A 72,089-nucleotide genomic window follows, 5' to 3' on the forward strand; every position below is an offset into this window, starting at 1 on the left:
AATCGCATGGCATGCCATTGTAATGGCATGCGATGCGACACGATATTTAAATTGTACAGTGCGGGTCTTAGGACCAGAAAATCGGGTCCCATCGCATACCTTAATTAGTGGTATGCGATGGCATACGATGGGCGCCGTGCTAGGAAACAAGTACCGAAAAAATCTACTCTATCCTTAGTGGTTATGTTCTCATATTGAGCATTATTCTAGTTCACTCTTTCTGTCAAAAATCCTTCTTACATGGACAAAACCATGTGCACTGCAGGGGGGCAGATGTAAAATGTGCAGAGAGAATTAGATTTGGGTGAGTTATTTACTTTCTGTACAGGGTAAATACTGGCTGCTTTATTTTTACACTGCAATATAGATCTCACTTTGAAGTAAAACCCCACTCAAATCTAATTCTCTCTTCACAAGTAACATATGCCCCCCCTGCAGTGTACACGGTTTTCTCAAGCTGGTTTCACATCGCATAAACGGCATTGACCCGGTAATTTTAAACGTTTTAAAGAATGGGTTAGACAGCCTTAACCCGTTTCACACCGCATAGCTTAAACGGTATATTACCCGTTTAAGTGCGGTCTGAAAGGGGTATTACTGTTTCAATGCTGTTTTGTCCCATCACTTTTTTAAACGTGTAGGATCCTGCTTTTAACACGTTTCAAAATACCGGTATTCTGTAACCGGTAAATTGACAATGGAGCTTTCACATTGCAACTGTCCCGGTTTTAAAACGGTAAAAAAAACGGCAATATACCGTGTTAAAGCTGCAATGTGAAAGGGGTTTAAGAAGGATTTTGTCAGAGAGAGTGAACTAGAATAAGGCCCATTATGTGTGTCGAGCAGGAATCTGTTGAATCAACAGAGAAATCATTAACCAGGAATGGCACACCCATATACTAAATAACCTGAACTGAAATACAGAGCACAGGTTACCATTTGTAATCCTATATTATATTTACCATGTGAGACACAGAATCAAATACCTATTAGCAACCCCCTAGGCCCTTGATGGCTAACCTTGACACTCCAGCTGTTGTTGAACTACATATCCCAGCATGCTCTGCATCAGATTTAGCATGACTAAAACTGAAGCAGAGCATGCTGGTATGTATAGTTTAAAAACATCTGGAGTGTCAAGGTTAGCCATCATGGGCATAGGCAGAACTTTAGGGGCCCTATAGCATTTTTAGAGATTATCTTCCGCTCGGTACAGCAGTTATTTTATGGGTGATAGTGGTGCGCTAGATCACGTTATGTCCAATATAATAGTACCCTAGCTCACATGCACTGCACCCAGGTCATAATAGGCCATATTATAGTTCCCAAAGTTGGATGAAAGTTGGTCTAGTGCACTGGTGTTAATCTGCGGTCCTCAATGCACAACAACAGTCCAGGTTTAATGGCTATCCAAGCTTAGGCACAGGTGACTTCATTTGTACCTCAGTCAGTTTGATTATACCATCTGTAAATAAGCAGTGATACCCATATAACCTTCACTGTAGGTATGGCTTGATTCAGAGGAGTAACTTTGGGAAGCAAGGGTGTCATCTGCCGCTGGGCTCCTGCTCCCAAGGGGGCACCTCTCCTCCCGTTAGTTTGAGTGGGATTATTGAAAGCCGTCAATATCACTTATGTAGCTGACTCCTCCTCCTAACCTCTTTTTTGCAAGTTTCACACTCTGTATTCGAACTAGGGTGACCAATCCCGGAATCGGCGGGATCCCGGGATTTGGCCCCCAAAAGGCCGGGATTTCAATCTCGGGATTGGAGTTTCCAATCCCGGGATTTCGGGATTAGACTGCACATGCGCAGTCTAATGCCGGGCAGTGTCTTAGCACTTCTCCCGGTACCTGGCAGAACAGCACTGCACAGCGTGACCTCTCAGTGTGACGAGATCAGAGGTCACGCTGCGCAGCAGTATGAAGACGCGCCACTCGCCTGCCCAACCAGCCAGCGCGCCAGCAGCAGCATGAACCAGCCGTCCCCCAACCCGGCTCCTGAAGCTGACCGCCCATCCACTCGGCAACCCATACATCCACCCCGTCGGCAAACCAGCTGCACCTGCATGTAAGTAAATGCGGGGCAGCCAGGGCATTTTCCTATTAGGAAAGCCAATCCCGGGATAGAGCATTTTTCAATCCCGGGATTGAGCAATTGGCACTGCTCTCCGTCATAGCTCGCCTGATCGGCATTGAATATACCCCATTGAGTTAATGAGATTATTATTTTTTTTATTAATGTGTGAATTCCTAGGAGCTTTTGTCAATAGGTGACCAGCTTGTCTGAAGAAAATTTGAATGGACAATACAGCCCTCAAGTCAGTGGTTCCAAACATGGTCCTCAATGCAATCCATGCTTAGGCACAGGTGACTTAATTATTACCTCAGTCAGATTATACATCTGCGCACAAACTGGGCTATCCATAAAACCTAATCTATTGGTGGTGCATCAGGTTTGGGAACCACTGCCCTATTCACAATGCTTTCAGACAATGTTCTCTTAATAAAACTTTATTGCATATGTGCAGCCTTTAATTTCTTTTTTTTTTTTTTCCTGCTGCACCACTTGCGAGCTACTACTAATCTCCCGTGATTCCATCTTCTGTGGATAGGTCATGCTGGTCTTCCATTACTCCATCCAAGCAGTTGACTAATGTTTATCTTGCTGCATATGCACAATGGTGTATACACAGAAAAGATAGCATCTTCCCCTTATGCTCATGATATTGTTACTTTTTATAAGTCAGGTTGTTTACCTAGGATAGAACATTTGCAATGGATGGAAAGTGGACATAAAAATGGGTACTCTTTACCTAGGACGGCGCCCATCGCGGGCATCGCGTCCATCGTATGCACTAAAGTAACGGGTGCGACGCGACCGACGCGATGCCCGCGATTTCCAATAGGGATCAATGTTAAATTTTTCAATGGACCCGATTTTTCAGTTCAATGCCTCAATGCCCGCGATTTAGCCATAGGAAACAATGTTAAATGGGCCACAGAGCCCAAATAGGCACCCTTAGCAGTGAAATGTCCCCCACAATTGTTAACGACACCCCACGATCCACGCGAACCCGAAGCGTGGCGAGCGCGAGCCCGCGAGGGGCGGCGGTACGCGTCCTCCGACCTTTTCATACCCCCACTATCCACGTCGGCGTGGAGTTGAGAATAGAATAGTGTGGCGAGCGCAGCGAGCCCCGCGAGGGGACGCGGATACCTTCACAGGTAAACGCGGCCCTACGGGGGCTTCACAGGTATCCGCTGCGCTCGCCACACTATTCTATTCTCAACTCCACGCCGACGTGGATAGTGGGGGTATGAAAAGGTCGGCGGACGCGTACCGCCGCCCCTCGCAGGCTCGCCACGCTTTGCGTGGATCGTGGGCTGTCGTAACAATTGTGGGGGACATTTCACTGCTAAGGGTGCCTATTTGGGCTCTGTGGCCCATTTAACATTGTTTCCTATGGCAAAATCGCGGGCATTGAACTGAAAAATCGGGTCCATTTAAAAATTTAACATTGATCCCTATGGGAAATCGCGGGCATCGCGTCGCACCCGTTACTGTAGTGCATGCGATGCCCGCGATTTTTTACACCCGATGACCGCGATGGACATCGTGGGCGCCGTGCTAGGTAAAGAGTACCTAAAAATGTTTGGAAATGCTGCCTTATAACAAGATGCCTAATGCAAAACCATGTTAAAACTTTGTTTGGGGTTTGTGCTTCCAGTCTAAAGGTCTGCACACTACTCCTATGGAATTACAGGCACAGGGAGACAGTGCAGGTCTCACAGCACACTAAGGGAGTTGCAGAGTCTCTGTCCCTCAGGGTGTGCTGGCAGACAGGGAGTAAGTCAGTGGCTTGGCTCATGACTCGTGGTGTGGAATTGCAGGCACAGAGACAGTGCACGGCTCCCAGCATAGACTTGACTTGGACTCAGCTGTTACTGCACTCTCGTTTCTCCTGCTGAGCCTGATGATTCAAAGAGGGGCTGAGCCTGCTAGTGCTATGCTATAATGCTGCTGCTGTCTCGGCTCTTGCCACAGAGTGACTCGAATCATGTATGCAGTTTATTGGTTCGAGTCACTGAGTCGAGGCAGCGATTCACTAGCCATCTCTACTGTACGCACTATACGATATGTGGCACCACTGATCTTAAAGACTAAAGATTTTTGTCCAATCAAAAGATGCCCATACTCTGGTGTCATATGGCCAGTTTTCATGAGATTGAGACGCATTGCTGTGATGGATGTCATGCAAACTGGCACATTGCAGAAGGATTTGGTGCTATTACGATGTGCGCTTCCGTGCACTTTGCATCTCAATTGTAGATCTCACTGGCAGCCTGTTAAGTCCTAATAGGATCGCATGAGATGCATGTGGTCCTTTTGCATGCACTGTATCATGTCCCCCAGTAATGTCCTGCCCACATTGCAAGCAACCAATTGGTGAGATACATCTCACTAGCGTATGGGCACCTTTACTGATGGGAACAAAAAGCTGATAATGTATAGCTGCAAATGACAAGAGATAATTTCCTCATAAAAACATGAAAAAAAAAAATACATCATTCGGATGTATTTGTTAAACCAAACTGATTTACCGTATATGCTTGTACGACCATTATCTGTTGTTCAGTGTTTGGGAGCAAATGGATGGTTGTCATTTGCTGAGATACAGTATCAGATTTTTTGTTCCAACCAGATCGATTATACAAATCTTTTATGTACCCAGCTTTAGGGCCGTATTCAATATATTGCAGTTTATGGGCTAAAATGATCTGCTGGGGCTTCTATGTAAGAGCCAGCAGTAATTTGCACTTAATGCCGATTTCTTTTACAGCCTCAGTGTTGAACCGAATCCACATTAATATGTACCAATAGTAGATGCCACAAAATGCATTAACCCATAGAGCAAAGAAAATACGGATTAAATCCCATTAGTGGGTAATTTGCTGGATATGGTAGAGGGGCTTTAGCTGAATAGCCCCTTATGTTAAAGCCTGCAGCTACCACCTTTCCCAGACCTACATCTAATGGAATCCGGCTCTAAAAAGGTGCGTACATCTAGCAATCCCCGCCATCATCGGCTGTGGGTACTTGGCAGGGCACCGGCAAGTGCATACACCAGTGGCTCCCAAACTGTGTGTCTATGCACCCTGGGGTGCCTCGGATTGGTGGTTTAGGACAAATTCATAATGGTTACGGGCAAAGCAATAGGCAAAACCAGTTTGGTTTGAGTTGCGGCCGCCAATCATGAAATATATGGACAAACAAAAGCAAATCTAGTTTCTCACTACATAATTGAGCCTATGGATGACAAAACAGTTTTCTTAATTTTATATATTTTTTTCTCTAAATTTATCAAAAGAAACTTTTGACTTAGGGGTGCTGTGAAAGATATTCTGGAACTCTAAGGCAGTGGTTCTCAACCTCGGGGACCCCCAACAGTGCACGTTTCGCAGGTCTCCTCACAGAATCACAGGTGATTAGCTCCACCTGCGATCTTGTAAAATGTGCCAGTGAGCAATTAGTGCACCTCTGTATCTGTGAGGAGACCTGGAAAACTTGCACCATTGGGGGTCCCTGAGGAACGAGGTTGAGAACCACTGCTCTAAGGCACTGTGGCTCAAAAGAGTTTGGGAACCACTGTCAGACACTTGCTGATGCTGGTGAGGGGCATTCTTCCCCCATTAACGATACGCCCCCTCATCTATACATGCAGAGATGACAGAGGGGGGTCGGTAATGACCCGCGAGTGTGTTGGCAATAGAATACACACTGGGAGATCTAATGAAAAATATTGCTCAGAAAGGGCAAAATGAACGATAATCACTCTATCACCAAGCGTGTATGAGACTTTAGTATTCCACAAAAAGTTCCAAAATCTCTTACATGTGTACAAATATATACTCTCAGAAATAATTGAACATTATTTGTAGTAGGTCGGTGTTATACGAGGTCGGTGTTATACGAGGTAAATAACTTCTTAACAGCTAAGCAAACCTGCAGCTATCTGGAAGCGGTGTATGACTAATAGGTTTATTTCAGGTTATAAAGTCTGCCGCACTTCAGCAGAAACAGCCTCACTTTTAGTTGCAGATTATGTAATCATACAGCCAACATTATTTTATATATTAATCTGTAAGGCAAGCATAAATCAAAGCTGTATAAAAAAGGTGACATTATTAAAAATCTTTATTTTGGTTTGGTAAGTACAGGCATGGTAATATTGCAGTCACAGTCATATGCATAAACAAGATACAACAGTTTTGAAAACTGAGTAACTGCACACAAGTGTCAAACATTCAGCCATCTAAAGGAGGAAAATAAGTAGTATGTACAGATACTTTGTAGAAGAGGAAAATAAAACGGTGTTTAAACATAAAACTACCAGAGAACTTTCCTAATAGTCCAACTTTCTGTGATAAAATTACATTACTGGGCAAACTTTGGCAGCCAAACCCACAGAACCATGACACTGTGTTGGTAAAGTCTAAGTAGGATGGAAACATGGGTAGGAATGCCATTATACAGCAAGTTTCAGATATTAACAGTTGTACAGACATCATTAATGTGAAGAATTTCAAACATTGTCAATCTTTAATCAACATTTCATTAACTGACAAAAATAACTGTCCACAAATGGCTTTTTTTTTTCAACTTTCAATGCAATTAACTGTTAAAACGTCCAAATTGGCAGAGTTATTACATTAAGCAACAATGCAGAACAAAACTCGGCAACTTTATGACAAAATATGCACTATTCCTGGACAGTATGAACTCTGAAATTAAAGTGTATAAAAAACAAAAGAACAAAAAAAAAAAAAAAAAAAAAAAGCATATTTTTTACAAAACAGAACTCTGTACATTTGTACCAGAGTCCAAGCCATTCTGAATGTGACGGGAGCTCGCAGTTCTTTTGCCCTTTGCACTCCTCGGTTTCTCCTCCAGAGAGTCATGATTGGAGTCTGTATCATTAGAGTGGTGAGTGAGAGAGTTCTCACTTCCAGTAGGAGAGTCTACACTTTCATACCCAGTACTAAGCTGATTCATGTAGCTGCCTCCACTTCTACCAGTTCTCTCATCCGAGTGGTTTGACAGCTTGCCCTCATTCACAGGAGACACAGGAAAGTCTTCTTCTGCGCTACTGCCCTCCCTATAATGCCCCACAGAGCTGTGAGTTCTCTTATGAGAAGAGCCACCGTTGCTTGGTCCATTCGACAGGCGACTGCAATCCTTACTGGTAGATTCTCCTTCTTCTTTGGGCTCTGCAAGAGTTCTGTTAGCAGAACTTTGAGACTGCTGCTGCTGGAACTGAGATAGTTGCTGGCGGGATTCCTTTAGCTGCTGCTGGAGAACCAAGATTGTGCTTTGCATTCCCTCCACCTCCTCATCTAGCTGAATGATGAAGTCATTTAGTTCTGTGTTAAATAAAAAAATAAAATAAATGAACCATATGAAATAAGAAAACGTTAAACAAATCAAAATGATAAATACGCACACATGTATATTTAGTGCTACTAACTAAGGCTAGTCTTACAGATTTGTCCTCATACATGCAGCCTAACTACACCCAGCAGCACGAGATGTCCAGTGTGAGTAACTCCGCTAACATCAGGCGTTCTTTCTGTCTTAGTTGCAACACAATGCACATAGGATGCATGAGTAGACAGAGCAGGTTAAACGGATTTAGGGCACTAGTATATTGTGTGCGAGTCCGAACAGAACTTGTATTGGATCAAGCTGCAGCTGCTTCACTGTAGCACTTCATATACAGATTCAGACTGACACACACACACAGATACACAAGTGTCAGCTATTACATTAGGCAGCAAAGTCTCCTTGACGCATAGTGTTTCGACTAATATACAACTTAAGCAAAAAAATAAAATAAATGAAGATGCCTGAAGCTAGAAGACTCACACAGGACCTGGCATGCCAAGAGGGGCTGTCAGCTGTTCGGCATGACAGCAAAGATGTATGAGGATACACCTGTATAACATGATAGGGAGAAAAATTTTAATTTCCCCAACACTTACCTTAACATGTGAGGTAGATTGCATTGACAATAGTCAAATATAGAACACTTTGGGCCATATTCAATGCGCCCAGCGAGGGGTAAAACGGGGAGGATCACTGTAAACAAGCCATCATTGCCAATTAACTCCCACGCTGGCCACTCACTCTATTAAATGTTCCGGGGTATCCCTCGCTGGCAGAGGACAGTGAGGAATCCCCCAAACGGTGAGGCTCGTGGGAACCCGCTGCATTTAGCCGGGAACCTCACTGTTTTGGCGGCCACACGCCGTTTCCACCTCGCTGTAAACAAACAAAACAAAAACAGCATGGTGGAAAGGGCATGTAAAGAGAGTCAGTTGAATACTGACCATGCGACCTGTGATGGCGAGCAATCAGAACAGCTCAGTGTCGCAGCTTGCCCTTGGGGTAAATTTACTAACAAAATTATTTTGTTGCCCATAGCAACCGATTAAATTTTGTCTATAATTTTCTAGGATGCAATAGAGAAAGATATAACCTGATATTGGCAACAAAACATTCTGGTCATTCTGCAGAGCTACCGCACAATGCCTTCAGAAAAGTGCAATAAAACCGTTTATAATACAGATATCCACAGTTTGCCACCTTCTTGAAAGTGTGCCCACAGTTAGGGGTGGTATTTAGTGTTACAGAATGTTTAACAAGAATGAAGACTGTAAAAATTGGATTAAAATGTGGCAAAGCATTATGTATAAAGTTCTAATGAGGACATGGCACAAATGCTTTATTACCACATCACTATCTTATTGGCATTCTAGCCGCAGCCTCAATGATGACATTCTGCTCTTGGACTACCTATGTCAGCCACAATTGGAGTTCAGTTAGATCAGGAGTAGTCAACATTCAGCCCTGCAACTTAGAATAGCAAATCTGTGACAAGGCATGATGGGACGCGTGTGGCCATGCTACAACTCTTGCAGGGCACGCTGGGATGTGTAGTTCCACAACAGCTGGAGGGCCGAAGGTTCCCCGTCCCTGTGTTTAACTATGGCAGAGTATGCTAGGATGTGTAGTTGCCTAGCATCTGGGGCATTTAGTGTTGTGTACCCCTACATTAGATAGTCAATGTTCGGTGCGTTCAGTGTTCTACATGCAATGTCTTCGAGGCAAATGTACCCTTTTTGCTTTTTTAATGGAAAAAAAAAACAAACAAAAAAAACTTTCATGTTGGTGCTGTGGAAACAGAGGATAATCATCACTGACATTCGGCTCACATTGTGTTCTTTGTTGTAATGAAGGAAAGAAGACTGCGCTATTGTGTGCAAATATTTATCAATGCCACTCAGAAAATCAAGGATACGGTACAGATTTAATGGTTTCCACACCCTGTGAGATTTGTGCCATACAATTTAAACTGTACACTGAGTGCGTTCTGAACTACACTATTTTTGCCTACACTGCAATAGTAAATTACAGGGTACATGCGACCTAGTTAAATACCTGATTGCACATTTTTGGCTTGCAATACGGACTACGCTGGAGTGCGCATAGCATGGCAAAATACAGTGAGATTTGAACTAAAAAAGTTCAAATTGCACCGTCTGTGGGCACCACTAGGAATCTAGAAAGGTAAGCCTTGGAAAGAGATAAAGTGGGTGGAGATAAAGTACTAGCCAACACCTAATTATCTTTTCTAAACACACCCTGTAACATGACATTTACAAGCGGATTGGCGTATAATTCATATCTGTCCACTTTACTTCTCTCCAAAACTTTGTACATAGACCCCGTAATGTGTTAATCATTGGTATGCATAAAACAAGCAATCTAGTAATTATTATCCAGAAAACTAGCCAATCCATTCATAATGCAGAACCTTTCTGCATAAAAAGTAACAGTCTGACCCATAAAAGGACCATATTGTTTCCACACAAGATCAAAACTAAAAATTACTGTTCATGCTTTTATTCTAAAAATAAAATTAAAATAACAAAATTACAGGGAATTCAATTAATGAGCCCATTTGTAAGCACAACCCTTACCATCCTGACTGCTTTTAAGCTCCTCACTATATTTCTTCTGCAAAGCCAACTCAGCCTCAAGTTGAGCAATACGACCCTGGGACAACTGTCTCCCCAGCTCCTGATTCTCCTGGATAAGCATTCGACACTTCGCCATTAATTTTTTGCCTGTTTGGCTGCAAAGGAAGAAGTTACTTGTCAAAACATGAAGAGATTACCTTGCATATGCTGCAGTACCATTAGCCAATGCTTTCATTATTACTACTTGCATTTTACAAACACAAAAATCTTCTATAAACACTGGCATATCCCGCCGCTTACAGTTATCCAAGTGTTCCGCCAGAGTCTGGTCTCATTAATATTGCTGCTTTGGAGTTTGGAACAAAGTGGTGTTCCATCGTATAACCTTGTAAACTAAGAAAGGAAGGAAACTGACCAAGGCTAAATGCATGAAAGAAAACAAGATCTATAGTAAGAAAATCTCAGACCTATGAATGAATACTCTTTTGAAAAAGAGATAAATGCCAACAGTCAGACTAGAATTATCACCAGAGTGAATGGTTTACAGTGTTTTTTTTTTATTTTTTTATATAGTTTGTTTAAATTTGAACACTATTATAAAATTGCCTACTCAAATGATAGATCTTTCTATAACAAAAAATAAATCAATGGAGCAAGCATTATATAATAATACTTCTTGCTCCTAGAATGTATAATACAGATTACTGTGCATTTAAACCACTTTAGTGTAAGAGTCGAAACTAAACAGACCTCCCAAGCCCTGTCCTTACAGACCGAAACTGGCTAGTGCATTTTCACCAGGCAGACCAGAGCCACAGCAGCTGTACCGTCACACATTGGAATATGCAGAACCGAGGGGTAGTTATCCAAAATTAGCGATTTTCAATATTCTAATGCTTAAGACAGGGGTTCCCAAACTTTTTTGAATCACGGCACCCTAGAGTATCAGAAGTTTTTCATGGCACCCCTAGGCCAAAAAAATGAAATTACACAATGAAGTAGATTGTGTTTATATGTGATCCTTGGGTTAATTTATGTAGTAAAGGGGACTATTTTCTTCTGTTTGTACACATATTCTATGATTGGCAGCCACCAGCACTGGTTTTGTCCATAAATAATTGACCATAAATATTTGAATTGGTCCAGGACCACCAACCCATGGCACCCCTGCAAGTGTCCCATGGCACCCCAGGGAGCCACGGCACACAGTTCTGGAACCACTGGGCTTAAGACATTTACAATGATATCTTGGCAGGCAAATTTCTTTAATATTTTGTAAAGCAACAGAAGGTATATGAACCTTCTGCTCATAGAAACGATGGCCCAAATTTTGCATATTAGAGTGAAACCATGATGCAACCAACAGTGTTAAATGCTCACAGGGGTTACTGTAAATATATCATTGGGTCGATAGCACAAAGGTTGACATGCATTGGGTCGACAACTATAGGTCGACATGGGCCTTTCCCTTTTTGTCAACACAGTCAACATGGACACCAGAATGTAGCACCGCATCCCCTCGTAGTGCTACTAGGGGGTGGTAGGGCATGAAATATCACCTTTCGAATAAAAAAAAAAAAAAAAAAGTGAAAAACCCCAAGGTGACCTAACCCCATGTCAACCGTCAGACATGTCCACCTTGATGCATGTTGACCGTAGTGCTGTCGAACTAACGACCATATACCCTGTAAACTTGACTTGCACAATATCAATTAATCCAATAAAATGCCTGTTTGATACATATTCAATTCAAATGAGGTCTATACTAACGGCCTGAAAAGCTCCTAATATACCTCATATGTAAAATACCAAAACATCTAACCCACATACCCAACTAATGTTAATACCCTAACTATGAATGGATCCTGGTCCACCAACCCAAGGCACCTCTGCAAGTGTCCCGAGGCACCCCAGGCTGCCCTGGCACAGAGTTTGGGAACCACTGCCCTAAACATACCAGTTGGCAGCCACAAGCACTGGTTTTGCCTGGTACATTGACCATAAATAATATGAATTGATCCTGGTCCACCAACCCAAGGCACCCCTGCAAGTGTCCTGAGGCACCCCAGGGTGCCAAGGCACACAGTTTGGGAACCACAGCACTAGGGTAACATATGACCCATAATTTCTCTCTAGGCTACAACATTAGGGTCTGATATCTACCATCATATTATTAAGTGGCACAGTTTCTATGTTTAAGCTGATTGGTGCTTACTCAAAGAATTTAACGCTCCTGACATTCAGGTCAGGATATCAAGAATATTAAACAAGTTTAGAAATCCTGATTCCTTGCCCGACAATTACATACTGTTTAATGACACTGATCAGCATTAAACCGTGTATGTCAGTGGTTCCCAACCCAGGTCCTCAAGTACCCCCAACAGTGCACGTTTTGCAGGTTTCCACACAGAATCACAAGTGCTATAATTAGCTCCACCTGTGGATGTTTTCAAATGTGCCTGAATAATTAGTGCACCTGCCGGGTGACCTGGAAAACATGCACTGTTGGGGGTACTTGAGGACCCGGGTCGGGAACCACTGGTGTATGTAATTGTCGGACAGGGAATAAGGATTTCTAAACTTGTTTAAAATCAGTGTCATTTTACTACACCGCTGTAACAACTTAATAATAATGCAACCCCCCCCCCCCCCCAAAAAAAAACACCACACATAGGGCCCCATGTATCAAGCTTCAAAAAGATAAAATGGAGAGTGATAAACAGCCAGCTCGTAACTGCAAAGTTGCAGGCTGGGTTTGAGAAATGACAGTTGAGGATTGACTGGTTGTTTATCACTCAATTTTATCACTTTTTGAAGCTTGATAAACCCGGCTCACAAGGAGGTAAGTATTTCAACTCAAAGTGTTGGATGCAATGTACCATTCCAGACAGCACATCGCATCTGCCAAATTTTTAGTAACACCCCATAGAGTTGCAAGGGAAAAACGTGCTTTGTCACTACCATATATAGCGAAAAGTGCACAGCCATGCAGTGTGTGATGCCTGGCAGCACAGCACACCACACTGAACCCCGCCCCCCCCCCCCCCCCCCAAATAAAATTACATGCATGGGTGAAAAACCAAACATTCTTGTGGCTACAGATATTTCTCCTTAAATGCAGACAACGCAGTGCGTTGGACGCAGTCCTCGAAGTTTTACCATTGACTATTTAGGTAAACGCACCTCACAAATAATAGTCTGACGCTGCACGGGGACCCGGGAACGGCGGGAACATGGACGCTGACAGACTGGATGCGGGCGGAGGGAAAAGAGGAGCTGCACATCTTGCACTGTATTTATGGCGGTTTTGTACATTATTCTTTGGTTTGTCTTGAAAACGGAAGTAAAGTTCCGAAACGTTGACTGTTACCAGTGTCTGGAGTCTTCTTGTTTGAACCCGTGGAGTGCTGCTATACAACCTCTCCTGCATCTTCCCTGCCTGCAGCACCCCGGTCAGCTATTCTTTCTAAGTGCTGGAGTGCCGGTTTCCCCTTGCCTGTCCTGTAGTTTAATGTATAGCAAGAGCATTAGGTGGTTCTAAATCCACTACCTGATCCCTCCCGCCATCACCGATATTGGGCAAAGCCGGGACCCAGCCTTAGCAAGTGCATACACCACTGGTTCCCAAACTGTGTGCTGTGGCACCCTGGGGTGCCTTCGGAGACTTGCAGAGGTGCTCTGGGTTGGTGGTCCATGTACATTAATTTATGACTAATGTAACAGGTATATGTGGACAAACAGAAGTGAATCCTGTCCATTAGCACATAACTCACACTAAGGATGAGATAAACACAATTTACTCATTTGAATATTCGCTTTTATAAAATATTCTGTTTTATCAATGGAAAAAAAAAAACTTTTGCCCTAGGGGTGCCGTGAAAAAATTCTGATACTCGGGGGCCCAGTGAACCACTGGCATACACACTTGCCGGTAGAAGTGAGCAACGGCCATATGCGTGTGTGGGGAGGTCATTCTGCAGTGTTAAAGAGGTTCTTACTCATCTGTACATGTACAGACAAGGGAGGAGGTGGTTAACGTTGTGTGGGAGAGCGTATCAGTAACTAGATGAGATCGTAAAAGATATCGCTTAGAAGGGCCCTCCTGTGCAAAATCTTTTTACCATTTTGGTCTAGTCTGTATGCGGCTTAAGATGCAAAGCTAACTTCTAACATTTTATAACAGGACTTGGTTAAGTTATTACCTTAATTATGCAATTCTGTGACGAGTCCCACATTTTTGTTTTCTTGAGATAGACAGTGATCCACATTAAAAAGGATCACCATATTATACAACTGACCATTTATACTACTAGAATTATAGCCAGTCTGTTTTCAACTTGCATACCTGCTACCGACCCCTTACTACAGTTTTCCCCTCTGCAATGATTTGGGATGCCTTGTGCTCTAGTGTGTCAGAGAAACCCTACATACAAGGTTTCGGTCAGACTACATTAATAGCACAGAGAATCACAACAGACACCTGTAAACACAAGGAAACCGTTCTCCGCAAATGCACTGGGGAGTTAGGTGCCAAACACAGCTGGATTCTAGAAAGGAGTATGCATGGAGAGATTTACTAGCGGTCGGAGCCCATTTCTAAAGCTGGGCGCATGTAAGCTTAGTGTGCACGCCCAACAGGATTACCCAGGGAACACCACATGGCAGTGCACCATCCCCGGTACGTACTGAGCGATGCGGCTGATATTACAATCCACATACTGGTGTACCCAGCTTAAGACACAAGCACAACAATAAAGCAAATCGACTACAAAAATATAACCAATGATTCCAAAAAATTTAGAATGCAGTGTGGATTTTATTTTTTTTAGCCAATACCATAAATCAGTTTAACTGCTACATATACCAGACTGAACTGGTATGCCAAATTATAGTTGTGTAATAACTACACAGTCTGATTAGGGTGGAATTTAGCGCAAGCACAAATTGAGGAATTATTCCAGCTCACCTAGTTAAAAATACAGAAAACGGATCATTTTAATACCTCTTACATCAATAAAGCCTGTTGAATGCCATAAAAAAAAACAAAAAAAAAAAAACACTTGACCTGTAATGTAACGCAGAGGTTCCCAAACGGAGCCATTACAGATCTGGTTTCAAGGATATTCATGCTTGAGTCCAGATAGTTACAACATTGACCAAGGCAATAACTAATACTGGAACTCTAATGGCAGAGTTTGGGAAACTCTGCTTTGGTGATTTATCAGTGATACAGTAATAATCAATTTCAAAGCACAACTTTAAGTTGACACCTTATAAATCAATGTTTTCATTAAAAAAAAAAATACTAAAGCTGGGTACTTTAACGACATTGGACAATGTTGCGATCTGTGGCAGATCACAAATGACCACCATATATTATACACCCAAATAAACCCAAAATAAGATTTGGGTGGTCATTTCATCCTATTGGATGTCCAATAGTATGATTCCATGGTCGGCAAGGTATTGTTACATGAAACATGTAAAAGCAAATTACACGGCCATAAAGCAGAGCATGTAGCGACTATGATCTGTTCTACTGCTTCATAGTGTTGCACCATCGATTACCTGTGTACTCAGCTTAATTTCACTAATTTATGCAACCTAGCTTTTACATCAACACCTGCTGTAAATATGAAGTACATTGGCTAAGTTTTGCACCAGCATGTTGAAACATGACAGGCCATTATTCTACCCCTTTCATACTGCCTTCAATATAATGGGATATTGCATGTGCAGGTCCAGCAACTCGGGATACTGTGTAAAAAGGACCCAGTTGAAATCAGTTAGGTTGAAGGACCCAGCATTTCAACCCATATCGTTCAGTGAAGTCATTCTCTTCCTGAACATGGAGCACTGACGAGATTGAGCTGTATGTACCGCCGACAGGGGTACACATTCACTATGCCCAACTATTTAGAAGACCCATCCATAAATCAAGAAACCACTGCAAACAGGATCAGACAACAGCCTTAAAAGGTGCACACATAATGACTAGATTGATGGAATTTTAACCAATAGAAGAGCATACCACTGTAAACACAATATATCGATTTGGACATCCACTTTAACTGCATTTCTTTGATATACCAAGCTCAAATAAAATGTGACGTCTAAACCATTCTTCACTTCATAAATGATACACAACCACTGAGTCAGCTGAAATCAATCAAATTCACTGAACACAAAAAGCTCTCTCCAACCATGAGATTCAAAGGCGGAGAATAAAACTAACCAGAACAGGATATAGCCGAGTGTATACTTAAATGTGTAGAATAGAGATATGAGAATACATTTACGATTTCTCATTCAGAGAAAGTCAATGGAGGTGGGGGAGATAATCCTCAAAGACAGGGAAAGAACACAAAATGTGAATAAACCACTTGCATTTGTAGTGTGCAGATACCATTTCAGTCATACTTACGATACTGTCCCAATAAATCTGGACACTACTAAATGACATGGGTCCTGTGGCTGCCTACACTTCATCTGGTTTTAAGTAGCTAGAGAACCTGTGTAATTCATGAGCATGCGTACACACTCAAAAGCTTGCCACCCACCATAATTTAACATGACCGATTTCTCCAGTTTGCTATACAGATGATAGATTTGTTACACCTCCTGTTCTTAGAACTAGTTTTGTTGTTGGTTTCTAAGTCCATCTAACAATTGATTTGGCATTTATCTCTTTACAAAAGGATTGTACACACAAAAAAAAAAAAAAAAAAAAAAAAAAAAAAAGAAGACGAAAGTAAATCCTCAACACAATATGGTCTACTGTAAAAAGATAAGTACTGTTCAGAATGGGCTCCAGATGATGGATCAACTTTCAACAGGTCAATATGCACTCACATATGGGTGACTAGGTTAGATATTTTGCTCTTCTTAACTTCATCATTTACCATCCACGTACACTATGAATTTGAATAGTAACCAACAGTGGTAGCGGAGCGAGGCACCTTGCCTGAAGCTAATCAGGCCCCTGTAGATACATATTTCTACTAATTTGGCTTACATATGGTTAAACATGACACCTAGAAAAAAAACCACCACAAAACCCCTTGTGATGACCTATTGGCAGTTGATCTTTAAATCCATACCCATTAAGAACAGTAGACAAAGTATACACCATTATTTTAGCTGTAAACACTAAACATAACATTAAGATTAATTTTCATGTATAGAAGTCCAGCATCTACCAGTTGGAAGAAAACAGAGGTTAAGCAACTGAAGTAAACTCAGATTTGTGGCATTACACATGCACATTAGCAGTTTGGGTTGCACATACCCTGATGTAACAGTCACTTAATACACGCCTAATCTTTCTGGTTTGGGTAATATTTCTCATCCATCTATATAATCAGACGTTACTTTCATCTCCGCACAAAAAGGTGTACAGAGAGCAATATTTACCAAGCTGTTAAGGATGGTCTGATTAAAACACTTCCCCATAGTGAAGTTGGAACGCAGAACAAAGGAATGTATAGAGCAATTGTTTAACAAGGGCATGTACAAGTCACTTTGATGGAAAATCTCCTTACAGAATACCAGCACTAAAAACACAAAAGCTATAAGTGGGTTAAATTGACAGTGTTAATAGTTGAACTGGTCTTTAAAACCGCCAATTGTGCCTCTGTGGTTTTACACATTAAAAGACAAGCAGAGCTGCTATAACCATTCCAATTCATACAAACTTACTGTTTAAATGCAAGTTTAGCAGGCTAGTGCAAGGCCATTAGAAGCTTCACAGACCATGTAGATAGATCATACCAACTCAGATTTGTAAGGAACCCACCAAACACAAGCTTTAACATTTTAGAAGGAAAGGTCACCGTAGGTCTAAACTTGGTTCTAATTGTGCACATTAGAAATGGAATAAACACAAACACAAGTACAATTTGTTTTTAGAAGAAAAAAAAATAAATCAGTTTTTTAAAATTAGGAGAACTTTTTGGTCACTAGGATAATAATTTGGTTATTTACTTAACAAAACACCACAGGATAATAATGGCTTTACTGTCCTTGAGAAAAAAATTAAATCTATTTTTAACTAATGTAGGTTACAGATTTCAACTGCCTTTTTATAGGTAATTTAATGAGATTTTTTCCCTTTTTCAAACTTAGGGCTACACAAATCCCAGTGGCCAGTACCACTTGAAAATGAATATCAGCAACTGGAGAATGTTCCTTGACTTTGTTCTCATCATTTCTCCTGCAGCAGACAATCAATGACCACTGTCCAGTGTGCCTGCCAGGAACCCACAGCATGTTGTCTGGCATGAGACATAGGCCCTTATTCAGATCTGATCACAGTACAAATTTGTTCTCAAAATGTTCAAAACCATGTGCACTGCAGATGTAACATGTATAGAGAAAGTTAGATTTAGGTGTTATTTTGTTTCTGTGCAGGGTAAATACTGGCTGCATTATTTTTACACTGCAATTTAGATTTCAGTTTCGACACACCCCACCCAAATTTAACTCTCTCTGCACATGTTACATCTGCTCCACCTGCAGTGCACATGGTTTTGCCCATGTTGAGAACAAATTTGTACTGCAATCAGATCTGAATAAGGGCCATAGTACGCGCAGCATTATATTTGTAAGAGGTAGACTGTGAGTCCACTCTAACTCCTGCTAGATGCTCTGGGGCGGGAGCGCATTCTCAGGAGACGCAGACTAGAACCGGGGTAGCTAACTCCAGTCCTCGAGAGCTACCAACAGTTAACATTTTCCAGGTCTCCTCACAGAATCACAAGTGATTATCTCCAGCTGTGGATCTGTTGTAATTTGTCAGTGAGTAAAGAGTGCACCTGCCAGGTGGTCTGGAAAACAAGAACTGTTGGCAGCTCTCGAGGACTGGAGTTTGCTACCCTGGACTAGTGTCTATTTCTTCATTAGAACTGTGGTGGGTGTAGTTATTTTGTGGGGAAACAAGATGGTAATAATTTTTTAGAGACTCAGACTTTATGGTGTAGCAGAAATTAAGTTAATGCTGATTACAGACCATTAAAATGTTCTATAACATTGTATTGGCCCCAGACAGGGGCCGGTCATTTGTGTTGTATACCAAACAATGATCACAGCAAGTACTATCTGGTTATTGAAAAGGTACAATGCTGCTACCTCCCAATCTACATAACTTCAGCCCAAGATGGTTTGTAAATTTTAACATTTTTATCACCCAATTTCAAGCTTACTATGAAGAAAAAGGGAATTGTAAAAACAGGTATAATTGATCCCTGTGTTTAAAGAATTTTTACCAGTCATGCTCCAGCCCGTGTTTTGCGTGTACAGACTTTCATAGGGATTTCCATTCCAAGTTCTGATTAATACCCCTTTCAGACATAAGCGAAAATCCCAGGTTTTTTCACATGAACGCGCCCAGACCCGGGACTAGCGTATGTCTGAAAGGGTGTACCCGGGATTTCACTGCCGGATACTGAGCACCTGCAATTGACCAGGGTTTTTCCCGGTATTTAACTCCCGGGTGTAATACCCGGCTTATGTCTGAATGGGTTTACCCGGGTTTTTCAGTTTTAAACATATGATGTTGCTTTTTTTTGCTGCTGGGGCATGTCCCATTTTAATGATGACACACTGAAATGCTTGAAAAGCCTGGCTTATGTGTGAAAGGGGTATACCCGGGTTTTTCCTGGATTTGAGGTGTAGTGTGAAAGGGGGTCTGTTACTAAAATCCCGGGAGTGACCTGGGTTGAAAATCCCGGGTAAACCTGACCAAAATCCCGGGTAGTATGTCTAAAAGGGGTATTAGATCTATTTTGCTCTAATACACCAGAAGAAGGACGGCCCTAGAATCTTGTTTATATGTACTGTACAAGATCTAATAGAAGTGGTCTGTCACTGATCCCAATTAGATTATTCAGACTCATTTGAACTCTTCGTTGACCATTGGAGTGTTGCAGACCAAATATAAATCGCCAGCTACAGCCAGAGCCCCGGGATCTGTTAATCGGGGCTCTGTTAATTCTAATATGCTAATAAATAAAGCATATCTTAAATTGGCAGGAGAGGACGGGAAGTTGTAAACTCCGGTGGGCAGTGAGATAATTGGAGGAACCATGGGAAGAGGGGCAGAATGGTGAAGCCCCATGTGTATATGAATATGCATCATGCTACAAAAATATCCTAAGTGGTGAAACAGCTTTAAATGGCCCAGTAGAAAGAAATGTTATATACATCATGTGCACATTATACAATAGCATAAAATAGATGGGAGATTATATATACACTCCAGGTAATTTATACTTCAAAAGAAATGATCTTGGCTTAGATAACCCCCAATTAAAAAAAAAACAAAAAAACTGTACTTCATTTTTTTCACTTTTCATTTTTTTGGGGGGGAATGCAACCAGACTTGACGTTTAAAAATCTGCAGGCATTTTGTACCAAGATATAAACCTATGCAGTTTAAGTGTTCAAGGCACACACACCTGGGAATTACATTTACAGGTTTAATGATCCTATTTTCAAGTGGCAAATTACTGTAACCTGCTTACCTGATTGTCCATTTATAAAGAAATACAAAAAGTTAGAATGCTTACAAAATGTGTGTAACATAACCTATACTCTGTAAAGGCATTTTTCAGAAAAGTAAAAAAAGAAAATTATTATTTCAGAAAGAACCTAATAAAAGAAAGCAATAACTGGTTATACACAAACATTGCACTTCAGAAGTCTTTTAGTTTAGTTCTTCACAGAAGACATTTGACGATATAAAAAAAAGTAACGTGTCTAGAAAACTTAGAAATGTTCTTTTCTGCATAGCTGCAATTAAATCTATTCCGGCCCATTCTTCCAATGGCTTTCAAGGGAACTAAATATTAATTCCCTAAAAAAGAATGAATGGGATCTAAATAAAGTCTTTAAAAAAATTCAGACCTAATGCATAAAAGCACACAATACAAAAAGCAAAAATAAAAACAGGCAAACAAAGGAAGAACTAGGCAGAGCCATATAGCAGCAAGCCTGATCTAAGTTCATGGCATGCTCTTTTGCCAATATTACAGCTAGCCTTGCAAAAACAGGCTAACCGCAGAAAGACTTTATTCAAGGTCAGTCCCATGGAGGTGAGTAACACCTTCATTCAATACCGATGTTTTTTTTTTTGTGATCGAGTTCCATTAGATTACCAAACATCAGAGAAGTGTGCTTGAAACTAAATCCCAGCTGTTTACTAGCGATACATAGTTGCCAGCTGGTAAACCAAAAGCATGCACTACTCTGGTGTGACTGATAAACGTTATGCGCCCGAGGAAGCCCCTGTTTAAACAAAAATCACCTTAGATTGAGATTGGGCCCAGCAGTTCATTGAACAATCATGAAGTCCAGAGTCTTATTTGAAAATACAGCCTAAATGTCTATAAGTCACTAGGCTCAATGTAAAGAGCAATGAACATTCCATCTTTTACACTTTATGGGAATATTACATGTTCAATTTCATGATTTATGGCAAAAGGAAAAAAACAAAACGAAACCACTAAGTTCTCTCCTCCATATATGGCTGCTGACACAATGTGCCGCACTTAAGACTTCTTTTTCTCCCTGTATTTTCTTCAATCAGAATCATTTTTGCAAGTGTCTAAGTGTTCTAGAAATGGGTACACTGCTGGATGTGGCCACTTCTTCGGAATAGTCCGATGCACTCAGGCCTCTGAAGCAAATGAGGGGAGGAAAATAAAAAGCTGAAATACAAGGTTCATCTGATAAGTTTTACATTATGCATTATAAGCTGGACAATGTAAGAAAGTGGCTTTTTGGCTCACAAGAGTCTGAGTCTTGGTGTGCAAAACGAGTACTTGGCCATCCCACCATAGCATTCTCGCAGTGGGACTGTCAGGGAAGTCTTGACTGGGGAGTATTTGGTTTGTTTACCTATCAGGCGTAAATTTCCAGGCACTCAGTTCATTTTGGGCTTGTTCCAGTTTGTCTTTAGTCTGTTCCAGTTCACCTTTCATTTTGAGGAAAAACAAGTTGATGGCTGGGTCGACCATAGTAGTTCTCAGCTGGGCAACACTTGGCTGCTGGACTTGCTTGAGGTGCTGAATTTGGTTCTGCACAGAGGACCCAAAGGCATAATTATTAGCATGCTAGGACCGCAAGAAACAGCACAGCTTCTGTTGTAGTTGAGAGTATGGAATTTAAGTAACAAGGTTTCATAATGGCCGGAGACCACTGCAAAATCATGTCTTCAAGGGACATGTGTCTGCGTATCTGTTTAAACATTTACCTGCGATAAGTGAAGAATTATACCAGAAAGCAAAAATGAATCCGTTTTGCAGCACAAGGGAACATTAGGACACACATCTCCTATGTTACATACAAAATCTTAAAAACACAGGCAAAAAAGTAAAAAAATAAAATAAAAAAGGAAGTTGCCCATAGCAACCTATCTATTTTACAGAATGCACTAGATCAGCGGTTCTCAAACTATTTTGCTCTGGGACCCCATCAGGCATTAAAAATTGCTACAGGACCCCAGCAAGTTACCACAGAGCGGTCACCACAAGTGTGGTCTGCAGACCGCACATGCATGGCAGCATTGTGGAGGCACGAAATGATGCAAGGAGTCAGAAGTAACTGATTTTTCAAACTCCTTGTATCACTAGCTGAGAGATTAGCCTGATGGTCAGCAACATGGAGTCGTGACCCCATGCAAAGATGGTTGCGACCCCCTTTGGGGTCAGGACCCACAGTTTGAGAATCAATGCACTAGATAAATGACCAATATAATGCGATTGGTTTCTATTGGTAACAGTAGAAGTTAGGTCAGTCTTAAATTGCACCTTTAGACATCAAACCCATCATTATTTTAGGCAGTAATATTTTTTTATACATATTATTGTCTTATGAGGCTCATACATTAGACTAAAAATCAGGCCAATTCCTCATTTTCTCAATGCATGGGTTAGGCGAAATCCAACAAAAATATCCGGTTCACCCATGTTGACCATTTTTAGTTTGACCAGGCTGGATTTTGACAAATCTTTGATCAACAAGGTCTGCCATTTGGCACAGGTGAAAATCAGGCCATAGATGTAGGACCCTCATAAGTCTCAACTGTAATGCAAAATAGCACACTACACCATTAGTTATTCATTATTTTACTTTTAAATGACAATACTGCCAAACAAAGTAAAGATCACTGCTAAAAGTGTTCAAAAACAGGTGTAATAAACATGTTAAACATTATGGTACATTAGTTGGTAGCACACATTAGGGAGTACCCCACATAAAGCATCTCTGCCAAGTTAACTTTTACAGGAATCTCAACTTTAAGCTATGAAGTATTTATAATTGAAACTATATAATCCGATCTTTGTAAGGAGGGAAATTCAACTGTTTTGTGGGCACCCATTGGAGTAATTAAACTGTCCACCATTGGACATATGTGCGCTCCACCTTTAGTAGAGTTTAGCTGATTTATTGCATATTTTTAGCTCACACTTGAGGCATCGGCTGTAATATAGCAAGTCCACCGTGGCTATGTGTGTCCAGAGAATTGCACCATCTAGTGGTAGAACAATGTAAAATGAACATATAAACCTAGCCAAAAAACTAATCAAAATGTCAACTGAATGTAGCATCTATCCTTGTAAGTAGGTTGCTAATGATATTATTGCCCCAATGCTGGATCCATTTGTAGAGTAGTCTATAAGCATGGTAACTGTATGCAGACAAGCTAGGCATGTCAACATTACATAACTATATCACTTCATTAACGGTTGCCACACAGCATCTCCCCACTGGAGACCACAAGAAACTGCAAAGCAATTTAGTCATGTACCTTGTCCTATTTATATTAAAAAGAGGATAGAGATGAGAATTTTTTTCTTTTTTTATAAACATTTAAGCTATCTTAATCTATTAATGTACATTCATGCCTCTTAAGGCGTGTACAGATGGTGCAATGTGGCGGCCACAGAAATTTTTTGATATGTATAATATTGTGTGTACATAGCATTACACTTCTCTCTCCACTGGTTTAATTTTCGTATAGTTGTCTTTCAAAATTTGATTGTGTAACAGCCAGTGTTTGTTGTACACAAATACTTTACAAGTGCTTTTAGTTTTAGGCTGAATTAGAATGTAGAACACATGGAAAATCCCACACTAACCGTGCATTCCTGCATCTCCTGCTCTTTTGTTGCCAGTCTCATGACTAGTATATTCTCCCGTCGAGCAGACTCCTGCTGTTGCTGCTTCAGCTTTTCTTCAGATTCCCGAAGTCCAGTCACATCATTAGCTGAAGACAGAGCGCCAATATTACACCAGAATAATCATTGCTTTTATAAAGACAACAAAAAAGTACCAAAAAGGGATGTATAGCCAGTGTAAATCCCAACGTCAGTGTAATTAAGAGGGCATAACATTCTTGTAAGAAATATTGTGCAAAAGACTGCCACTTGCATTCCCTAATTGGCCACAGCATTGCAGACAGTGACTGCACACACATGGAGCATTTATTAAGCCTTAAAAAGAAGCGTATGGGTGATAAATGCCCAATCAGCTACTAAATGCCATTTTTCACACAGCCTGTAATACGAGCCAGGAGATAATATTTTTGCCCCTACAAAACCTTAAAATATGATACATTTTATTTAGAAATGAGTGAACACATTTTAAACTCGAAATGATTTCCTCAATTTTTTTGTTGTTGAGGTGATTAAAAATACATCTCCTGCTTCAACTGACTAGAAGCACAGGGAATTAAATGCTACCGCACACCACCTATTGAAATCTTGCTCTGATCAGGCACCCATTACAAAGTTATGCCGCGGGCAGCTGCGTGTTTAGCCACGTAAAGCGGTGAAATATGTCTAATATTGCCTGCATGGGGGGTCTAAACATCTGGGTACCCAAACTATTAACATTACACACTTTTCACTGCATCATCGGATGATGTGAAAAAAAAAAAAAAAGTGTGAGCAGCAGGTAATGGAGCTATTTAATCATTGCTCTGATCAGATGCCCAAGCACATGTTTAGCTTTAGTTGTCAGATAGAGGAAAATGTGAATCTAGTATACTGTGGTATAAAGAGAGGCTCCTTGGACAAAATGTGCCGTATTCAATTGTCGTAATGCACCCGATATTCCATCTAAAACAATGGGAGATCACAGGGCGATATGCAATTGATTTTACCCATTTAGGTCATATTTAGGCACGCAGAGCAACGTAACCCAACATGACTAATGGGTACGCCATGGAAAGTTCTATTTGCACGCTTAAGCAGTTGACTTTAAGTCTTTCAGCTGACCACCAGAGGGGGTTGTGAGCTGAACTGTCAGCACCGGCTGCCTGATGTACCCAAGTGGAGCGCCTTCTAGTGGCTGCTGGCACAAGAGCATTTGAATACAGCCCAAGGATTGCAAGACATCAAGGACCTGTAGGGTGGCCTGCCAACAATCATGATTCCGACGGTCATTACACCGACATTGGGATCCCGACTGACTGGGGCTATGCTCTGTCGTGGAGGTCCACAACCCCCATAGAGGAAGAATACAAGCTTGCAGTGTGGTAAGCCAGCAAGAGACTTTGTTGCACTTGCCACACTGTCTGAGTCCCAGCAGTCAGGATTATGGACTAATGACTGGCAGCGCGCTATACCGCACCTACTTCATGGTTATAGGAAATACATTAGTTTGCTTTTTCTAAAACAGTTCATTGTGCATGAAGAACAAAACTTCACAGATCTTTTAGGTTTCATTTGCTGCATTTATACTGGCTAACATCAGTGCTTAACATGGTGACTGTTAGCTATTGGACTCGACAGTTTTTGGACTCTGCAATTTCTCAGAGCATCATTCTTTTCCAATTTTATGGGAGTTTACCCATATTTTGGAAGACCATGTTCATCTCAGAATGATGCGCTTCAGAATACCCTTTTCAGGTGGATACAGGTATTTACAGCTGTGAGGTCAGAGACATCTTTTCTCCTTGACAGAATTCTAACAAAACCTGGTCGGCCTGTCAACATTCCGTTTACACGTGGTGGCTGCAGCACGTTGTTTAAAATTATGAAGGGTACTTGTAAATGCTCAAATTACCTTCATTAGCTGGTTGTCACAATAATGACAAAGTTAAAATCTGTAAGTCACATTTATCAGCCTGGGTGTGTGCTAGAATACAAGTTACGTCCTGAAGGTAGACACTTCTTTATCTCAAATCAAAATAACTTTTCATACCGCTTAAAACAAAACATCTGAACACTTTTCATACAAAGGGTCACTATTAATAAGATTTTATGGCTCACTTCCTTTCCAGCACACACACACACACACACACACACACACAGAGGGGTAAATTCAATTGTTTTGAGCACCCATAGCTCTTGTCTCAAGTGACGTGACTAAACTGCTCCCAATGAGCCCAAAAATTTGTGTCACCCCCTCCCACCCCCTCCCACAATGGTAGGCATTGCATTCTAGCATTTCTAGGTGTTTGACAACGGCAAAAAAAAAAAAAAAAAAAAATCAGGTTTTAACAGCTTTGTTGTAGAGGACTTGGATGGCAGAACTGTTCAATTTCAGTATCAGGGAGCTGTACTTTATAGATACAACCCATCAGCCTGAGAAAGTTGACATTTTCTGCTGAAGAGTCTAGGTATATACTCTAGATCAGGGGTCTTCAAACTATTTTGCTCTGGGAAACCATTAGACAATAAAATTACAGGATCCCAGCAAGTTACTGCAGAAGGACATCACATCACAGGTCAGCATTGTGGAGGCACAAAATGATGGGAGGAGTATAAGATAACAAGACAATTCAACAGATATTTCATCTCTGACTGAGAATAGATAAGTCATCAACCTGATGGTCAGCAACATGTAATCGTGACCCCATGCTGAGAAGGTTAGGACCCACAGGTTGACAACAGGACTCTAATTCCCCTAAATGTTTCAGTAAAAACAGTGTTAAAGCTTTATAATAAATATTCATTTATGCAAGGAGACTTAAGCTGGACACAAATTGTACTACACAGTGTACCCAGCAATGCCTAGACTATATGCACAATTCTTTTATTGTCTAGTGTATATGCACCTTTACTAAAGTTCTGGATTTATGGGCTGGTTACTGTAAAAATATATATATTATTATACCATATACAATATGATCTAATTTTGCTTTAATTTTATAACCACATTTCTGGTAGAACATATTACTTTTTCTTGCCCGACAGCATTGAAGAGGCAGATCGACAGAATGGGCACAGTCGGGTGCGTTTTGTCGATAATGGCCGTGAATTGTTGCGATCACTGCCGAATCTCTACAATCCATGGCCGTTTACGTAGACACGTCCCCATTTCACCGATCGCCAAGCAGGACATTGAATTACGCTTGGCTATACGATGTTGAGCAAATAATGAAAACAGGCCAGGGTTACGGCTGTCAGGACGGATCAACAGCCGTGACCGCGATTGAATACCACATCTATGAAGGTTAAATAGAGCTTGGGTCGACACCTGAAAAGGTAGACATGGGCTTAGGTCGACAGGGTCATTCTACTTTTTTTTTTACCCAATTATTTGGATATATAGTTATCTGCAGTTTTTTTTTTTTCCTGATTGACCCCGCAGCTGGGAGGACAAGACGACATACCCTCCGGACAAGAAGAAGTCTGATATATTGTTCGGATATGCATTGGGACCCCATCTCAGGCGACTTATTGTCTAGTGTGTAACCTGCATTACCGACTGCTCAACTTGTGTATTCCACTTACCAAATACAACATTCAATATACTTTGTTTAAAGTAAAAAGTATTTGTAGGACATACTTACAATTGAGGTCAGTATATTTGTTCTCAAGAGCTTGGACGTATGCTTCATATTGCTTCCACCTAAAATTGGGTGAAGAAAAAAAAATCCTTAATTTTAATTCCTAAAGAAAAAATAATGGCGATTCACTACTATGCAACAGCCAAAATATGCACTCATTTAAAACATTATGGCACAAACAGACAATCTTATTAAGCTACTACTAGGAACGCCAATACCGGAGTATTTTTTCAATCCCGGGCAGCAGGTGGACGTAGTCACCCTTATTTTATTTGATCTATTTTACCCAATAATGGAGCCGTATCCAGGTCCGGGACTATAATTTAATGTGGGTTCCCTTCTAACCAGATAAAAAGACTTGTCCATCATCCGACTGGTAGTCGGGACCCCGGCTGCTGTGGAGACACGCGACTCTTGCCAGAAAGTCCTACTACACTGAGCATACACTGACAGAGTTTTGAATATATATATACACGGGAATAGAGGTACGAACTTTATATTGCTTTTTCCACCTTGTATAAATCGATAGTGGACCCAGAGTATCTGGACTGTGCATATGGTTCTTGATTTTTTATTTTGTACTTTGGAGCACTTGTTTTTAGAGTGAAATTAAAATATTTTTTATATACCTTCATTGGGAATAAACATTCCAATTTATACATCAAACCAAAGTGCCTTTGATTTGTCCTCCACACCCCCTTTTTCTGCTATTATTTGTCACTGGCTGATTGAACCAGTTGGAGGAGGAAAATGGGCTGCTGGGAAGGGCGCACTTGATTGAATTCACACACCACACGATAAAATGGCTTTTTCTGTGCAACTCTACGTAGAAGGCCAGCACCCCAGAGTCACCTCTTCACTTTTTGCGGTACCATTTAATGAAGCCGCCAGTAGAGGGCCCGTGAGCGTTTATTTCTCAAACTAGTCTCTTGCTCAGTTGTGCACAGAGGCCTCCTACTTCTTTCTACTCTGGTTAGAGCCTATTTGTGCTTTTCTCTGAAGGGAGTAGTACATAGCATTGTAGGAAATGCTCAATTTCTCAAATGGAATAGCCTTCATTTCAAAAAAACAAGAACAGACTGTCGAGTTTCACATTAAAGTTCCCTTTTTATGGCCATTTTGAGAGTATACTCAAACAAATGTAAGTCTCCAGATACTCAACTAGCTCAAAGGAAGGCCAGTATTACAGCTTCTCTAATGAGAAAACACGTTTTCAGCTCTGCCAACATAATTGCACAAGGGTTTTCGGAACTCTTTACCTAGCACGGCGCCCACGATTTTGATCGTGGGCATCGCAGGTAAAAAAATCGCGGGCATTGAATGCACTAAAAATCGGGTGCGACGCGTCCTATGACCTTTTCATACCCCCACTATCCACGTTGGCGTGGAGTTGAGAATAGAATAGTGTGGCGAGCGCAGCGAGCCCCGCAAGGGGACGCGGATACCTTCACAGGTAAACGCGTCCCTTCGCGGGCTTCACAGGTATCCGCGTGCGCTCGCCACGCTTCTGGCTCGTTGGATCGCCATACTATTCTATTCTCAACTCCACGCCGACGTGGATAGTGGGGGTATGAAAAGGTCGTAGGACGCGTACCGCCGCCGCTCGCCACGCTTCAGGTTCACGTTGATCGTGGGGTGGCGTTAACAATTGTGGGGGCCATTTCACACTTCAGGGTGCCTATTTGGCCTCTGTGGGCCATTTAACATGGTTTCCTATGGAAAAATCGTGTCAATTGAGGCATTGAACAGGAAAATCAGGGCAATTGAGACATTTAACATTGTTCCCTATGGGAAATCGCGGGCATCGCGTCGGTCCCGTCGCACCCGATTTTTTAGTGCATTCAATGTCCGTGATGGGTGCAGTGATAAGTAAAGAGTACCGGGTTTTCGAATCATCCATTAGTCGTCTTTTGCAATTAGCAAACACAATGTACCATTAGAACATTGGAGTGATGGCTGCTGAAAATGGGCCTCTATACACCTATGTAGATATTCCTTTAAAAACCAGACATTTGAAGCTAGTGCAGTCATTTACTTAACAATGTATAGAGTGTATTTCTGATCAATTTAATGTTCTCTTCATTGAAAAAAAAAAAAGTATTTTCTTTCAAAAATATGGAAATTTCTGTGACCCAAACTTTTGAATGGTAGTGTACCTTTTTTTCTGACTAGACTAAGTAATTAAGTTCAGCAGAGGGGTGTATTTGGTGATAGATACACAGGTTGAGTATCCCTTATCCAAATTATTTAGAAAACCAAACATTCTGGAAAGTGGAAAAATAAAATCCTTGCTAAACCACTACTGGGGATATCTATAACAGCACTACTGAGGACATGATATGTAACTGGCACTAAATATGTGCAGGAAAATGATTGCTTAGCATTCAAATTCAGTACTTGAGATATGAAACAAAGTTTGTGTACTGTTTGGAAAACTTGTTTTATTGCACAAATAAAATATAGTTGTGTGTATTTCATGTGTTTGTACAACAAATGCAAGATACATCATTGAAATATAGGGGCAGATTTATTAAGCTCGGTGAAATGATAAAGTGTTTATGGTTGTTATCACCGTCCAATCAGCTCCTAACTGTAAAGTTACAGGCTTGATTTGAAAAATTACAGGTAGGAGCCGATTGGCCGGTGATAAAAACCAGACACTATCACTTCACCGAGCTTAATAAATATATCCCATTATATCTTGCAAGCAGGGCCCTCATATCTCTCTATCTCAAATCCACAGACAGACAGCAGTCACCCACAGTCCAATTGTTTGTGGACATATTCTTTTAAAATCATTCCTTTAGCACGGAGCGTGAGTTCTTTGCTTTCTCCGCCACACATGGAGGTGACTTAACATGGCATGAACTTATATGGACACTGCACCATTTATTCAACAATGTGCGAGTGCCATCTCACTAACTAGCACTATATAGCTAAAAAAAAATCCCATCTAGGCTAGTGATTTATCTCCCTCCAAGCAAGGATACAACTGCCCCTGAATGTCAATAGGATTTTATGTACTAATGCATGAGAGCCCAGAGCATTTGCTTCACTTGTACACCGTTACAATCCTTTGCACAGCTATTAGGGGACCAGTAAGCAAACGGACTGGCTTTGGTCACATCACAATAACCTCTCAGACAAGTGTGAAAATGATTACAATACCCCATCTTTTCAGAATATATAACTTTCAATTGTTCAAATTTGCTCATTACTGGAGCTGTTTTTCTGTAGTCGGTCAATTCAGCAAGCAAATAATAGGCAATACTCTACCAATTATGTAAGCTTTACCTTTTGGTAACACCAAAACCAGAATAATTGCTTACCACTTTCCTAAGCCAAAGTGAAAAAGGTCCCAATTTAATGGAGTGCATTGGGCATATGAATCCTCTAACCAGAAATGTTGGCTTAAAGAAACTTTACCTTTCACAAAACATGAAAGTTATGAAGTAATACAGACAGCGCATCAATGGCCATCTACCAGAGCTAAAATCTCTTCTAAACCGTCGCTAATTATAAAGCTCTGTTTTGGACTCCTATATTCTAGAACGATATGTTCACATAGGAGTCACTGCCAACACTTCACTGCTAGAAACAGCTTAGCAGTAATCTATTACAGGATTGCTCTAGCCCTCTGGTCAAGCACCAACGTCGTAAGGGAATGTTTATCTGCATTCCATTTCATTTGGGGAGATTCAACTTTACCAGCAAAAGAAAATGATGTCAAATAATTGTGCTATGGCCTTAGGTCACTAATGAAACCATTCTTTACCTCTGAAGAAGCTCTTCCCTTGGTAAAACCTTGAAATCCGCTTCACTAAAACGAACCTGAAACCCAAACAAATGCATTAGACTTCATTTTAACAGACGACAATATAGGACAGGATGAAATTGGATTTTAAACTGACCTTTTTTGGAAGAGGTTCTTCGTTAGTCATTGTGACCTAGAGATATAAGAAAGACATCAGTTCCAGAATTTGGCTGCCATAGCGAGATTTTACAGTATAAAAATCAACTTCTACACAAACTATTACAGTCATCTTGTCATCATTTAAGCCTTTAAAGTATACATGTCTTCCTCTATGCTTTCTCACATGGCAGCTATGGCTGTACTACCCTTGTTGCCCCCACCCAGTAGCTGGGACACAGACCATGGGAAGGCAATACAGTCATGATCACTGTGTCAGTATAGTTATCCCTAAGCATTTCCATCCCAGTCAGCCTGACTGTCCCTATCATTTTAAGGATGCACCCCCTTTTGAATCATGCCACCTTTCAGGAGCGCACTACAGTACAATGAACACTAAAATCCTTTCAAATTTCCATGCCCTCATTTAGACTGCTGGTGCTCTGCCTCTGCAGTGCATGAAAAGCTTATGCATGCTTATTTAGCCTATAACTAGGTACAAACCTAATAATATCAGTTGATCAGGCAGTGAGTTCTGCATACACACTGCCACATCAGCTGTGACGGATGACAACTGGGCATACATTTACATGCACCCGCCCAGTTGATCGGTCAAAAACCGCTGGCATGTGCAGAGTGTACAAGAGGTCAGCAGATTGCCAGTACACACAGCACAATATTTATTTACAGTTTCTTATGGCCCCCACACACAGCACAATTTTCAGGCACTTTCTGAGCGATTTTACTAAATCGCTCAGAAAATGCCTGAAAATGCATGTAAATCGCTGTGTATATAGCCCACACAGCGATTTACATGCGCGCCCCCGCCGTTCTGAATCTGCACAAGATTCAGAATGGCCCGGTCAGTCAATTCATAACAGTCGCTCAGAAGCTCCTGCTCATCTCCCGCATGTGTGGCGCGGGGATGAGCAGGGCCATCTGAGCGACTGTCATGCCGGTGACTGTGACTGTCAAGCCCCGCTGCCACCGACCTGGAAGCCCCGCCGCCGCCGCCTGGAAGCCCCGCCGCCTGGAAGCCTCGCCGCCGGAGCCCAGCAGAGACGCTTCCTGGACCTGCCGGGTGCCGCGCCCGCCCTCTGCAGTCAGATGGAAGCTGCAGTGAGAGGACGCGACGCTGGAAGACAACGGAGTTGGTAAGTATATTTTTTTTTTTTTTACACTGTGCCACCAACGGTTGAGGGGAGAGGGGGATGCCACACTATACCACCAACGATTAAACTTTTTATATGGGGGACTAAAACTATTAAACTGTGTATGCATATATATATATATATACTGTGTATATATATATATATATATATATATATATATATATATATATATATATATATACTGTGTGTGTGTGTGTGTATATATATATATATATATATATATATATATATATATATATATATATATATATATATAGCGCAGTCTGGGCAGGCACATCCAGAGTAGCCAGCTGCACAATGTCCAGTCGTGACAGATTTGAGATCTCCCGTGCTGAATCTCCCAATTTGAATCTCTGACACAAATCTCTCTGTATGTGGCTCATTGTCTGAAATGAGCCAATTAGTGAAATCTCTTGTGCTGAATCTCCCGTTATGTATCTCTGGCACACATCTCTGCGTATGTAGGGCCCTTTAGACAGACTAGGGGGTTAGAGGGCCCTGCTGCAAGCTTACAATCTATACTATATCTTTACATACATATAGGCCATCAGCTGTGCTACACAGCCGAATGACTTTGTTCAGATATATGCTGGTATACACTAGCCAAGTGTGTGTTAAGCATTATATCAAAAGCTTACAAAAAAAAAAAAAAAAATTACAATGGAACCTAGTGCCATGACTAAATGATAAAGAGCATTAGTAAATGCTAATTTGCCATGACATTGCAACTGCATTGTAAAAACAGACACCTTAGTGCCATTATTCTGCAGACATAGATTTTTAAATCTCACTGACTGTCCTTATTATTATTAAAAGAAGCTGTACAGAGCGGTCAGAATATGATTCCAAAGATGCATACGTTGCCATGCTGGCTGTAATCTGCATTCTATGGGGTCAATTCAATGCAGTGAGTTGACCACATGATGCATTGAATATCATCGGGAGAGAGCTCTGACTAGTGGATTTCTGCTGGCACCTTACAGCGCTTAAGTTGGAAAATGCTGGTACTCACACCCGCAATTCTCCAACTAATGGTGTGTACACACGGTCAGATGTGCCTTCAGATACTATCCACGATCCGATTGGATCGTGGATAGTATCTGAAGGCACATCCGATTTGCATATACGTCTGACTATATAGTGCAGATCTGCACTATATAGTCAAGGCAGACAAGACTTTCTGCCTTGCGATACGTGAACGCGCATCGGATCGGGATCTGAAGGGTTAAAACCCTTGCGATCTGCATTCGATGTTGACTAGATCATCAACATCGGAAGGCAAAAAGTACTGTGTGTACACAGCATTAGAGGCACGTCGACTAGAAGATCCCTCCTGGTGCTATTCACTGCGATTTACACAGGGCGATGGGAGCTTTGTGCTGAGCCATCTGTCCCTGCCAGTGTTTTAATAGATTTTGGGCGATGAATAGATATTTCAAGCATGCTTGAACCATCAAGCCCAGCGATAGTGACGCGCAGGGCCACACATTTCTATGGACCCTACACACAGCAATTTGTGCTTAATTTCTAAGGGATCTAGTAAGATCGCTTAGAAAATAGGCAAAAATCGCTACGTGTGTAGGCCCCATATTACATTTCCTATAAAGGTAAAACATATTATGATGAATAAAAATGTTTGCTTGAAAAAAATTCACTTGGCGCTCAAAGGTTTAATAATGGCGCCATAGCTGTGATTTCCAATCCATTTTGAAAGTCACTATGTCCTAAGTGAAACATGCAGAAGTAATAACCTCTGTCCATGTTGTGCCCCATATTGGCAGCTACAGGGGAAAACAATTTAAGGTACTCTTTACTTAGATGGGCGCCCGTCGTGGTGATCGCGGGTACATTTATGTGTGGCCGCGACACGACCGACGCGATGCCCGCGATTTCCCATTGAAACCCATGGTAAACATGGAAATCTTGTCGGTCGCGTCGCGGCCGGCCATAAATGTACCCGCGACGCGATGCTCCCGATTTGCCATAGGAATCAATGTTAAAAGGCCCGATGGACACGATTTTACTGTTAAATGCCTCAATGGACCCGATTTGGCCATAGGAATCAATGTTAAATGGGCCACAGAGCCCAAATAAGCACAATTAACCCTTAAATGTCCCCCCAAATTTTTAACGCCACCCCACGATCCACGCCAACCCGAAGCGTGGCGAGCGCAGCGAGCCCGTGAGGGGCGGCGGTACGCGTCCTCCGACCTTTTCATGCCCTACTATCCACTAGGGCGTGGAGTGAGAATAGAATAGTGTGGCGAGCGCAGCGAGCCACCGAGCCCGAAGCGTGGCGAGCGCAGCGAGCCCCGCGAGGGGACGCGGATACCTTCACAGTTATACGCGTCCCCTCGCGGGCTTCACAGGTGTCCGTGGCGACGCGGACACCAGTGAAGCCCGCGAGGGGACGCGTCTACCTGTGAAGGTATCCGCGTCCGCTCGCCACGCTTCGGGCTCGGTGGCTCGCCACACTATTCTATTCTCACTCCACGCCCTAGTGGATAGTAGGGCATGAAAAGGTCGGAGGACGCGTACCGCTGCGCTCGCCACGCTTCGGGTTGGCGTGGATCGTGGGGTGGCGTTAAAAATTTGGGGGGATATTTAAGGGTTAATTGTGCCTATTTGGGCTCTGTAGCCCATTTAACATTGATTCCTATGGCCAAATCGCGGGCATTGAGGCATTTTACATGAAAATCGCGCTCAATCAGCTTTTTTAACATTGTTCCCTATGGGAAAATCGCGGTCATCGCGGGTAGCAGATTTTTATGTACCCGCGATGGCCGCGATTTTTACCCCCGACGCCCGCGATTTCAATCGCGGGCGCCCATCTAGGTAAAGAGTACCCAATTTAATTACCCCCTTAAAAGTACACACCATTCTTTATGTGTCCATATATATATATATAAAAAAAAAAAAAAAAAGGATCCTCAAATTTAACAGATTTTACAGGAGCCTGACAGAAAAAAAAATGCTTACATCCTCAGAGAATACTATGCCAACAGCCATTGACCAGGAGCATTCAACTGATTTCTACACCGAATGATCACACTTTAGCCATTGAGAGTACATTACACAAATGGTCTGCCCATCCAGACTTCTATGTATGGGTATATCCGTTCTATTGTAAGGTATGTTATCTCACTCCAAAGGGAACCTCCCCCATTTTACTAGACTTTTCAAAATTGTGCACATATTATTCTGCAAGACAATTATCAAGGGAGAAGCTTGTTTATCTGAAAAGATGTGGTCCTTTGTGGCCTGAACACTGCACCATATGCAGTTCTGAGCGCTACCTGTTCATTAGATAATTGGGTTACAGAACAGGTCTGTGAAATGCATAACCTATAGCATTTAAAAACATACATGAAGCACAAGTTAACAAACATCAACTCATTCACTGATTACAGCCCCATCTTTCAGATCTTGAAAATATCAGCAGCAATAGCTTTCCTGTTTCTGCCACTGATACTACCACCCTTCTCTCGCCTTTTTACAACCTCTGATCATTTTTTCCTGTATATAGCCATGTAGAATAGATATATTAAAACATATCCATTAACTGCAAAAAAGTAGATAACTACTAGCCAAGACATCAGTGAAAAAAAAAAAAAAAAAAAAAATCGGATAGGCAAAAAACAATGGAACTAATTAAAGCCGGACAATAAACGCTTGCAAATAGAATGTAAACCACTTTAAATGGCAACTTAATCCAGAGCATTTCTAAAGCAGACACTAAAAGAAACCTCTGCATATTTCATGTTATATTAGATTTATTTGTATTTAAGCCTACTTATACCACATGCAAGAAACTTGTGCAGATAGGATAATAAGTGAATTATGAGGTCATGCAAGCATTACACTATGGGGGGAATTAAAAGTACTTCTGTTGAAAATATGAATATTTTTAAAACCAACCTCATCTAAAATAAATCTATATCATATTGGCATTTACAAAGATATTCCCTATAAATAAACATAAAATAAAGTAACAGGCGCTAGTTTGCTATAAACATATTTTTTTAAAGGAGATTAAGCTGTTGTTTGAAAGTATCTAAAGTGGGCACATTATCAGCTCTATAGAACTCACTAAAAAAAGGCACCAGCAGTTTTGTTGCCAGATATCCTTTAATAAAATATCATTGACACTTCATACAATTTAAGCCCGATAAACCTGCACCCATAGTATGAGGAGATCAGAACTGTAATAAGAATGTGTCCCTATGCAATTCACAGCAACTATATGAAACTGGATTATAGTAGATCAGCACCAATAAAACATGAATAGGTGCATCAGAAATGAGTAAAAGAATCTTGTGATTAAGCATTACAGAGAAATAGGATATGCTTAAGATTGGTGTGGTTCAGGACCATACAGCTATTATGCAGGAATGAAAAGGTGCATAGATGAACAGCAGCCAAAATGAAAGGTTTGTAAACCTATTATTCTGTTCTACCCTTGGATCATGTAGTGGAAGTTGTCACTCGAGCACAAACAAGCTTTCGGATATTTATTTATTTATTAGCAGTTTCTTATATAGCGCACACAGATTCCGCAGCGCTATACAGAGAATATTTCACCTTTCACATCAGTCCCTGCCCCAGTGGAGCTTACAATCTATATTCCCTACCACATGTACATGCACACACAGACATTCTAGGGTTAATTTTGTTGGGAGCCAATTAACCTACCAGTATATTTTTGGATTGTGGGAGGAAACCGGAGTACCCGGAGGAAACCCACGCAAGTACGGGGAGAATATACAAACTCCGCACAGTTAGGGCCATGGTGGGTATTGAACCCATGACCTCAGTGCTGTGAGGCAGTAATGCTAACCATTACACCATCCGTACTGCTTCTGCAAACAGATCCCCAAGCATGCAGGAGTAGGAGAGGTCTGAAGATGCTTCAGGACCAGTGGATTGCAGTACATATAAAATGATAACATTTATATGTAGTGCTGGAAACATAAACAGAACAGCCCAGTGTGACGTACAAGTAGGCCTGCAAGAGAACAACATGTTTAATATTGGAGATAAATCATAGCGGATGATTACATACAGAGTACGGTTTACTGGAAATTATAGAAGTCACACAATGTATAAGGCTTCCTTGTGGGCATTAGTGGTTGGGGTATACTGGCAGACATAGGAGCACTACACCGATGCTCTATGTGCAGCAGGGAACCCCCAGAGCAGCCAGGAGAAACTCTCAGTACATAACATAATCACAGTATTAAGAAAATACTACAAACATGCATACACGCTTTCAGGCGTACATTCCTCGTATGGCCGCCCACAGGCCAGAGCAAAGAACACAGCAGCCGGACTAACACAGGGGGCCCTCTCATGCTACAGTGTACGGGGCCTTTACATCCCACTGTACATCTAGCGCCTACCAGTAACCAGAGTGGGAGCTCCCCAGGAACACCGCGCACGGGCACCTGCTCCCACGCACTCGGGGCTCTTCCTGCGATTACTTGGGGTAATGACCGCGACGTAACTGCGTTACCCCCGCTACAGCCAGGCTATGTATACGTGGGATCAGGGTGATGGCGCAATTACACCCTCCTCCGTACCAACACGCCAGTCCGGGCAGCATTCTACCTCACCGCTCCCTCCCCCCGTCTGCCCGCCGCCCGAGGTCAGGCCCCCGAACCTTCCGCTCCGCCATCTTTAATACTCTGACACGACAAACAGCCCCGGGCGGCCTCGTATTGCACACACGGAGAACGCTGCGGGTCTGCAGCCGGGACATCCCGTATCTGCGCCGGCTACACCGGGGGATGCGGGGCACCGGGCGGGCGCGGCCTGTGGCTTACCTACAGCGGGAGCTGCGCAGCCCGGGCGGCTCCTGCTGCTTACACCGCCCGCTCAGGAAACTGGAGGGCGAATGTCGGGTGTCGGCGGGTGCAGTGGGGCGTAGTGCGGGTCCCTGGGTCACGGCGCAGTCTGGGTCTGGCTCATGCACACTGTGCGTGTTTCGCGCTCTTGTCTTCTCCCCCCTTTTCCCCTCTGCGCTCTTGTTTTCTCAGTAGCAGCGCCTCCAACACAAAATGGCGGCGGAGGAGGAAATGCTGGACAAGCCAGCCTCCATGTTACACACAGACACACCCCCTGGTCTCCGCTCACTCTGGCGGCACTGCTGCACGTACTGCACACAGGCTGAGGCCTCCTCCTCTCTGTAGTGATGCTCTGCTTTCTGTTGTCAAGGTCTTCTGTCCATGCACAATGTGATTATTGCATTGCTGTCAGTACAACATCACCGCTAAATGGAAATTCCGCATTGCTTGCAATGCTTAACTGTCAATTACAACAAGCGGGTGTCCTTCCAGTGCAATGCCCCTCTGCGCCATCTGCATATTTATTTCACATATTGCTTGGTCAACACTGACCACTTTCGCTGAGTCAGCTCGCTGTCCCTGACTCCTTACATATTTATTTCTTTGATAGATGTACCTGTTTTGCAGAATAAATATTGCTTTAGTAAATAATTCCTTTAATAAGATCGTGTACAAAATATGACATTACTTCAACTTGGTAGTTAATACATGGGGTTTGGCATGTTTGTGCACACTGAGGGCGGTATTCAATGAGGCTGATTCGCCAGGTTTTTATGGCGATTTTGTGTTGTAAGGCGAATTTTTGACAAAAACGGTTAATCACCCTATTCAATGACCAGATGGCGAATACATTTCAAGGTTTTTTCGCCATGATTCACCGAGTAGCAATCGCTATCTTTTTATGGTGAAGTGGAATGTGAACTTTTAAAATAAAGTGTTTTGTTTTACACTGACCAGCCAGCAGGGGGCGCAGGAGCCGAGCCGCTCATTAGATATTCATATATTCACTGCACCCGATCGTTACATATGCATGATCGGGTGTAGTGAATATACCCGGTCCCCTGCTGGCACCCCGGGGGGCAGTCTGTGCTGCCTGGCACCCGGGGAGCCCACCTCCCCCCCACATACGCTGTGGGGCAGGCAGGGAGACTTCCATCTCCCTGCCTGCCACCGTCCTCAGGCTCCCTGCGGCGTTCGCCGCAGGAGCTCATATTCGCCGGTCAGGGGCAGCAAACCCCTGACTCGTTGAATACCGGAGCCGGCGAGGCTCCGGAACGCGGCGACCAGTGGCGAATGTGCAGCGAATCCTAAACAGGATTCGCTGCACGTCGCCGGTATTCACATTGAATACCGCCCTGAGTGTGCAGCGGCCATCGTTCAGTTAAGCTGCTGCCCGCCCCATTGAAATCCCTCCTTGCTAGTTATTGTGCTCGCTGTGCAAGTGGACGTGTACAGGTGCAAATCCTTACGCACCCGTGTGAAAATGTCCAAATTCCTGTGTAAGAGGCTCAACATCGAATGATTTTTACACTGGCATAGTAACCATACCTCCCAACAGTCCCGATTTTAGCGGGACAGTCCCGATTATCAGGGCCTGTCCCGCTGTCCCACCCGCAGCCGGCAGTGTCCCGCGGTGAGGGGGGCTGTTGGGAGTCCCCCCTGTCGGCTGCTAAGCAGCGGGGAATAAATGCTGTGCGCATGCACACAGCGTCTATTCCCGCAGCCAGGGGGCTGGGGGCATGGCTAGAGGCTCACAGAGCCTCTGGGTCATGCCCCCTTAGCGTCAAAATGGGGGAGTGGCCTCGCGAAAGAGCCGCAAGTATAGGCCACGCCCCCAAATTAAGGGCCCCCCCGAAATTGTTGGGCGCCTGCGGCGCGCAGCAACTACGTCCCGCCTCCGCCTCCTCCAAAGTTGGGAGGTATGTAGTAACCAATGGGTGAGGCGCCCAACGACCGTGCAGGAGGGATCGCAGAAGGGATCGGAGATTGCCTGCCTCCTACATAATATTTCCTACATAATATTTGTGGCTAATATTATTACCTGTTTTCCGGGATTAAGCCATGAATATTAAATGATAAATGGGTCCCCTAGCATTTTCCTAGACAGGCCTGCATTTTCTCTATCACTCCCAGCAATTTTTTGCATTTTTTGTTAGTACTCCCACAAGGCTCAGTTCCCACCCATGCAGCTAGAAATCAGAAAAAGTTGCAGGAGTTCATCACTGGCAGGCATCAAACACACTTGTTGCGGCCTATATACATGAAAAGTTCATCAATAGTCATCCACTGTGCGAATTAACAGCCATGCGAACAGGTCTGAAATGGGCTCAATGTCTTTAGTTGTAAATGCTCCAGCTTCTTAGTTTGAATGGACACGTTAACCATATGGTTGGTTAGATGGTACATCTATCATCTTTATATGCAAGTGGCAGATAATAGACATAACCACTGGACATTTCTGTACATATCCCAGCACTGCAACATAAGCTTGCAAATTCAGGTGCCGTTTTCAGCATTAAAACAGCACCTCACACCCTTTGGGGTTAATAGGATCGACCCCATTGTATTGTGTGTGACGATGAAACGCGCTAGAGTGAATTTGTTTACAGTGGTGGATAAGTTCAAGCAGCCTTGGTAGCTGCACAAAAAGTCAGTAGCATGTCACATGACCAGTGTCAAGAGGAGAGTGAGCAGCAGCTGGGCAGTGCAGTCTGCGAGGAGAGGTCTGGGGAGCAAGAGTGCAGCAGACAGAGGGAGCTTATACTTAGGCAGGTATTCATCAAGTGTGCAGACTGAACCTATTAACACGGGTACGAACCCTATGTTCTATCAGAACATACTATAAAGCATTGGATAGTCTATTATAAAAACCTAGGTTGAACTAGATGGATGCAAGTCTTTTTTTCAGCCTTAACTACTATGTAACTATGTAACTATATATATATATAACCCTTCCCTACTACTTTGGGGCCCCGTGGCTTCCCATGTACTCTGGGGAAGAAAAAGACAGAAATGGAAGTGTGTTTAAGGCATTTAGGAAGAAGATTAAGTCTATGTTCAGACTGTATCAGCCAGGAAGTCAACAGCAAATTGAGATATTGCTGGGTCAGTTGAAAGGAGCAGCAAAAAGAGAGGTATCGTCCTAGCCGTCAAGTCAAAAACAGATAGCTGATCAGATTTAAAAAAAATTAGCAACGATCTTTGACACAAGCACTCTACCAGAGCGTAAAAGTCAGTTCTATAACAGGAAGCAAAAGCCAGAGGAGACCTTGAGAGACTTTGCGTTGGGGTTACAAGTGGCCTTACGTGACGTAAAAGGAGAGAGTCATATGGAAGGAAATGAAGATGATGATGAGACACTAATAACTCAATTTATTGAAGGAGTCAATCATGAAGGAGTTAAAATACAATTGAAGATGTTGAGATTGCAGAACAGTCTGAAAACCATTGAGGAGTTTAAGGGGACAGCTATAAAGGTGATGGGAATGGTGAGGTTGAAGGAAGTAACTTTTCCTGAACTTCCGGCTTTTCAGGAAGGGGCCAGTGATGATGATGATGCTGCATTGGTGACAGGGGAGGAAATAAGGATGAGACCCGCTCTTCAACAGAATGTTCAGGCTCCTACTACTGACCTGGCTTTCACTTTGAAAGGACTAGTGGAAGATCTAACAGTGGGAATGAATAAAATCAAAAGAGAATTACAAAAGTTAGCCCAAGGGCACAATTCTCCATCTACTGAGACTGGGTGGCGCTCAAATGATAGACAAGGGCGGAATGAGTGGCGAGAATTCATGTCCACAAGAGGACGTCGGGCAACTGATCGCTTTGACCCTCAGGGTCGTCCTATTTGTCGGAGGTGTGGGCAGTTGAACGTTGAATAGGGCGAGCGGTTGGTGAGGGGGTTAAACAGCGAGGATCGCTGGTTTTCTGCAATCCTCGCTGTTTAACCCCCTCACCAGCCGCATTGAATACCTGCCTTACTGGGAGCATGTGGAGAAGACTCATCATTGGCGGGATTCCCTCTTGAGTTCTTGCCGTCACCTGTGGCACTGCAAATGATAAAAGGAGAGGTGTGGGGAGTCCAGCCCCAAAATACATTCATATTAACCCAGGGAAGAGCTGTTCTCATAGTTACCTATACAGCTACAGTATAGACAGTTTAAAGATAATTTACCTCAGAAAATGATATTTTACCTCAGAGAGCTAAAGTCAGCTATATTTATATACAGCCGCAGACAGAAAAGAGACATTTTACCCCAGAAAGGTTGCAGTAATCTATGGTTATATACATCTGCAGACAGAAAAGAGACATTTTACCACAGAAAGGCTAGAATACACTCTTCTCTCACCCAGATGTATATATTGAAAGATATACTATCCCAGGAAGGTTAAAAGAAGCTAACAGCCTAATGCAGGGTTAAAAAAGAGACTGCGTTTACCTCAGATGATAACTGTACAACAGGCAGACATTTTTTTGGTTCCATATCAGAAGGAGAAAAGAAGTAATTTTCCCTGACTAATTTTATTTTGATGGAGATATAGTGACTGTAATAAGCAATAAGGTGTAAAGAATATACAGTTGGCTTCATGCTACAGTGAGGTACATGCTTAGGCAAAGGATATGAAGGAAAGTGGAAAGAGGATATATACAGAGGCCCTTATTCTGATCGGTGCGGATATATCCGCGTGCGGTCGGGCCGCGATGTTTTGTGTCTGCGCATGTGCAGAGGCGTCTCTGCGCATGTGCGAGCGGGGCGTACGGCCGAATCCCGCATGATATGTAAACACTCCGAACAGGGGGTGGAGAGGGGCGTGAAGGGCTATTTGGGCTCATTACCATATGCATACGCCCCGCGTTTCATGGGAGTTCCCATGAAAACGCTGGGTGTACGTATGGTAATGCAGCCGTGACGCACGTGTAGGGGGCGGACATATGACATCGCCGGATGTCAGCTGCCTGCCCAGATCCCTGCTTTTGCACGGAAAAATGTCCGTGTGGTCTGAGGTTGCGGGTGCTGGTGGAGCACTCGGTCCTGCATTCGATGGTCTGCGACCATCGAATGATGGGGGAGGTTCCCTGAGATGGAGGAGGCGTATTCCGTGAAAAATACACGTGCGGTCCGTTCGGCCAGCTTCTTACCGCGTACGGACGGAGTTGGCTATCCGTATGGAAGGCGGGGTTTCGCACGCACGGTCCTGGCCGCATAATCGGCTCCGGCCTCACCGATCAGAATAAGGGCCAGTGTTGTTACAGTGTTGTTACAAAGGAGGTTATTCTGGTTGGTGCGGTCCGTTCTGAATTCTTTCAGAGCTGACCGAACGCCACACTGTGCGGACATTGTAAGAACAAACGCCCACAGGTCGTCCGCATTCGGACGGACTCACTCTCTAAGAAGAGGGTGTGTTTTCGGACTACATCCATACCGTGCATGTGCGGAGGGAACACACAGATTCTGCACGGTCTTATAGTGCCCGAACAGACGGGAAGCTGCCCATACGCACCGATGCGGTGTATTTCTGCAAAACTCACGCCTGTAATCGGAATTCATACATCTGACACATGACACAATTATGCAATTAGCCAACCTCATAAAAAATGGATTGTTTTTAATTGTCATCAATTATTTCCTAATTGATACTTAAACACATTACTACCACTTTAGATTAACCCTTACATCATGTAAAGTGCTATTCATTCATTGTTGCCCCTTAACCTAGGTTTTATGTATGCATATTATATAAGAATTGCTCGTCAAATGCAATATTCTACAATGTGCTAATTATTAGTAACACATACTAAAGCTCACGTACCTACAGTTATAAACACAGTGTGCATAATGGCCCTTATTCTGGTCGGTGCGGATATATCCGCGTGCGTTCGGCCCGCCGATGTTTTGTGTCTGCGCATGTGCAGAGGCGTCTCTGCGCATGTGCGAGCGGGGCGTACGGCCAAATCCCGCATGATATGTGAACACTGCGAACAGGGGGTGGAGAGGGGCGTGAAGGGCTATTTGGGCTCATTACCATATGCATACGCCCCGCGTTTCATGGGCGTTCCCATGCAAACGCTGGGCGTACGTATGGTAATGCGGCCGTGACGCATGTGTAGGGGGCGGACATATGACATCGCCGGATGTCAGCTGCCCGCCCAGATCCCTGCTTTTGCACGGAAAAATGTCCGTGTGGTCTGAGGTTGCGGGAGCTGGTGGAGCACTCGGTCCTGCATTCGATGGTCTGCGACCATCGAATGATGGGGGAGGTTCCCTTAGATGGAGGAGGCGTATTCCGTGAAAAATACACGTGCGGTCCGTTCGGCCAGCTTCTTACCGCGTACGGACGGAGTTGGCGATCCGTATAGAAGGTGGGGTTTCGCACGCACGGTCCTGGCCGCATAATCGGATCCGGCCGCAGCGATCAGAATAAGGGCCAATGTTATTTGGAATACAATTATATGAAATGTGTGTCAAGCAAGGATGTGCATACTACAATAAAGGTACTGTACCTCGCAGTGCTAAAACACACACATACACACCAACACACCTTCAACACCATTTTTACATTACCCTTCACTTTATTGCACTTGTATGCAAACACACATATATACAGTATATACCTTTTGCAACTTACATAAATATATAACACTATTTACATATACAGTAAAATGTTACAAAAACACACAGACCACTTCTAACTTGCAAAAAAACATTTATTTAACTACAAAATAACAAACTTAAAATTACAAAAGAAGGTCGCATAGGTCCTGTACGTCGGCTGCCAGCAGGAGCAGGTGCTGGCGCATCCTCATTAGAGCCCCTCGGACGCCCTGGCCTACTTCCCTCTGGTCATATGTGGGCATATTAAAGGGGGTTCAACATTAATTATGCTATTCAGGTTGACATTGTACATTGTGATACCTACATTCAATCCTAAGTACCTACAGCATGATAAATCATACATACACACAATTAAATAGGCAACAGTTTTTCAAATGAAAATAAATACTATGATGGTGAGACACACACAGTGGTTTACTATACAATATGTTACTTATAACATTGGCAATGTATGTTTAAAAAACAAACCAACACTTGAGCCTCACTCAGACTTGTCCTGCCTTACCACTCACCAATGATCTAGAAAGCAACATCCACTAGAACTTTTCATATTTTTGCATACATATAAACCTTCGGTACTTATGTAGTAACTGGGCTGCCGATTTCTAAATCAGGTCGGATCGGGAGATCGCATCGCATCGCATGCGACCATGCGATTCGATGCGATGCGATGACCCGATTTTTCCATAGGAATCAATGTTAAAATGGACTGAGTCCATTTTAACATGGAATTCAATGGGAAAAATGGGTCCTTTTCATACCCCTACTATCCAAGTGGGCATGGAGTTGGATATAAACCTGTGGCGAGCGTAGCGAGCCACCGAGCCCGAAGCGTGGCGAGCGAAGCGAGCCCCGCGAGGGGACGAATACCGTCCCCTCGCGGGGCTCGCTTCGCTCGCCACGCTTCGGGCTCGGTGGCTCGCTACGCTCGCCACAGGTTTATATCCAACTCCATGCCCACTTGGATAGTAGGGGTATGAAAAGGACCCATTTTTCCATAGGAATCATTTTAACATTGATTCCTATGGAAAAATCGGGTCATCGCATCCGATATCGGATGCGATATCGGATGCGATGCGATGCGATATCGCATCGCATCGCATCTGATTGTATGCCTTAACTTAAGGCATACAATCAAAAAATCGGCAGCCCAGTTACTACATAAGTACCAAACCTTCATGTCACTGCTCAATGGTAAACTGCAGGATATATATATATCTATATATATATATATATATAGATATATATATATATATATATATATATATATATATATATATAGAGAGAGAGAGATATGAGACACACATACATACATACATACATACATACATACATACATACACACATACATACATACATACATACACACACACATACATACCACATGAAAAGGCTGGGTTTGTCCATCTACCCCTTACTCTGTTGGAGGCCTCACACTCATAGTGCTCCCTCTGAATCCAAAACCACCCATGACTAAGCTGCTGCTGCTGTTGTCCATTGACCTGAGAAGCATGTAATGAGCTCCACCAATCACAGCTCATCATCAAACACCTCTCAGCCGCTGTTCTCTGCTGCAATGTCTCATGGGACTTAGTCAACTCCCAGTAATGCACAGTACAGTAGTGCAATCACGGTGTCTTGCCAGACGATGTTCTGCTCCATTAATCATTGTCACATTGCCAGATAAGTGAAGCTGCAGCACTAACCCACTCCCATGCACAAAACCGTTATAAATTAAAATCCATCCTACACTTTTGGAGTCAAAAATACATGCCAACCACACGGGGCCACTAGCTATAGGGGGGCCCAGGGGCACTGACCACTTGTGACTCCATTATAATCCAGCCCTGCCCATACTCCATTTATGTAATAGTTATTCTTGTATAGAAATACAAATCATAAAGAAACAATAATCACCTACATGAGCCTCCAGATTGTACGCTTGCAGCAGGGCCCTCTAACCCCCAAGTCTGTCTGTTGTTAACCACTTGGTTTTACAACTGTTTACTATTGTAAAGCACAATTGAATCAGCTGTGCGACATAAAAAACTGTACCTAAATAAGTAAGAAATGAGGCATTACGTCTACGTACCACTGGCTGCCATCTCCACACCCCTTTCAGCCTCCAGGTTGCTGGGTGGTGGGTAGTTGGGTGGGTCATAATTCCCAGGGTAGATGGGTGGCGAAGGGAGAATGAAGAGGTTGGGGAGTGGCTAGGGGGAGGGGTGTGGGTAGGGGGAGTGGTGTGGGAGTGTTCCACCTCCTGACGGCCCTCCACCTCCTCACGGCCCGCCTCCTCCACCTCCACCTGGCCCTCCTCCACCTCCACATGGGCCTCCTCCTCCACCTCCTCATGGGCCGCCTCCTGTTCCTCTTCCTCTTGACGGGCGTGTCTGGCTCGCTCCCGTGCTGTGGAAAAAAATAACAAAATGGATGAGTGTCAATTAACAGTCATTATAGTATGAATCACAATCAAGATTCTAATACAATTACATATTATATCCACATGACTGCATGTCAAAGAGGAAGTATCACACATATAGTATATGCCATTTATAACTCATCAACACCCACTTTACCTCATTTAATTAAATTAGTTAATGATGTGAAAATGAAAGCATTCACTGGTAATTATGTATGAATTGCGTAAAAACTCACATCTTTCAATCCAGCGCCTCAAACGCTGGAGGAGCTCTGGCTGGCGCCTCCGCAGGTCGGACCATCGCCTCTCCAGCTGGGCGACGGTCCTCCGTACCTGTGTGCGGGCGAAGATCCTGCGCTGGGCAGCAACGTACGCCCGGCGCTTATCACGGTTTGTGATGAATGGCCCCGCACGGCCCAGCCTCCGCTCCATCACTGACACTAGCGCCATCAGCTCAGCAGTGCTGAAAGGTGCTGCTCGCTGGTAGGACACCATATTAGATATGGCGCATTAAAAACAATCATGTCCTGTGATTGGTTGTTAAGTGTAGTATTTGGTATTAACTTTATTGATCATATTGAAATGAACAGTGTGTATGCGAAAACAGTGTGTATGCGAAAACATCACATCGCCAAGCAACGCTTGGCATGGCTGAGCTGCCCTTCGTATTACTTACTGTATGCAACTAATATTGGCACAAATAACCACATCACCAACACATACAAACAGACAGGGTGAAAGAAGTTGGGAAACCAATATACTCACCAAACATGGCTGAAAACATCAGGTGAAATAGTGTTAAACAATATACAGTTTAACATATCTCTACAAGGTACTAAATTAGACAGCCTTTTTGGTGTGAAACCAATACACCACAAACATACAAAATACCATTTCCCATTAATAGGCTATGGTGCCATGTAAACACTTACCTTATACCGGCCCACACTTGAGATCTGTGTATAAATGTTCCTAGCATCAAGTCAGTATTTATAGGCCTATCACATGTGATTTGAATGCAATCAGTGATTAGTATGGAATGTGTTGTGGACTGGATTTACATCAGGAATGGGTTAGTTACATTTGTTGTACCTACAATACAAGTGCACAGTACAAATGAGCATTAACATATTGCATTTATGTCTGCCAAAAGTTGTAGCTGGTCATTGGTGAAAAATTCTGCCAATGAATGCAAAATCATACTTGGAATGGACGCCTGGTTTTGAACAGTATCTTTCCCGCTGGTATGGGCGTGGCGTTTGCGCCGCACAAACACCACGGTGTATGCAGCCGTACGGTACGCTGCCGCACAGAACGCAGGATGAGGGTGATGTACGCCATGTACAACTATATTGTGCTGCAAACATGTCTGGGTCACAATCAGAGGGAGAACAGGAGCATCAGCTCCTCTTAGCTCAGCTGGACTCCATCACCTCCAATGTGCACCTGAGCACAAACCAGCCATTGGGAGGTGAACAGGCTGCAGGGCCATCTTCTGCAGAGCCATCTTCTGCTGGGCCACCTTCTACCTCAGCAGAATCATTAAGAACACAGCAGGTGACTTCACAAGAGAGTAGCCTGGCCAGCACTTCAAGTACAGCAACTGGTACCCGTGGGCTTGGCCGGAAGAGGCCAACAGAGGAACCAACCACCAAGAACAAGGCATTCCAACTGGAGGAACTTCAAATTTTGGTACCCCGTGCACGGGAACTGATAGAGTTGACACAGGCGAGGTTGACACCCACAATGAGATGGAAGATTTGGGAGAACATAACTGCGGAGATTAATGCGGTTGCTCCACAAGTTTGTGAGACAGAGTCTGTAAAGAAAAGGCAAGTTCAAGTGTGTAACATTATATTTTAACAATACCAGTAATGTGTTTATAAGAAGGTAGATGGAATTGGTAAATGGCAGGTCACGTTGCTAGGAGCAACAGACATGATTGCCATGTCACTTATTTAATATATATTAGACAGTGACTGTGAATGTATGTTCAAGGTGATTATTTTAAAGTTTAACCTAATGTAAGTTATGTTCAATGAAGCAGACTTAAAAATCTGTAGCATACAACAATGCATGCTAATTCAAATGTCAGGTGTGAGATATAATAATATTGAAATTTTGGTTGCAGGTGGCATGACTTCAAATCCAACCTCAAGAAGAAACTGACCGCACGTTGGGAACACAGCCACACCACTGGGGCTGGCCCCATGCCAGTCCGACTGTAGCTCACCCCCCTGGAGGAGTTGGCAAGTGATTGTATTGCAATTGAGGAGGTCTGGGGGGTGAGCAACATGGACAGTGAGTCCCCAGTGGATGTATTTGCGGCTGAACTTGCAGGTAATTTGTTAGCATGACATAACTACTTTTTAATAAGTTTCAAGGAATGTGTTGTAATTGTACGTTTCTCTTTCAGCACCTTCTCCAACGTGCGGTAGTGATCTTCTTGAGGGGAAGGCGGAGGAGACAGTGCCACCTGCCACCAGTGGCAGCCATGTGCAGCAGCAGCACCCAACGCCACACAGGATGCGGACAGGTGGTTGCAGATGCGTACCAGCATTCAACAGCAGGGAGAGTTAGCATCAGAGCGGCTGATTAGGACCGAGGAGGTCATGCAGGCTATTGTCAGCACCCAGCAGGCAATAGCTGGGAGCCAGCAGGCAATAGCTGGCAGCCAGCAGGTGATGGCTGCTGAAGCCGTGCGGCAAAATGACCTCCTCCTCCTCCATAATGAGCTTGTGGCGGAGCTAATTTCCACCAATAGGGCCCTATTATCAGCCGTTTCTGGTGCTTTCCCAACACCAGCTCTCCCTGCTGGCAGAAGGGGAACACCATCCCCCCCCTTCCACAGCAGCTGCTCCACCCGACCCCCCATCACAACGTGGCCGTACACGAAGAGCTGCTGCACGTGGCAAGGCCCCTACCAGGGCCAAACGGGCACGCTAGTGAAGTGGCATCTGCATTAATGTCCACCCTTATGTCATCCCAAATCTTTCATTTTGCTGTGTGTGTCAGCTTCATGTGTGCAACCCAATCCCGTGCAAAGGGTACCCAAATTTGTGGTGCCTTTGGTTGGAATGTTTTGGTTGGTTCCCCTGTTGCCCTCTTTCTGCTACCATTACTGGCTGCTGTTCTTGAAGTGTTGGTCCTATACTTTTCTTGTGAAGCCACCTAATGTGTTCCTAATGATTCTGCTGTGGCTATGTATGAAATGATAAAAATTTTGTACATTTTTGTTTTCATTTCAAATTATTATTATGTTCCTGTTATTTTTTGGCAAGTGCCAAATAACATGCTATAAAATTCTTATGTTTTCCTCAAATGTAATAAATTTTATTTTTACCCCCAAATTTGTGCTGTTATTGCTGAATGTAAAAGTGACATTTACATTTATATTAGTGATACCAATTTCTGTCCATTGCTTGCAGTGTATATTTGTGTAAAATAGCAAGAATGCAGACGTGTTTTCAGCATATATTTGTGTATTTAGTAATGGGCCATTTAGGCAGCAATGCTTCCAAGTGAAGCTATGAAAAGAGTGTAATTAATCACTAATGAGTAGAGGAGTGGATTGTATTGTGTTCAGCTGAGAGTGCTACAGGTGCGGGCGTACTAATTGGGCGAACCGAATGCCTAGCGCATGAACAAGTGGTCTCCGCAAAGGGAAACTTGCTTATGAAGACCGCATATTTCATGCGTGTTGGTTCGTTTGCAGTCGGTGTGCTGTCTGAATGCACACCTACCACAGTTCGTGCACTCCCTCGTGTACGCCCATATTTACGCCCAGTTTTCCCCACTTTGAAACCACGCCCTTTTGTAGGTCCGAATGACGCCCATATTACGCCCATATTTCCCGAGTCAATTCGGTGAACATTTCTGTACGGTATAAGTGAGAACGAGTACGGAGACCAAGCGCGGCACATGCGCATTGCGTTGCCTACGCATGCGCAGACGGCTAAAAAGCGCACTCCGAAAGAATTCGGAACGGACCGCACCAACCAGAATAAGGCCCAAAATGAGAAAGCCAGCAATTATTATTACCTGATTCACTTGTGGATTACAAATTAGCTCACTGTCAGGATACTCGGTGCTGGATTCTAATCTACTAAACAAAAATAGATGCTTTGGTTATAGTGACTACTACCCAATAAAGAGAGAGACTAAGGACCTTATTCTGATTGACTTGCACGCACGACCCCCCCGCACGCCTGCGAATGGATGATTTACATAATCATCCATTTGCAGGTGGAGTGAAATCATTTCATGGTCGGTGACCATGAAATGATTTCTCCAGCACTTGCAGTTCAGAGACATTTATATGGTGACTCTAAACTGCGGGCGCCCTGTGCGAGGACAGGACGGGCAGCTGACATGCGAGGACATGATGGGCAGAATGTTCGCTATGGGTGCATGCACTCGGCATCTGCAGACGCACACCATAGGTACCCTGTTTGGTACTTGTGTATTTTGGCGGCGCCCCCGATGTCCATCGCGCGATGTGTACATCACGTCGCATCGCATGCCATGCACCCGATGGCATGCGATGCGACGCGATTTTTACACCCTATGCGATGAAAGATTGTATAAGCACCCTAATGGGTGCTTACAATGTTAAATGCACCCCCACGCATTATTGGGTAATAGTGCACACTGTTTAAGTGCAGCAGCAAAAGCAAAGAGAACAAAGATATGCATTAAAAAGGGGAATGGGTTCAAGGGATGCCAATGTGATAGTACCTCTTTACAAGGCATTGGTGAGACCACACATTAAATATTGGCCCTTATTCTGATTGAGTCGGATGGCTCCGAATGCGGACGGACGGTTGATGGTTTGTGTTTGCGCATGTGCGGAGGCGTATCTGCGCATGTGCGAACGCCTCACACGTACGAACACGGCGTGAGTTCCATGCAGAAAATTATTGTACGGAACCATCCGAGCAGGGGGTGGAGAGGGGTGTTAAGGGCTGTTTGGGCTCATTACCATATGCGTACGCCCCTCGTTTCATGGGTGTTCCCATGAAAACGCTGGGCGGCCGTGACGCACATGTGGGGGGCGGACAGCTGACATAGCCGGATGTCAGCTGGCCGCCCATATCCCTGCTTTCATTCGGAAAAATGTCCGAGTGGTATGGAGAACTCCGTGCTGCCTGACCACTCGGTCCATCATTCGATGGTCAGCGACCATCGGAGGATGAGGAAGGTTCCAACAGATGGTGGAGGTGTTCACATGAAACATCCACTCGCGGTCAGCATCTTACCGCATTCGGATGTGTCAGCGATCCCTACGGTAGGCGGGGCTAAGAATACTCAGTTCCTGTCAAAAATACGCATCCGTCCGATTCAACTAGAATAAGGGCCATTGTGTTCAGTGTTGGGCGCTGCACCTTAAAAAGGACATAAATGAATTGGAACAGGTACAGAGAAAGGCGACTGACCCTGAGGCGGAGAAACGCGTTTTGTTGCTGACCACAGACTACCAGGTTCTAATCACCGCAGACTATCGCTGTCACTACCATCGGGAGCAGCAGCTACATTGATTGGTGTTGCAGAGCTACCATCCACCTCTCCATACTGAGCAGGAGAGCTCCTCTAATTACACAGAGGCAATTGTGTACCCGAATTATGGACACTTACTGAGCCGGACACACCATCTTTTGAGAATTTGTCTCTAACATCTATGCGGGACTGGTAATTATATACAAAAAGCCTTGCTTAAAAACCATTGCCTTAAATGACTTTATAACCTATCCAGCCTCATATTAGTCCAATATGCTCCAAAAAGCCTCTATATGTTAATTGTTGTAAGTCTTGTTTGTCCTGTCTTGCAATTGCAAAAATTCTTGATGTGCACATATATGTATTGAAAATTATTGCTTTTTATTTATTTTAAATAATTTTTTTACATTGATATATACAAGTGTTGATTATTGCAGTGCACACCATTGCGCTCCCTGATAGTACATGACAGTGTAAACTGCATGTCCTTGTCTCTTTCTTGTTCTGTCTGAGTTACACATACTCTGACAGGGAGCAGCAAAAAGGTGTGCATTAGTGGGACCGCTCAGATACTTAGAAACCAGCGCTTCTATATAGCCCTTTCTTGGGCTTCCCCCTTCCAAGGTAGTAAAAGGTCTTGAATCACTAGAATATAAAGATAGGCTAATCAGGCTGAATATGTTTTCACTGGAGAAACGGAGGCTGAGAGGTGATATGATTAGAAACACACGGGTATAAGTGGATCAGGATCTGCGCAATAAGAGGCAGCTGGGATGTGTACTCTATGAGGGTATTCTTCTTCACCCCAAATATATATAAACACCAAAAGAGCATCAGAGTACCCTTCACTTGCGCTTCAATAAATAAATATAAGATATAAATATAAATGTAAAAGATCAACTACTTCCCCTTGTATATTTCAGGGAGATTTTCCTCAGAGGGCGAATGCAATTATATCCATATGTGGAAGAAGAATATGGTCATAGTGTAATACAGTTTTTAATGACACATATATCTTAAAATTACACTTTAAAATTGATCCACACATTTATAGAAGTCATAAAAATACAAAAAGTTTTGCACACAAAAACATAACGTGTCTCCGATGGTAAAATAGATAGCCAGAAAACTTTTACCGGAGATGGTGGAACTGAATGGTTAAAAACAGTTCAAGTAGAGATTATAACACAGAATTGCAGCCTGGGCAGCCCGTATCTGGAAGCAATCCCCTGGTGATGTAATCGGCAGTCTATTCCTCCATCAGGATCACTCCAACGCGTTTCAACCAAGGTCTGGTCTTTGTCAAGGCTCCTGAATGGTTTGTGTGCTGTCTCTGGTGTAGGTTTAAATACCCGCCGTCGTGTATTATGAGGATCATAAATCAGGTACAGGTACAAGGATTCAGCATCAGGCACAGGAACAGGTATCAGGTACTACAGATAAGGATGAGAAGGCTATAACTGGATATGATTAGTATGTTCAAATACAGGATTGGGAATCATAAGAAACTGGAAGATGATTTATTCAATAACAGAGCTATACTTAAGACACGTGGGCATGTACTGAGGCTCGAGAAAAATAAATTCCGTACTGAATTTAGGGAATTCTTCAGCATTAGAGCAGTCAAATTCTGGAACTTATTGCCAGTGGGGGTTACAGCAACTACTGTTAATGAATTTAGATCAAAACTGGATACATTTTTGTCCACTAAGGGAATCATATAGATATGACTTACTCAAGTCAGTAGTTACAAGTCAAATAGGTTGAACTCGATGGGCTAACGTCTTTTTTCAGCCTTAATTACTATGCTACTATGTTACAGCTCAGCAAACATGCAGAAATATGCGCATTTTCTGTGCATTGTTTTCCTGTCATTAAGTTGCATCATACCTGCCTACCCTCCCGGAATTGCAGAGAGGCTCCTGAAAATCGGGTGGGCCTCCCAGCCCCCCAGGAAGGTAGCCAAGACTCCCGCATGTTCCCCGGAGCCCCCGCTTCCCCCTTCTGCCTGAAGTAAATGCCAGAATTTGTGGGTCTGTGGAGAGGGGGCGAGGCTAAAATAATGTAATTCGCATAATTTTGCATCCTAGACAAGTATGAGTTCTTGGACCAACTCTGCGTTTGTGTTTTCTAATAATTATAATTGAGAAATAATGGCCACTGCTGGCAACAATTTTTACAGTAAATGTTTGTGGGCATGACTAGGGTGGGCCAGTTACCTCAGCAGTAGGCAGCTTACTGACAGGCCAGACACTAGTCAGGTGATTTGATATCCAGACTCTCCAGAGTAACCCTACCACCACAATAATTGGAAGGTCAGCAGAGGCTGACTTTACTTATTTGTCATTATTACTCATGTAAATGTGATGTCTGTTAAGCCCCCATACACAGAGCAATAAACTTGGTGCGTTTTGAACTAGACTGCATCGAATCCAATCCACCGCAATACAATCTAGTTCAAAAAGCATGGGCAATACATACTTTATGTGCTGTGCCATGTGATATGCGCGTGAGCGTGCATCGCATTGCACCTGTCCATCGCACCATGTATGGGCGGCATTAAGGAGCCCATACACGGTCCGTTGTGTATGGCTCCGTTCTGTACTATGCGATGCGCGGTCCCGTGCATCACATAGTATGGTACAAAAAGTATGTGCTGCACATACTATTTGTACTAGCTATACATCGGATCGGATCACAGTGCATGCACACTGCATGCACTAGGCATGCGATCCGATGTGTGCTGTTTAAGCACAGAACGGATCCGATTAACGGACCGTGTATGGGGGGCTTTAGAGTTCTGAAGTACAGGGTTAGTAAAAAAAAGTTACACACTTCAATATAGATACAGATACAGATACAGATAATTCAAATGATGCGCTAATCATTTTTTAAATGAAAATAAATTCTGAGCAAGCATATTAACCATTGTACATTACAATGTATAAGCCTATTTTATAGCGCCACCTTTCAGCGAATTTGTGACTAGCGCATCATTTGAAGTGGGTAACTTATTTTTCAATAACCCTGTATAACCTGTATTTATCATATATGGACATATCCAATATGAGCAGAATCCTGAGTGGGTTCTGAGTAGGGATGGCCACCGACCGGTGTGTCCACTATCAATCGTTGCCATCGATAGTGAAACTGCGAGTGACAATAAAGTCACCTACTACTAAACGGGAGACCATCAATGGTTTTATACACCGATGGTCATCCCCGTTCTTTCACAGGTGGAGGGTGGGGCTTCTCTGTGTCAAGGGGCGGAGTTATGCTCATGTCCGTACACCGCGAAAAAAAATTATATGCCATGGATGGAGACCTTCTGGGTCTCACCCATCGATGGCGTAATAATTTGTCATTGGTCATAAACAATCGATGATTCGATGGTCAATGCCAATCCCTAGTTCTGAGCTAGGCTGGGGCATACTTGCCTACCTGACCCACTCCATGAAGGAGAAAATGCTCTTTTCCTGGACTTCCCTGGTAGTGTATGATTGCCATCACCTGTGGTGAAACGCCTTTCTTATCAAGTAACTAGCTCCCCACAGGTCATGGCAATCATACATTACCAGGGAAGCCCAGGAACAGAGCATTTTTTCCCTGAAGGAGAGGGTCAGACAGGCTAATATGGGCTGGGGTGATGATAGCAGGGCTGTGTGACAGGGAAATCCCTTTCATGTCAGAGAGCTGCGGCAGGAGGTGGGAGGGAGTGCTCTGCACATGGCCCGGAACTACAACACGAGTCAGTGGGAGGAGATCGGGCAAGGACACCCGCAGGGCCACAGACAGGAGGCACCCACACACTGATATAAGAAGGGACAGGTGGCTGCTGCAGCGCCCCCGTATCTGATTGCGCTATAAGCATGCTGTGTGCACGGAGCCTGTGCGGCAGGTGAGTTGCTGGGAACACTAGCGCAGCAGCTGCGGTGGCTCGGACACTGGGCTGCTCATAACACCGGGAACCACCTGTCAGCGGATAACGCGGGAGATTATTTATGATCATCTGATTATATTGCAGATAATTGATCTCCGTTTGTGGATGTACATGCGGGTATCTAGCTAGTGACCCCACATAGTGTGCCCTGGGTAGGGTCACGGCGGGTAATCCCTTGTTTTGAAGTTGCCCCGCAGGGCAGAGCGTTGTGCAGCTCTGTGTCTGACGGCTCACGGCTGCTACTTATTGCTCTGTGTGTGCAGTAATGTAGTAGCAGCAGTGGTTCCTTTTGACTGAATTTGTAAATTATTTCTGTGTATTTTCATGCAAATTGTTGCATTTGTTTTGTTGGTAGATCCTAATCACACTCCTGCCGAGTCTGCCAGATGTGCCAATATAATGGGCGGGATTCTCTAATAAATGCGTCTGCACATTGCCGGCATTCGCATAGTTAATAATCACCTATGCCAGGGGTTCCCAATCTTTTTTGATTCACGGCACCCTAGAGAATCAGAATTTTTTTCACGGCACCCCTAGGTCCCAAAAAAATTAAGCAGATTGGGTTTATATGCGATTCTTAGCGGCAGTTATGTGGTAAAGGGCAGGATTTGCTTCTGTTTGTACACATTGTATGATTGGCAGCCACCAGCACTGGTTTTGCTCATAAATAATTAACCATTAATAATTTGAGTTGGTCCTGGACCACCAACCCGCGGCACCCCTGCATGTGTCCCGAGGCACCCCAGGGAGCCGCGGCACACAGTTTGGGAACCACTGACCTATGCACTAACATGCGATTATTAACCCCTTCCTGACACAGCCAGTTTTTGCGTTCCTGACAGAGCCCTTTTTTTCAAATCTGACATGTATCACTTAAGTGGGGATAACTTTTTTTTGCTTTTACTTATCCCAGTGATTTTGAGATTGTTTTTTCGTGACACATTGTACTTCAAATTAGTGGTAAATTTGGGTCGATACAGTCTGTGTTTTTTTGTGAAAAATACCAAAATGTCGTGAAAAAATGGAAAATTTAGCAATTTGCAAAATGTTAAATTTTCGGCTTGTGAGACAAATAATCATACCACTCAAAATAGTTAATAACTAACATAGACCATATGTCTACTTTATGTTTCCATCATAATTTCAACTTCCTTTTAATTTTTTTGGACACTAGGAGGCTTACAATATGAATAGCAAATTCTCAAATTTTCAAGAAAATTTCAAACACTGATTTTTTTAGGGACCAGTTCAGTTCTGATGTGACTTTGAGGGACTTGTATGTGAGACACCCCCATAAATGATACCATTTCAAAAACTGCACCCCTCACAGTATTCAAAACAGCATTTTGGAAGTTTGTTAACCCTTTAGGTGTTTCACAGGAATTAAAACAAAGTGTAGGTGAAATTTCAAAATTTCATTTTTTTTGCAGATTTGCAATTTTAATACATTTTTCTAAGGAACACAGTACATTTTACTAGAGAAATGTGACTAAAAATTGATTCCCCCAATTCTTTTGTTTTCATAAATATCCTATATGTGGCCCTAGTGTGCACGTTGACCAAACCACAGGCTTCATAATAGAAGGAGCACCTACTTGATTTTGGAGCCTCCTTTTTATGAGATTATTTTTTAGGCACCATGTAGGTTTCTAGGCACCATAAGATGCTAAAATTTAGGAACCCCCCCACAAGTGACCCCATTTTGCAAACTACACCCCTCAGGGAATTCATCTAGGGGTATAGTGTACATTTCAAACCCCCAGGGGTTTTACCAATTGTGGTACAACTGGACAGTGAAAATGAAAAATTAAATTTTTTACACAAAAATGCAGTTCTGGCTCAAAATGTTTCATTTTCAGAAGGTATGAAGGAGAAAAAGCACCCCAAAATCTGTGCCCCAATTTCTCCCAAGTACGGCAATGCCTCACATGTGACCAAAAAATACCATTTGGGTGCATGGCAGGACTCAGAAAGGAAGGAGTGATTTTTGGATTTTGCAGCTCAGATTCTGGTGGAATGTTGGTGGGTGCTATGTTGCATTAGCAAGACCCCCCAAGCACCAATACAGTGGAACCCCCCCACAAGTGACCCCATTTTGCAAACTACACCCCTCAGGGAATTCATCTAGGGGTATAGTGTACATTTCAAACCCCCAGGGGTTTCACCAATTTTGATACAACTGGGCAGTGAAAATGAAAAATTACATTTTTTTACACAAAAATGCAGTTCTGGCTCAAAATTTTTCATTTTCAGAAGGTATGAAGGAGACAAAGCACCCCAAAATCTGTGCCCCAATTTCTTCCGAGTATGGCAATGCCTCATATGTGACCAAAAAATACCAGTTGGGTGCATGGCAGGACTCAGAAGGGAAGGAGTGATTTTTGGTGGTGGAATGTTGGTGGGTGCTATGTCGCATTAGCAAGACCCCCAAAGCACCAATACAGTGGAACCCCCCCACAAGTGACCCCATTTTGCAAACTACACCCCTCAGGGAATTCATCTAGGGGTATAGTGTACATTTCAAACCCCCAGGGGTTTCACCAATTTTGATACAACTGGGCAGTGAAAATGAAAAATTACATTTTTTTACACAAAAATGCAGTTCTGGCTCAAAATTTTTCATTTTCAGAAGGTATGAAGGAAAAAAAGCACCCCAAAATCTGTGCCCCAATTTCTCCCGAGTACGGCAATGCCTCACATGTGACCAAAAAATACCATTTGGGCGCATGGCAGGACTCAGAAGGGAAGGAGTGAGTTTTGGATTTTGCAGCTCAGATTCTGGTGGAATGTTGGTGGGTGCTATGTTGCATTAGCAAGACCCCCCAAGCACCAATACAGTGGAACCCCCCCACAAGTGACCCCATTTTGCAAACTACACCCCTCAGGGAATTCATCTAGGGGTATAGTGTATATTTCAAACCCCCAGGGGTTTCACCAATTTTGATACAACTGGGCAGTGAAAATGAAAAATTACATTTTTTTACACAAAAATGCAGTTCTGGCTCAAAATTTTTCATTTTCACAAGGAATGAAGGAGACAAAGCACCCCAAAATCTGTGCCCCAATTTCTCCCGAGTATGGCAATGCCTCATATGTGACCAAAAAATACCAGTTGGGTGCATGGCAGGACTCAGAAGGGAAGGAGTGATTTTTGGTGGTGGAATGTTGGTGGGTGCTATGTCGCATTAGCAAGACCCCCAAAGCACCAATACAGTGGAACCCCCCCACAAGTGACCCCATTTTGCAAACTACACCCCTCAGGGAATTCATCTAGGGGTATAGTGTACATTTAAAACCCCCAGGGGTTTCACCAATTTTGATACAACTGGGCAGTGAAAATGAAAAATTACATTTTTTTACACAAAAATGCAGTTCTGGCTCAAAATTTTTCATTTTCAGAAGGTATGAAGGAGAAAAAGCACCCCAAAATCTGTGCCCCAATTTCTCCCGAGTACGGCAATGCCTCACATGTGACCAAAAAATACCAGTTGGGTGCATGGCAGGACTCAGAAGGGAAGGAGTGATTTTTGGATTTTGCGGCTCAGATTCTGGTGGAATGAATGGTGGGTGCTATGTGGCATTAGCAAGACCCCCGAAGCACGGTGAAATGATGAACCTAAAAATCCATAGATGTGTGGTATATTTTAAAACACTCCTTTATACATAGGCCGGGTTTGTCGGGGCAAGTGTCACACTGGAAAATAGTTTGCTTTCTTATTCCCTTTTTATAGCAAACTTTGCACCTTTTTTGTGTCCTGCCCTTTTTTCCAGTGGAGGGGATTTCATCAGGAAAATGCTGCCCTGGTACAATACGGGGGCCAGTACTAGAAGTACTGGGGCCCTCTGCCTGCTGGTTCCCAAATACTAGGCCCTTTATGACTTCCTCTTGAAAGTGCATAAATGTCCCCCTCTGGCCGGTAGAACGGAATAGCACGTAAGCGTTATACAGTGCCATCTGGATGATATACACGGCCAGCTTCTTGTACCAGATTTTTGTTTTCCGCAGGGCACTGTACGGCTTCAGTACCTGATCTGAAAGATCCACTCCGCCCATGTACCTATTGTAATCCAGGATACAATTAGGTTTGGAGGTGTGGGTACTGGTACCTCGTACAGGGACGGAGGTGGTACTGTCTCCGTGAATTGTTGTCAGTATAAGGACATCCCTCTTGTCCTTATATTTGACCAACAACATATTTTCGGTGCATATTCCCCTGCTTTCACCCCTTCTCATTACTTGGGCAATGTGCGTTTTTGGGAGGCCTCTTTGGTACTTGCGCACAGTACCGCAAGCTGCTGTACCTCTTGAACCAAGGGCCTTAAACAGGGGGATGCTGGTGTAAAAGTTATCCACATAGAGGTGATAACCTTTATCCAGGAAGGGGTGCACTAAATCCCAGACAATTTTTCCACTAACACCTACGAGGGAGGGGGGGCATTCTGGCGGTTCAATTCTTGAGTCCTTCCCTTCATATACCCTAAACCTGTGGGTGTACCCTGAGGTGCTTTCACACAGCTTATACATTTTTATGCCATACCTTGCCCTCTTACTGGGAAGGTACTGGCGGAATTTAACCCTTCCTTTAAAATGTATAAGGGACTCGTCTATGCAAATGAATTTATCTGGGATGTACATCTCTTCAAATTTGGCACTGAAATGATCAATGACCGGCCTGACTTTGAATAGCCGGTCAAAGGTGGGATCATCTCTGGGTGGGCACTGTGCATTATCGTTGTAATGCAAAAATTTAAGGTTCGTCTCAAATCGAGCCCGGGGCATGGCCATACGGTAAAATGGGGTGCTGTACAGAACATCTGTACTCCAATATTGCCTAATTTCTGGCTTTTTTACTATGCCCATATGAAACACCAGACCCCAAAACGTCATCATCTCTACTGCATCTACAGGGGTCCACCTAGCAAATGATGACGTGGGGTTTTGAGCAATAAACTGCTGGGCATATAAATTAGTTTGGTCCACAATTAAATTTATAAAATCATCAGAGAAAAATAATTTGAAAAAGTCAATTTCTCTGAGACCTGTGGGATCAAATTGGATTCCTGGCATGGCCAAAAACTCAGGAACCTGGGGCTCAAAATTGTCTGGTGGGGTCCATACGAGATCAATTATTGGGGGGGGGGGTCTCAGCTGCTCTACGGGGGCGTCTTTGAGGGGGTCCCTCATCACTAGAGGAGGAAGAGGAGCTTAAGATGAATCCTTCAAATTCCCCGCTTGCCTCACTGGCTGTGTCAGAATCAGAGGCAAGCATGGCATATGCCTCCTCCGCTGAATACATTCTTCTGGATGACTGGGATGACATTTGGGATGCCATTTTTATTTTTGTGTTACTGGTAGTGAAATGTTTCAACACGTGTATAGTGTAGGGGGGGGTACAAACTTTATTTCAACCCGGGGGGTATGTAGTGTGTATGTAGTGCAGGAAAAAAAAAAAATACTTTATACAGGAATTTGATCCCAATTAAAAAAAAAAAATTGAAGGGGTTAAAAAAAAAAAAAAAAGCTCCTGCGCCAAAAATTGAGCACAGATGTTGGTCAGTAACGTCCGTCACTGAACAGCGCTCAAAGGCAACAGGAATTTGATAAAAAAAAAAAAAAAATAGATCAACCCTGTGCCGAAAAAGCTGATCAGTGATGTACGTCACTGATCAGCGCACAGTGGCCACAGGACACCCACAAAATCACAGTGTGTGTAAAAAAAAAAATTAAAAAAAGACCCCACAGCAGCCTCAAAAAAAAAAAAGGTGATCAGTGATGCAACACTGATTACCAGTGAGGGGCAGCAGGTGCACAACCTTTGGTGCAACTGACAGTGCAACTGGCAGCAACTGACAGGTATATATATAAAAAAAAAACCCTGCGCCCCCAAAAAGTTGCTGATCAGCACAGATATACTGATCAGCACAAAAGGGGGGGTAGCAGACACAAAATATACACTCTCTATCACTCTCTGTCACTATCTCTCTCTATCTCTCACTATCTATCACTCTAGGACACTGCAGCAGCAGCACTGACAGTTATATGTATAAAAAAAAACCTGCACCCCCAAAAAGGGGGGGGTAGCAGACACAAAATATACACTCTCTATCACTCTCTGTCACTATCTCTCTCTATCTCTCTATCTCTCACTATCTATCACTATCTATCACTCTATGACACTGCAGCAGCAGCACTGACAGTTATATATATAAAAAAAAAACCTGCACCCCCAAAAAGGGGGGGTAGCAGACACAAATCTCTCTATCTCTCACTATCTATCACTATCTATCACTCTATGACACTGCAGCAGCAGCAGCACTGACAGTTATTTATATATAAAAAAAACCTGCACCCCCAAAAAGGGGGGGTAGCAGACACAAAATATAGCTCTCTCTGTCACTATCTCTCTATCTCTCTCTCTATCTCTCTATCTCTCTATCACACTGCAGCAGCAGCAGCAGGAAGTCCCAAGAAGTCAGATCCAGGAAGCGTCCAGCACGCTACAAGCAGTGATCAGGTAATCAGGTAAGGTATTTGCAAGGATCAGGTAAGTATTAGCAAGGATCAGGTCAGTATCACGGCAGATAGGCACGGTGACCGCTCTGCACGCTATTCCAGACCGGAATGGCGTCTGCAGCGCAGTCACCGTTAGTTTAAATGTCGCGCCTTGGCTGTGATTGGTCCGTGGGTCCCACGGACCAATCACAGCCTTGGGGGCAGGTGGGGTGAGGGTGGGGTGAGGTGTCATCGTCACCGATGACCCCCTCATGCCCCCTGACGCCCGGCGGTGATTGACACCTGTGTTACCGAGCGTCTGATTCGCTGGTAACACAGGAAAACGCTGTGAATGGCTGTTCACACTGAACAGCCAATCACAGCGATCGCCGACGGGGGGGGGGGCATCGCAGCCCCCCCTGGGCATGCAGGGACATGTCTGCTGTCAGGGACAGCAGACATCGTCCCTCTGTCACTGCGTCTCGAGACGCAGTGACAGTTTAAAGTCATGACGTACATTTATGCCATGTGTCGGGAAGTACATCCCGGCCATGACGTAAATGTACGTCAAATGTCGGGAAGGGGTTAAGGCAAAGGACAGCTCTTGCGATAAGAGCTGTACTTTGCGTTGCGGCTGGCGATGTGCAGCGGGTCTCCACTCCCTCCCTGGACCCGTACCCGGCTCCGCTTCCTCCTCCCTGCACTCTAAAGAGGTGCAGGGAGGAGATCACTGGTCTGGGCAGCACAGCAGAAAGCTGCCCGGACACAGATTGTGCGGGGGATGCGAAGGGAAGCCCATAGGCTTCCATGGGGTTATGCCATCTAGAACTGGCATAACCCCCTGCAGCGAAGCCCCTGTGGCGGGGCTTTGCTGCATATGAAAATGCAGCAAAAACACAGAAAGCAGGGTTTTTATGACTTTTTGTTTGCAGCACTTTGTCCATAATCTGCTATAATTGCTCATTGGCTGTGCTACACAGCCAACTTGATCTGTCAGTGAACAACGCAGGTCACTGCCATGTCGTTTGCACTCACCGACTGGCTTGCGATATATCAGCCATTAGCTTGAGCAGCTGACATATCACCTCATGTTTACCCAGCTTTATTGTACCCCTTTCACACCGCAAATATAACCCAGGTCGATTACAGTGTGATATATGCTAATGTGGGCTACTGAGCCAAACACACTATTAATGCACAAAAATTGTTTTTATTTATTTTTTTCCCCCTATTTTAGAAGTCTTAATAAAATCAAATGTTTAATTTAATTCATTATACTTTTTTCTTTAGTTTGCCTCCTTACAAACAATCCTTTGTATATTCAGTCACACTTACTGAATGCTGGGCACACCATTAATCTATAGCTACATAAATTTGTTTTAACTAGTTTGTTATATAGGTCTCTAGGAAACTTAAAAATACATCACAATTGTCTCTGCGAATCCTCCCACATATACTACAAAGGACCGCACATCAGATCTGATGTCACACATCCGTCTTTGCCTGATTTCTCAGCCTGATCCATCATAATTGGCCCAATTCGCACTAGCGTATAGGGGCCTTTAGTCTTGGAAGTGACATATACTGTCTACATACAGTATTACAAGGAAGCTGTAAGGATTCAGTACTGAATCCCGGCGGTCGGAATCCCTGCGTTCGGAATCCCGACAGCCGAAATGCCGACAAGGGGGGACGTGGATCGCCCCCCCTTGCGGGCTCGCTGCGCTCGCCACGCAGCGGGCCTGGTGCCTCGCTACGCTCGGCACACTAATTTATTCTCCCTCCAGGGGTGTCGTGGACACCCACGGAGGGAGAATGTGTCGGGATTTCGGCGGTCGGGATTCCGGCGTCGGGATTCTGAACACCGGGATCCAGACCACCGGGATTTTAACTGCATTCCAGATGTGTGTCCTGTTTTGTTACATGTTACATGTAGACTTATTTAATGTTCATGCTCCTACACCAAAAATTGTTCACACTGGATGTGGTCTAGGGGCTTATTCAGTTAGCCACAGGATTTACCACAGGGCTATTCAATTGCAACCCACAGTCAACATGCAGGTTCTGTATTCCGCAGATTTCTGTTGAAGAGAAATCCGCGGTTTTACCCAGAATCTATGGGTTAAGGAGCCCACACACGCACATTTGCCGGTGGTGCGATGCTGTACGATGGGGTGCGCGCTCCCGCGGCACCTCATCGTACAGTACAAAAAGTATGTGCTGCACATACTTTTTGTACTAGCTTTTTCTAGCATAGCATCGCATGCACATCGTATGCACAAGGCATACGATGCGATGCTATGTGTGCTAATTAAGCCCACAACGCACGCCGGGATCGGTGCGTGTGTGGGCTCTATTACTGTATTGACATTGCAGGAAGAAATGGTCTTCATTTTGAATAGCTCTAGGAGCTAAAGCTCTTGGCGGTCCTCTGACCGCACATTGTTAATTCATTATGCCCCTAAGTATCTGGATTCTGTTCATTACTGATCATGTCCCAAATAATACAGGGGATCTGTAAAGCTAGGTACACATATATACAATCGTCGGGCCGTTCTTCCAATCTGGGGGCAAACGGCCGTTCGATTGTATAGGTGTGTACGCTGTCCCAATTGCTGCTGTGCGATCGATAAACGGCCAAAAACGCTCTTGGCCGTCCACGGTCAGTCGGTCGAAGGTTCTTTGCTGCTTAATATTTCATGCGACAGGACGGCTCCATATCGGAACAAAAGTGAAGTGTGTACGCATGTTCGATCGATATGCTTGACAGTTTGACAAAGCACGGTGGTATGCTGCATTATGAGAGACCCTGTAACCCTTTGCCTGCTGTTTTAACTAATGTGTGTTTAATGCCTCACTGCCCAACACTTTAGAGGCATCACTTTAAGACATTAATCAATGTTGAAGTTTTAATAGAGTGTGCTGGAAGCTCTTTGCAGGGCACCATAACACACTATTAAAACTTCAACATTGATTAATGTCTTAAAGTGATGCCTCTAAAGTGTTGGGCAGTGAGGCATTAAACACACATTAGTTAAAACAGCAGGCAAAGGGTTACAGGGTCTCTCATATACTTCTTCTTGCGATTGTTTGGACGGGAGTACATCGGACGTCGCAAGTAAAATTGTACATATGTGTACGCGCAGAACGGTCGTATGTTTTGGACGGCCGAACGTGTATTCGGTCGATCGAACGGTCGCAAGAAAAATGAAATTGTACATATGTGTACCCAGCTTTAGGCCTTAAAATATTTTATTAGGTTTCTAACAATTTTCAGATCTTGTAGTTGCATTATTAGGTTTCTAACAATTTTCAGATCTTGTAGTTGCATTATTATAAATCCAGTATATGTAAAATATGTGCAAATGTTGATGATGTTGTGAACCCTTCTTAAGGAATAAATGCACTGAATCCTTGTGTTTTTCGCTCTACAGAGCTAACTTTAGACTTGCACCTGCTTTGGGATGCCTGACTTCCAGACAGAAGCATACATTGCCTGACTTGCCATATGATTATGGAGCACTACAACCCCATCTCAGTGCAGAGATTATGCAACTCCACCACAGTAAACACCACGCTGCTTATGTGAACAATCTGAATATCGCAGAGGAGAAATATGCAGAAGCTCTATCTAAAGGTATTAAAAATTGCTATTCAATAACTGGTGCAGGACCTGCAACAATTTTCATTATCTGGTGGATGGCTTAATTTTTATTTCTCACTAGCACCTTGGGCCTGCTTCAGACCTGTTATCAAGGCTGCAATTTGTGCAATTTCAATCCCGGGATTGAAAAATGCTCAATCCCGGTATTGACATCTCTAATTGCGGTACACACATTTGGCAGTCAGCAAAGGCAAAAAACCAAGCCATTGAAGACCTATTACATATATCTTTATTATGCAAGCGTTCCCTGGGAAGCCTCTGTGTTCTTTCTTGGCTTCTCAGTGACCACATATTAACATTCACTGTCTGGCTGCAGGCATGTGGAGAATGCTGCCTTTCAGCTCTAATTATGTAGCCACCACCCGCCAATGCTTGCAAACACCAAGAATTATGGGGCCCTGGGCAGCTGCCCAGTGTGCTTATATATTAAGATGGCCCTTCTACTGTTTGGTGGGAATTGCATTGCTTTGCATGTAAGCTATCATGGGCAGGACCCTCCCTCCTCTTGGTCATCCAATGGATAATCATTGCTCTTAACGCTTGTTGTCCCTCTCAGCAACACTGCTCTATGAGCTTGCCATTCATTGGATACATTGCTGAATGTTCTCCCACTTATGACACAACAGGTTCATGTCTGTCTGGATATAGGGCCTTATTTTGGTTCACTCTTAAGGTGGCCATACATCTACAGATTGATTGTCAGATTGGGCTGGTTGGAACAAAAACCTGGTAATCGATGAGTGACAGTCTTTGGCAGTTTTCCAGCATTTCGAAGCATATGGTCAACTGTCATTTGCTTTCATCCATTACCAGGATTTTGTTCCAACCAGCCCAATCTGACAATCAATCTGTAGATGTATGGCCACCTTTAGACGCAAATTCCTTTTCAAGTAGACAAAACCATGTGCACTGCAGGTGGGGCAGATTTAACATGTGCAGAGAGAATTAGCTTTGTGCGAGTTATTTTGTTTCTGTGCAGGAAAAATACTGACTGCTTTATTTCTACACTGCAATATAGATCTCACTTTGAAGAAAAACCCCACCCAAATCTAATTCTATCTGCACATGTTACATCTGCCCCACCTGCAGTGCACATGGTTTTGTCCATTTGAGAAAGAATTTGCCTCTAAGAGTGAACTAGAATAAGGCCCATAGTGAGAGTCCCAACCACTGCATCATCCACATCAACGGCACATGTATAATCTGTGTAAGACTGCATGTAGGCCTCATCCTCTCAATATGCCCATGATTCTCAACCTTATATCGTTTCTTATATTTTAGGTGATGTGACTGCTCAGGTGTCTCTTCAGCCTGCCCTTAAATTTAATGGTGGCGGACATATAAATCACACCATTTTCTGGACAAATCTTTCTCCCAATGGTGGTGGAGAACCTCAAGGTCAGTATATGTTCTGCTTCAAATGTTTTGTAATGTAGATGACCAGGTCTTACGTATGTTTGTCTTTCCTAATGATACATTTCATTGGTACTAGGAGAACTTTTAGAGGCCATAAAACGCGACTTTGGCTCATTTGAGAAGTTAAAGGAGAAGCTTAGCGCTGTGTCTGCTGCAGTGCAGGGATCAGGATGGGGCTGGCTAGGTTACAACAAAGAATCGCACCACTTACAAGTTGCTGCATGTGCTAATCAGGATCCCTTGCAAGGAACAACAGGTGAGTGGGCTCATAGTGGCTGCAGTAGTACTTTATATTTCAGGAGTACAGTTTTGTGAAAAAAATTGTTAAACTTTGTTTTGTTTCTCAGGTCTTATTCCTCTTCTGGGCATTGATGTATGGGAACATGCTTACTACCTGCAGTATAAGAACGTTAGACCCGACTATCTAAAAGCTATCTGGAATGTCATCAATTGGGAGAATGTAGCTGGAAGATATCGGTCTTGCAAAATCTAAAGTTTATTTTTGCTCTATTCTTGATAAGCACTTAGAACTTATTGTAACTTGTAGCTGGGCTTTTCATGCTTATGTGAATCTTATCAGAAAATTTGTTATGACAGACATGCCTTATTTACACACGTAGCGATTTCAGGCCGTTTTCTGAGCGATATTACTTAATTTAACTAGATCACTCTGGAAATCGGCCGTGTGTCTGTGTGTGTGTGTGTGGAGTCCATAGCGGTGCGCAGATCCACATGTCGCTATAGCCCGGCAATTAATAGCTGGATAAATCTATAATTGCCAGTGTCCGTGTTCTCACTGGAGAACACTGGCCCTGACAGATCGCTCAGCGGCACATCGTTATGCAGCGCTGTGTTCTGAGCAATGTAACATAACTCAGGATGTTCATCGGCACATCTCTCCATGTGTAGGCCCTTTGAAGTATTTCACAGACCTGTTCTAAATCTACAAACCTGCAAATCGATGTTTAATTCCTGCTAACAATAAATTCAGTATATTTAGAATGCCTGTTTTATCACTTTTTTTTATTGTTTTGTAATTAATATAACACTTCACATTTCCCTAGTGCTACCTTGTGAAATAAAATAGGTCGCTTACTTCTAGTTCTATAAAGCATTGCTTTTAATGAGGAGGTTCTGTGCATTCATCCAGTCACATCAACAGTCTATAAAGTTAGGAAAATGCTCAAGGTTCTGGTGCCTGCAGAATAAAACCTATTGCAGGCTGCATCTTGAAACCAGGTGTAAAGGAGTATAGGTGAAAGAAAGTAGTCTCCCCCCCCCCCCCCCAAAAAAAAAACAACAACACAAAATCTGCCAGACACAATAGAACAGTGGTGCTCAACCTCTGTCCTCAGGACCCCCACACAGTTTTCCATGTCTCCACACTGAATCACCAGTGAAATTAGCTCCACCTGTGGATCTTTTCAAATGTGTCAGTGAGTAATGAGTGCACCTGCTGGCTGACCTGGAAAACATGAACTGTGTGGGGGTCTTGAGGACTGAGGTGTAGAACCACTGCAATAGAACATTCACTCTCTCCTCCATGCTACCAACAGTTGACATGGCTGAGATTTTCCATGCACAGGCGGGAGCCTAAATAGCTGCCACAGCCTGGGGAAGCGCTGTGGTGAAGAAACGATAGCTGCAGATAGGAGCGCCAATAATGATGGAGCCATATAGCACCCCTGGTATTTGTCACACTGCCAGCATAACATACAAGGAAGCTGTATCTGTGGCATGATGCTGCTATTCCAATAAAGGCTGTTATACATGTACCTCATATCACCCGATTCAGAGCTGTACACAATACTGAAAATTCACACACACTCTGTACAGTGCAAGTCCAATTGTAATTTGCTTCCATACATTACCAGATTTTCATTCCAACCAACCAGACTAGACTGGTAATTATATAGTGTGTAACTAGATTAAATTGAGTGTGTTATTGCACAGTCAGCCTCTTCTATTGTGTTTTTGGATTATGGCTTCAGATATTTGTGGGAAGTTCCCCCTCATGTGGCTGTAGAAGGAACAAATTTCTTCATAAGTTTCAGCAGGACTGAAATAAGTCAACAATTTTATTGTGTAATTTTAATTAAAAGGGTCGATCCTATTACGTGCGGATGATTCGCGAGTGCGAATCATAACGGCACCGGGTGCACTTTACGACGTGCTGAATTTGCTTAAAAGTGCTCGAACTGCCTTAGGGGTGCGAGCACTTTTAAGCGAATTCGGCCCTGCGAAGGGTGCAAGATAGTCTTAATTCGGGTGCTGGTTTCAGCCTTTAAACAGTACCCGAATGGCAACTCGCACCAATAAGATCAACCATCTAAGACTATTTTGATTTTAAAAGGTAGATGTGTGATAAATTCATATATATGTGCATGTAGTGATTTATAGGCATACAATGCCATACTAGTAATTATTAATATAAGATATATTGTACTATAAACATATGATATCCCCACAGGGGACATTGTCTGAGAAATGAACAATTCCCAGCAGTCTCTGCAACTGTTGAAGAGGTCAGGAGTTGGTCACATGACCAGGGTAAGGGGAGACAGTTGAGAGTGAGGAACAGTTGTGCTGTGCAGTCTGTGAGGGGAAGATGGAGAATCCCTGAGGAGATTTGTAAAAGGCAGAACTACGCAGCAGGCAGGGCGGATAGCGGTGCTGACAGGCGGTCTCTGAGGTGGAGAATCAGCAGTGACGCAGCATCTGGAGGGCAGTGCCGGCCAGAGTCAAAGGAGAATATTAATCCGCAGTCATAAGAGAGGTGTGGTGAGTCCCGCCCTGACACCCATATATATAGCAAAGGAGGGGAATCGCTAACTATCTAATAGTATCAAGCTGCAGGAATTGATATTCAGGGAGCCAGCACAGCTTCCTATGCGTGATATACCTAGTGCTATACTGCTGGAACATCACACAGCCTTAGCCGAGGAACAGGACATTAGTATACAGGACAGTATTTATACAGCACAGCAAAGACTTCAGGCAGAGAGTTAAACTATGATCCAGCTAAAGTGAGAATTACCTCATAAAACGTCCAGACTAATTTACATTGAGGATCCTGCATTTGAGTAAACAGATCATATACCTAAAGGGTTTCACCGCTAGCTAGTAGCTACACATACCGGTCAGCTAGTGCCCGACAACAGTAACTGTCACCGTAGCAACCTACTCCAGCAACGTCTAGTACTAAGGGAGCAGAGTCGCTTCAGAAAATTGTCTACTTTCACTGCAGTATATGGTGAGATTGATAAGCAGGCAAGTGTTG

The 72,089-nt window shown here is 43.4% G+C and overlaps 2 protein-coding genes across 4 annotated transcripts; one reads left to right on the forward strand and one right to left on the reverse strand.

Annotated features, from left to right (window-relative positions):
* Positions 1–6,179: 6,179 nt before the first annotated feature.
* Positions 6,180–39,037, reverse strand: WTAP (WT1 associated protein). 3 transcript variants are annotated; one of them, XM_083176226.1, is made up of 8 exons: positions 38,748–39,036; positions 31,751–31,786; positions 31,615–31,670; positions 27,843–27,901; positions 24,181–24,308; positions 21,938–22,116; positions 10,043–10,197; positions 6,180–7,423 (listed from the first exon to the last, which is right to left on the reverse strand). In XM_083176226.1, exons 2-8 carry the CDS (start codon positions 31,778–31,780, stop codon positions 6,849–6,851), a joined length of 1,182 nt encoding a protein of 393 aa, XP_083032352.1. In that variant the 5' UTR covers positions 31,781–31,786; positions 38,748–39,036; the 3' UTR covers positions 6,180–6,848. The 3 variants fall into 3 exon arrangements, with proteins under 3 accessions (XP_083032352.1, XP_083032351.1, XP_083032353.1); XM_083176225.1 differs by having other exon boundaries at positions 38,744–39,034; XM_083176227.1 differs by lacking the exons at positions 6,180–7,423; positions 10,043–10,197 and adding an exon at positions 20,727–21,716 and having other exon boundaries at positions 38,744–39,037.
* A 17,973-nt stretch (positions 39,038–57,010) lies between these two features.
* Positions 57,011–69,811, forward strand: SOD2 (superoxide dismutase 2). The gene is made up of 5 exons (XM_083176228.1): positions 57,011–57,194; positions 67,164–67,366; positions 68,675–68,791; positions 68,886–69,065; positions 69,157–69,811. The coding sequence occupies exons 1-5, from the start codon at positions 57,166–57,168 to the stop codon at positions 69,300–69,302; spliced, it is 675 nt and encodes a 224-aa protein (XP_083032354.1). The 5' UTR covers positions 57,011–57,165; the 3' UTR covers positions 69,303–69,811.
* The last annotated feature ends 2,278 nt before the right edge of the window (positions 69,812–72,089 follow it).

This window comes from Crinia signifera, chromosome 3 (assembly GCF_055691185.1).
Source record: "Crinia signifera chromosome 3, ASM5569118v1, whole genome shotgun sequence".
In the NCBI taxonomy this organism is placed as follows: domain Eukaryota; kingdom Metazoa; phylum Chordata; class Amphibia; order Anura; family Myobatrachidae; genus Crinia; species Crinia signifera.

What these genes read in the sequence shown, in the direction of transcription:
- WTAP (XM_083176226.1), bottom strand. Translation starts at nt 31,780, where the DNA reads ATGACTAACGAAGAACCTCTTCCAAAAAAG. An exon ending in CAAATATACTGACCTCAATT is followed by an intron (nt 24,309 to 27,842) that starts GTAAGTATGTCC and finishes CTCTGTCTTCAG; the next exon opens with CTAATGATGTGACTGGACTT. An exon ending in AGGAGATGCAGGAATGCACG is followed by an intron (nt 22,117 to 24,180) that starts GTTAGTGTGGGA and finishes TCCTCTGTGCAG; the next exon opens with AACCAAATTCAGCACCTCAA.
- SOD2 (XM_083176228.1), top strand. Translation starts at nt 57,166, where the DNA reads ATGCTGTGTGCACGGAGCCTGTGCGGCAG. An exon ending in GCACGGAGCCTGTGCGGCAG is followed by an intron (nt 57,195 to 67,163) that starts GTGAGTTGCTGG and finishes TTCGCTCTACAG; the next exon opens with AGCTAACTTTAGACTTGCAC. An exon ending in TGGTGGTGGAGAACCTCAAG is followed by an intron (nt 68,792 to 68,885) that starts GTCAGTATATGT and finishes CATTGGTACTAG; the next exon opens with GAGAACTTTTAGAGGCCATA.